This window comes from Phyllobates terribilis, unplaced genomic scaffold (genome assembly GCF_046119375.1).
Source record: "Phyllobates terribilis strain yellow unplaced genomic scaffold, ASM4611937v1 Scaffold_2__4_contigs__length_985480577, whole genome shotgun sequence".
Taxonomy (NCBI): Eukaryota; Metazoa; Chordata; class Amphibia; order Anura; family Dendrobatidae; genus Phyllobates; species Phyllobates terribilis.
Genome location: NW_027362762.1, coordinates 254,360,916 through 254,433,004, shown reverse-complemented (window position 1 = coordinate 254,433,004; position 72,089 = coordinate 254,360,916).

Sequence of the window (72,089 nt, the reverse complement as noted above, 5' to 3'; positions counted from 1 at the left end):
CCCTTCCCAACACGCCTATTCCCCTTTCCACCAGCAGCAGGCCTTTTTCCACTCATTTTGGTGGTTAACTAATTGACAACTCTGGAGTTGTTTGGACAAAAAACAATGGATGGGAACCGAGCAGAGCTGAATGGCCAAACTGTGGTATTAGCCCAAAAGTATTGGCTGGGTTAGATGCAGTAAAACAATTTTATTACATACACAGGTGGTGGAGGTTAGCATAGATGGACTAATAGAACAAGTCCCACACACTGCTACAAGCCCAAATATTTTTTCAGAGCTAGATGCAGATAAAAATTATTTTGAATTTGCAATCTGGTGGAGGTTAGTATAGATGGACTAATAGAACAAGTCCCACACACTGCTACAAGTAAAATATTTTTTCAGAGCTAGATGCAGATAAAAAATTTTTTAATTTGAATCCTGGTGGAGGTTAGTGTAGATGGACTAATAGAATGATGCTATGCCCAAAAGGTTTTACTTGGCTAGCTGCAGTAAAAAAAATTGTATTCTATACACAGGTGGTGTAGCTTGCAACACAGGCTTCTCCACTGACTAACACAAACTGCAAGAGGCCAAAAAGAATTTGCTTAGCTAGATTTAGCCAAATGCTGTGAAAAAAACTTGCACAGCAGTGGCACAGACCTGCCTGATAAAAGTGATAGGAACTGATGTAACCTAGCCCTCAAAAGGACTGCAATCAAAATTAGTCTTTACTCCCAACCTATCTATTTAAGAGCACAGACCTGCCTGATAAGAGTTGTAGGAAATGATGTAACCTAGTCCTCAAAAGGACTGCAATCACAACTATTCCCTACTCCCAAGCTATCTGTAGATTTGTGCGAAAATTGGCTTGAAATTAACACTGAAAGTATAGCGCACACAGCAACAGGGGTGCCGTCTAACACGCAGCAGTGAGAAAATGGTGGCTACGTGGAAAATGGCTGGGTCTTATAGGGCAAGAACATGTGACATACACTGCCAATGACACATGCCCTTGCTTGTGTGAAAAAAAGCACTTCGCTCCGTGTGTGCGCTGCTGATAGGCTGACAGATTGCACCTCCCGACTGTAAATGCGGGAAAGAGAAAAAAAAAATGGAGATCTTCATTATTTATGCAGAGATCCATCCCCTGCCCCTCCCCCCACCCCTCTGTACACTCAAACTGCGAATTAACATTAATTTTCAGCATTACTGAGAAAAAATCCAGTTATGATTTTGGTGGACGAACAATTATCGAACATAACCTCGAACAGCCGAATTTTTTTCAAATTGTTTGTGTTCGCCGAATGGCTCGAACACCACCCAAAACAGCTCGAATTTTAGATTGGCGAACAGTTCGAGTCAAACACCGCTCATCTCTACTCACTAAGCTATACAAACTAATGGCAGTTTGCCGCAGTCCACCGATCTTATGGCGCCGGCACACCTTAAGCTTTAACTGGGCTCCCTGAATGTAGCTAGCAGGAGCCTCGTGCTCCACTGATGAACTATTAACTGAGTTCTCTAGACTAGACTGAGCTCCACTGCAGACTGACCTCTCTTAGGCTTCTCTACTGCAGGAACTCTTCAGAGGAACTGAACTGTCTAGCTCCACCTTCCCTATTTATATCCCTAATGGGCTCCCTCTGCTCGTCTGAGGTGGAAGGTGGAGATGTGTGAATGTTTATGGGGGCCTCTTGTGGAGGATTCCATCAATGCACTCTTGTAGGATCTGTGATACCAAGCGCAGCTGGGCATCACAGATGCTATTGACGACGAGGTTAGGTTGCGCCTTCCTGGACAGAGATGGAGTACTGGAAGCACGTCAACAACTGCATCCTCAACCACAACTCTGCCTCTGACCACAAGTCGTGGTAGTTCTTCAGGTCGCATGGGCTCTAATCCTTGCATAGCCTGGGCATTTTTTCAGATCGATAAGGATGACCCAACTCGTGTTATGTGTAATATTTGTCACCAAATGCAAAGTAGAGACCAAAAAATCCATAGATTGAGTACTCCATGCATGAACTGTCACATGGATATGAAGCATAAGTTGCAGTGGGAAGCTCACTGAGCTACAATGCGGCCTAGTGGGCCAACCACCGTCTGCCCCATCTTGTGCATCCACGGCCTCTTCATCCTCTGTGACTGGGGGGACAGCAGTCACATATGTTTTTGGACGCAGACCTGCCACCTCTCTACCCGCAACAGCCAGTGTGATTGGTAGGTCATCATTTCATTTGGAAGTGGAAACACTAGCTGGTGTTGAGCACTCTCCAACATCGAGAGCACCACCTTTGGATCAAGGCAACCTAACTTTTCTGTCTGCATCTTCCTCACAGACCGGCAGTTTGCCGAGGACACCCTACTCAACCCCATCTGAGCACAACAGGCAGCCCTCGGTCCCTCAGATGTGGACAAGTAAAAGACCATTGCCTCCTAGCCATGACAAAGCTAAGAGGTTGAATTTCACCATCTGCAATCAGTTGGCTACAAAAATACTGCCGTTCCTCCTGGTGGACACAGAGGATTTTCGAGACCTTATGTCCGTCGCAGTGCCCCAGTACCAGATGCCCAGTCGGCACTACTTCTCAAAGAAAGGTGTGCCTGCGCTCCACCAGCATGTCGCACACAACATCACCGCTTCTTTGAGAAACTCTGTGTGTGACAGGGTGCATTTCACCACAGACACTTGGACGAGTAGGCATGGACAGGGGCGTTACATGTCGCTGACTGGGCACTGGGTAACTATAGTGACAGCAGGACAAGGGGCTGCTGCCCAAGTCTTGCCGTCCCCACGAGTTGTGCGTCAATCCTCTTTATCTAGAAGTTCCTCCACTGCTTCTGCCTCCTCAACCTCCTCTCGATCCTCCACCTGCACCCAAAGCCTGTCTGGTAATGCCACCCGCTTTCTAACTGCGCAGAAGGAATCCTGCACACCTCCTTACTATGCTGGTAGCAGGACTCAATGGCATCAGGTGGTGTTTACTTTGAAATGTCTGGGAAATGTGAGTCACACAGCTGAGGAGTTGTGGTCAGCTGTGGAGACCCAGTTTCATGAATGGTTGTCTCCACTGGACCTGCAACCAGGGAAGGCCATGTGCGACAATGCTGTAAACCTGTGTGTGGCCCTTCGCCGGGGCAATGTCACACACGTGCCTTGTATGGCTCACGTGCTGAACCTGGTTGTCCAGCAATTTTTAGCCCACTATCCCGGACTAGATGGCCTTCTGCAGAGGGCACGGTCACTGTGTGCTCACTTCTGCCGTTCGCATCCCGCAGCTCAACAAATTACATCTCTACAGAAGTCGTGTGGCCTGCCAGATCACCGGCTGAAATGCGATGTGCCGACACTGCGGAATTCAACTCTGCACATGTTGCAGCGAGTGTGGCAGCACAGACAAGCCCTGGTGCAATACGTTCTGACGTATAGCCTGGGCCAACGAGATCCAGAGGTGGGGCAAATCACGCTGGAAGAGTGCTCTCAGATCAGGGACCTATGAACCCTTCTGCACAGTTTTGAAATGGCGACGAAGATGTTTAGTGCTGACGATGCCATTATCAGCATGACTATTCCAGTGATTTACATGCTGGAGCACACGTTAAACAGAATTCAGAGTCAGGTGGTGGGACAAGAGGAGGTGGAGGAAGTAGAGGAGGAGTCGTATGCCAAAGTGATAACATCTCCAAGGTCCAGACGGTCGGCAGCACCAAGGCGGCAGGCATGTGAGGGTGGGGGAGAGGGATTAACCAGGGCACATGGTAGCAGCCAAACTGTTGAGGAAGGTGTAGGAGCAGAGGAAGCCGAGGAAGAAGTGGAGGACGAACTGGCGATGGGCATGTAAGACTCATCAGATGAGTGAGACCTTGATCACATTTCTGTTGTGTGAGGTTGGGGGGAGAGGGCAGAGGAAGGAAGCATGATTCTTACCTTGCTACTAACACAACAAGGACTTGGTCCTCCTGGATGCGCAAGACACATGAGTGCCTTCTTGCTGCACTACCTGCAACATGATCCTTGGATTGTCTGAATTTGAAGTAATCCCGACTACTGGGTTGCCACACTCTTAGATCCCCAGTACAAAAGAAAAATTTGCCGAAATGATTCCAGCCATAGAAAGGGATTCACGCATGCAGGAGTACCAGCAGAGGCTGTTGCAGAATCTTACATGTGCTTTTCCACAAAACACCAGTTGTGCACGTAGTGAATCTCACAGTTCTAACTTGCAAACCATGGGACTGTTGAGTCTTCATCACTCAAACCGTAACAGTAACACAGTATCTGCTGGCAACAGCAATTTTGTGGAATCGTTTCACCACTTTTTTAGACCATCCTTTGCAAGGCCACAGGAGACAAGAAGTCTGACACATAGTCAACGCCTAGAGAGGATGGTACAGGAGTATCTCCAAGTGATCATCGAAGCCATGACTGTGTCACTGGACCCTTGCTCATTTTGGGATTCCAATCTGGAAATACGTCCGGAGCTCGCCACTCACACCTTGGAGATCTTGTCATGCCCTGCAGCCAGCGTTCACTCTGAATGTGTGTTCAGCGCTGCTGGTGGTGTGCTGACAGATAAGCGCATGCGGCTGTCCACTGAGAATGTAGACAGACTCCCGTTCATAAAGAAGAACAAATCATGGATTCGCAAGGACTTTTCTACCCCTGTGTCATCCTGGGGAGACTAAAAGCTTGAGGATTTGGTAAAATCACCTCACCAACAATTTTAAGCAACTCTAGGGCAATTGATGCCACTTAAGTGGTGTCTGTGCCACAATTTTTGGAAAAAATGGAGACTCTTTTTGGAGTCCCCTTGCTATGTCTTACGTGATGTTGGCACTCTCAATTCCAGGTGGGTTGGGTCGCAAGAAACTACATACACTATGGCTTGGGGTAACACAGATGGTTGAGTCTGAAGAGCTGTTTACTCAGAGGTCTGCTCCAAAGCTTCAGTGTCTATTAGTCAGTGTAGAATTTTTAACTGCATCTAGCCTAGGCAATACTTTGGGCGTAGTGGCCCAGCTGCGAAGCAAGCTGCACCGCCTGTGTATCTTATAAGAATTTTTAAATGCATCTAGCCTAGGCAGACTGTGGGGACCCCCAACCAAACCCAGACGCTCAGCCCCCCTACCGCCCCCTTTCCTTGACAATACAATAATGTAACTCTTACTACTGGATGGGTGAGGATCGGTCACAGCTTTATTAACTCTTTATAGTCATTCCATTAGAAAGGCATTTTATTTCTAAAATAATTCAGCTTGTTGCAGCATGCCCTGGGTCTCCACACCGGCAAGTTGGCCAACAAGTGTAACTCTCCAACATGTCCTTTTTATTTCCAGGCCACGGAGGATCCTGCGTACTCGTATGCAGGACTCTGACCCCCATCCATCACTCTTAACTCTTGTTCCACTCCGTCCTGTAGTCCTGACAGGAATATGTCCAGTCCAATATCCATTAAGTGAACACCGTCGGGCAGTATGAGGCCTGCTTTATCTCCTTCCAGTTGTCGGTGTTGTATCACTACACTGCCTCTGTCTCTTCTAAATTTTGCCATCCGAATATTTATAACCCACCTTGTCCCTTCGATGGCCGTGATGTCTCGCTCACCTTGCCATATCACTATCGGCACAATCTGACCATACTATAGTTTGTTTTGTGAAAAAGTCTCTGAAGCGCTCAGTGTCTTGTTTTATTATTGCCATTAGTTATGCGCTCTTGTGATGACCTAGGTCATTTCCCCCAGCCTGTATAACTAAGATGACCGAACCTCTTGCCTCTCTCCCTACCTTGATTACCTCCATTAGTACCTGTGGCCATAGCAGGCCTCTAATACCTCTCCAGTTGAAATATGTGTTATGAAACTCTAATTTCCTCCCGCCTGGGCGGACTTTCGCCCTTTTTTCTGCCCAATATATATACGAGTGGCCTATCACCCACACTGTTGGCTTAGCATCACCTGTAAAAGAAACAAACCACGTTAGGATAACAAGTCCGGTCTTATGTATTTCGCCAAACACGTGGATCGCCATCTCCCTATCCTCTGAACTTCCGTTTCTGACAGTCCTGCTCTTGCTGCTTCCGCGGCCGCACCTATGCGGAATGAGTGTGTCCCATAATCTTTGGGGTGGTTCCTTGCCGATGTTATGCATTTATTAAATATAGCTTGGAACTGGTATCTTGATAATGGCATTCCATCAATGTGTGATAGGAAGAAATTACTTTGTGATCTTATTGTTATATATGTTTTTACTATTGTTCCCCAACTCAGTGTACCATTTGTGGGTTGTAGAAGTACCCAAGTGCCCCTGCCCGCTGGAACTTTTTTCGATTGGCGCTTGCGTAGACTTATTGCATTATTGGCTATGACTACGTCCTGGTGTAATAAGCCTCCACTGGTGGTAATTTTGGATTGAGGGACTAATTCGCTTATGCATAGCACCCCGAAGAAGGCGATAGCAAATGCAGTAGACAGTAGTGTTGCTTCAAATTGTGAGTGTCATGTTAATGGTGTTAGGGATATGATGTGAGAAATCAGTTTTAGTGACATGGGATGGGACGTCTGCACTCCTGACTTGGCTGACCCCTTTTCCACCCTTTTATGGATTGTCTGATGATGAATCTCTTTGTCACATCTCCCCAATTCAGTAGTTGAAAGTGAAATGCTACTCTGGTCAGACACCGCTGCGCTGACGCCCCTGATATGCCCCTCATCATTAGCTGGTGGAGAAATTTTATGGTGACTTGTAATCTGGCTTGTTCACATTGGTCAACCCGTCTGCCTGCTACTAGTCGTGTCCACTCTTCCCATGCCTTACCGTATGCTTGCCACGTCAACGGGGCAACTGACGCTCTGATTAATAGCATCAACTATTCGCCACTAGATCCCACAGGAAGGGTGGTCAACTGTTGCCCGATGGGTGGGCGTTGGGGAGGAGCTCTGTGAAAATCTGCCAGTTGAATAGTGATAAAGTGTTTGCAGCAACTTTAGACCGCTCCACATCGTGGCTAGCGTGGACCCATACATTGTGTTGTAGGCACAAGAATGCTAGCTGGCGTAGAAGGCCTAGCACTTTGAGAGACGATGATGCCATCTTACTAATGCAGTGACCTAGGCTGGTGTTTTTTATTATGAAGCGTATATTTTTGTTAGCCAGGAGCGCGCCCCATATTTCTATTGCTACCACTATTGGGAATAAAAATTATTTTCCGGACTAGATGCACCTAAAAATTATTATTAATTTCAAAGCTGGTGTAGCTTGGTATAAATGGCCTAATACAATGAGTACCACACACTGCTACTAATCCCAAAATTATTTTCCGGGCTAGATGCAGCTAAAAATTATTATTAATTTCAAAGCTGGTGTAGCTTGGTATAGATGGCCTAATACAATGACTACCACACACTACTACTAGGCGCAAAATTATTTTACAGGCAAGATGCAGCTAAAAATTATTATTAATTTCAAAGCTGGTGGAGCTTGGTATAGATGGCCTAATACAATGAGTACCACACACTGCTACTAAGCTCGAAATTATTTTCCGGGCTACATGCAGCTAAAAATTATTATTAATGTCAAAGCTGGTGGAGCTTGGTATAGATGGCCTAATAGATTGAGTACCACACCCTGCTACAGGCCCAAAAGGTTTTACTTGGCTAGATGCAGTAAAAAATTTGTATTACATACACAGGTGGTGTAGCTTGCAACACAGATAGGCTACTCCACTGACTAACACACTGCAAGAGGCCCAAAAGGATTTGCTTAGCTAGATTTAGCCAAATGCTGTGAAAACCACTTGCACAGCACTAAAACAGACCTGCCTAGCAAAAAAGTGATAGTAACTGATGCAACCTAGCCCTCAAAAGGGCTGGAATTACAACTAGTCACTACTCCCAACCTATCTGTCGATTTAAAAGCACATACCTGCCTGCTAAAAGTGCTAGGAACTGCTGTAACCTAGACCTCAAAAGTGCTGCAATTACAAACTAGTCCCTACTCCCTAAACCTTTCTGTCTATTTAAGAGAAAATTCGCTTGAAATTCAGTTACACAATATAGCGCTAACAGCAGCAGCAGCGCCGTCTAACACTCAGCTGCAGCAGTGAGAAAATGGTGGCGACGGGGAAAATGGCTGGGTCTTATAGGGCAAGGACATGTGACATACACAGCCAATGACACATGCCCTTGCTTGTGTGAAAAAAAAGCACTTCGCTCCGTGTGTGCGCTGCTGATAGGCTGACCGACTGCACCTCCCCACTGTAAATGCGGGAAAGAGAAAAAAAAAATGGAGATCTTCATGGTTTCTGCAGAGATCCATCCCATGCCCCTCCCCCCGCCCCGCTGTACACTCAAACTGTGTATTAACATTGATTATCAGCATTACTGTGAAAAAATCCAGTTACGATTTTGGTGCACGAACAGTTATCGAACATAACCTCGAACAACCGAATTTTTTTCAAATCGTTCGGGTTCGTCAAACGGCTCGAACACCGCCCAAAACAGCTCGATTTTGAAATTGGGGAACAGTTCGATTCGAACACCGCTCAACTCTAATAAGGAGTAAGAATGTATTCTTACTCATATTTATTCAAGAAACCTTCCCTTAATCCTATTTTTAATAGATTTTTCTTTTCAAGAACATACTTGGGGGTGGTGTGAGAGGGCAACATTTCTTAAGTTTGTGTGTCTTAGGGACTCATTGTGGTACTAAAACCAAACATGGCACAGGAGATAGTCATGGCAGAGAAATAGAAATAAAAATGTAAATTATAGATATGAATGTGGTTGCTGTTAGCAACAGCTCTAACACCACTTACAGAGGTGGCAACAAACATTTCAGTAATACCAAACACAAGTCAGGTTTGGCTCCCTATGCAAACATTGGCAAGAGCATTAGCAAGGAGTAAGAGGAGGGCATAATATATTATGAGTCCCATACCTCATCTCAATTACTGCAGGATGATGTGCCCTTCTGACCGTGACACAATAAGGTGGAGTCATCCTTTTATTCAGTCCACCTCCTCCACTGCCTAACAGTTAATATTGAAGGAAGGAAAATTGGTGTGCACTCGGTCAATGCTTCGAGATGCTAGTGGAACAGGATATGTATCCCAGAATCATAAGCTGAGTAAATTCACCGCACACTCTTAAATGTGGAAATTGCAAGTTATTTTATTAAGTGCAAAGCAGACATGCAATAAACATCAATGGTGCTGAGAGGTGAGCGACAGACTTCAGACATTTCGGCTAGTGATGAACGAGCACTAAAATGCTCAGGTACTCATTGCTCGTGTCAAGCAAATTGGAATGCTCAAGTGCTCAGTCCGAGCAACAAGCCCAATTTAAGTCTACGGGAAACTCAAGCATTTTTCCGGTTGTCCACCCCCAGCGATCTGCAGAGGGCCTAAAAATTGCCCAAATCGAAGGGAACAGTGCGCAAATGACATGGGAACAGCATGGGGAAGATCCCTTGAAGCATCTCTGACTTCCAGGTTACTGTTGTCAACAATGTTGTCAGAGTATTGCGCCACTTTTACGGACTCGCAATAAAATATTAAAAAACAAAACCAAAATGGATTTTGCTGGAAAAAATGTTAAAGAACATCCTTTCCAGGGTAATGACTTGTATACAAGGCAAAATAAATAACCCCCCAAAAAAATGATCCTCCACACCTTGGGCTATGTTTACACGTAGCGTTTTTGATGTGGTTTGCTTTCAACAATGAAAAATGCATTCACTGGGAAATGTAATTTTAATGTTTTACTACCTTACCTGGCCATATGGTGTCTGAGACATGGTCTGACACATCCTGTTTCATTTATGAAAGAGGGACTCTGAAAGTCATAAATACTATTTTTGTAGGGCCAGCAGTCGGCTAAGCTTTGTTGTTCCCATTATTAAAGAGTGCGTCTCCTATACTGTTATTGCATATGCAGTGTCTGCATGGGTTGCCAAAAATTTGGATACACCCCAATACCCCTTTGAAGAGACATAGAGGAGGGCCTCAGTAAAAAAAAGTGTTCTCATTAAAAAGGAGTAGGTCTCCTTTAGTGGTAATGCCCATGCAGTGACTGCAAGGACTGCCAACATTTAGGAAAAACCCTAATAACAATTTAAAGTCACATAGAGTTGGACCTCAGTAACAACATGTTCCTATCAGAAAGGAGCTGGTCTGCTATTCAGTTATAGGGTATGCAGTGAGTCCAACGGCTGCCAAAATATATGAAAAACCCCAATAACAATTTAAAGACACATAGAGCTGGGCCTCAGTAATGACATGTTCCCATTAGAAAGGAGCGTGTCTGCTATTCAGTTATAGGGTATGCAGTGAGTCCAACAGCTGCCAAAATATATGAAAAACCCCAATAAAAATGTAAAGACACATAGAGCTGGGCCTCAGTAACAACATGTTCCTATTAGAAAGGAGCAGAGATGTAGATATTGTGATAGGATAGATATGGGGGTGATATGGTGGTAGAGGATGAGGAGAAGGAGGAGGACAAGAGCAAATAGACAAAATCAGGAAGCTTATACCCAGTTCTGGGTGTGAAGAAAGAGGTGCATAGGAATAGAGTTAGTCCTCCCAAAAAAACCCCACTGTATTTGAGTTTATGTTACGCTGCTATTATTCGGTGGTGTAGAGAAGTCTGGCCCAATCCAGCCCTTGTTCATTTTTATAAGAGTCAGCCTGTCAGCATTTTCAGTGGACAGGCGGATGTGCCTGTCGGTTATAATTCCACCTTAGCACTAAACACCCGCTCTGACAAAACGCTAGCGGCAGGGCAGGCCAGGACCTCCAAGGTGTAGAGAGCCAGTTCATGCCACGTGTTCAGCTTGGATACCCAATAATTATAAGGCACACAGAATTCATGGAGGACGTTGGTATGGTCGGCAAGATACTTCCTCAGCATCTTCTGAGACTTTCCCCTCCTTGTGAGAGTAACCCGCGCCTCAGGGCCTGTGCGATGGGAGGGTCTGAGAAAATTCTCCCAGAACTTTGACAGTGTTCCCCTGCCTCTGCTGGATTGAAGTGGTGTCTCTCTTGCCTGTACTCCTTGGTTGGTTGTCCAACGAACTGTGACCTCTGCCGCCAGCGTTTTTAGATGGGAATTTTGTAACAATTTTGCAACAAGGGCATTCTGTTACTGCCCCATTTTATTAGGCCTATCCTGCACGGGAATGAGAGAAAGTTTTCCTTACAGCGAGGCTCTAGAAGTGTCACCAACCAGTAATAACTGTCTCCCAAAATTGGACAACGCCAGGGTCATGGGAAAGGCAGCGTAACAAACTCAGCCATGTGTGCCAGACTGCTAACAGGAAAGACATCCATGTCCTCACCAAGTGGATAACTGACCATGCTCTCCTCCTCCTACTCCACCCTGTCCTCAGGCCATCCACGCTGAACAGACGGTATGACAGTTGTGCAGGTAGTACCGTCTATAGACACTATAGGAAACTAGCTCCTGTTCCTCCTCCTCCTCTTCCTCATTGTCACCCAATCCACGTTGGGGTGAGATGAGGCTTGGCTGTGTGTTATCACCCTGTATGGTTCCTTGCTCCATCTCATCGTGCTCTGCCTGCCATACATCCTCTTTAATTGTGAGCAGAGAGCATTTCAGAAGACAGAGAAGCAGGATGGTGATGCTAATTATGGTGTCATTGTCGCTCACTATCTTGGTGGAGTCCTCAAAGTTTTGGAGGATGGTACAGATGTCTGACACCCATGTCCACTCCTGAGGTCTTATGTGTGGAGTCTTACCTGAATACCGACGGACTTGTTGATGCTGGTAGTCAACAACTGCCCTCTCCTGCTCACAATTCCTTCCGAACAACGTAGAGTTCCAACACGTGGGGAAATCACACACCAGTCGGTGAGCTGGAAGCTGCAAATGCTGCTGAAGCATGGCAAGGGCGGCGGAAGCTGTAGCTGACTTTCTAAAATGGGCACACACAAAGCATACTTTGACAAACAGCTCAGTTTGATCTGGGTATTTTTTGAGAAACCGCTGAACCACAAGGTTAAGCACATGGGCCAGTCATGGTACATGTGTGAGCTTGCCTCGCCTCAGAGCTGCCACCAGGTACTGGCGATTTTCACACACAACCATGCCTGGCTCTAGGGTAAGCGGTGTCACCAACAGATCTACAGTGCCTACAAGTAGTATTCAACCCCCTGCAGATTTAGCTGGTTTGATAAGATGCATATAAGTTAGAGCCTTCAAACTGCAAACGAGAGTAGGTTTTATGAACAGAAGCATAAATCTTACAAACCAAAAAGTTATGTTGCTCAGTTGAATTTTATTAAATTTTAAACATAAAAAAGTGTGGGTCAATTATTATACAACCCCTATGTTTAATATTTTGCGGAATAACCCTTGTTTGCAATTACAGCTAATAATCGTCTTTTATAAGACCTGATCAGGCCGGCACAGGTCTGTGGAGTTATCTTGGCCCACTCATCCATGCAGATCTTCTCCAAGTTATCTAGGTTCTTTGGGTGTCTCATGTGGACTTTATTCTTGAGCTCCTTCTACAAGTTTTCCATTGGGTTAAGGTCAGGAGACTGACTAGGCCACTCCAACACCTTGACTTTTTCCCTTTTGAACCAGGCCTTGGTTTTCTTGGCTGTGTGCTTTGGGTCGTTGTCTTGTTGGAAGATGAAATTACGACCCATCTTAAGATCCTTGATGGAGGAGCGGAGGTTCTTGGCCAAAATCTCCAGGTAGGCCGTGCTATCCATCTTCCCATGGATGCGGACCAGATGGCCAGGCCCCTTGGCAGAGAAACAGCCCCACAGCATGATGCTGCCACCACCATGCTTGACTGTAGGGATGGTATTCTTGGGGTCGTATGCAGTGCCATCCAGTCTCCAAACGTCACGTGTGTGGTTGGCACCAAAGATCTCGATCTTGGTCTCATCAGACCATAGAACCTTGAACCAGTCTGTCTCAGAGTCCTCCAAGTGATCATGAGCAAACTGTAGACGAGCCTTGACATGACGCTTTGAAAGTAAAGGTACCATACAGGCTCGTCTGGAACGGAGACCATTGCGGTGGAGTACGTTACTTATGGTATTGACTGAAACCAATGTCCCCACTGCCATGAGACCTTCCCGGAGCTCCTTCCTTGTTGTCCTTGGGTTAGCCTTGACTCTTCGGACAAGCCTGGCCTCGGCACGGGAGGACACTTTCAAAGGCTGTCCAGGCCGTGGAAGGCTAACAGTAGTTCCATAAGCCTTCCACTTACGGATGATGCTCCCAACAGTGGAGACAGGTAGGCCCAACTCCTTGGAAAGGGTTTTGTACCCCTTGCCAGCCTTGTGACCCTCCACGATCTTGTCTCTGATGGCCTTGGAATGCTCCTTTGTCTTTCCCATGTTGACCATGTATGAGTGCTGATCACAAGTTTGGGGAGGGTCTTAAATAGTCAGAAAAGGCTGGCAAAAGAGATCTTTAATCCACACATGTGAAGCTCATTATTCTTGGTGCCAGAACTACTTCTTAATACTTTAGGGGGACCAAACAGAATTCTTGTGGTTTGAGGGGTTGAATAATAAATGACACTCTGAATTAACTTTTTACGTTTTTTAAAAAAAAAAAAAAAATTTGCTTCAGTGCATTTCCCACTTCCAGGCTGATCTACAGTACAAATGTCACAATGCCAAGTTAATTCCGCATGTGTCAACCAGCTAAATCTGCAGGGGGTTGAATACTACTTGTAGGCACTGTACCTGCTCTTTCAGATCTGTCCACAACTCTTTAGCATTGTGCAGTTTGTCACCTAAGCATATTAGCTTCAGAAAAGCCTGTTCCTGCTTGGCCGAGGCAGTGCTGCAGTGCTTTCAGTTCTGACTGATGTGATCATTTCGGAGATGGAGGCTGAAGAGAAGGAGGAGGAGGTGTAGGAGCTGTAGACTGTGGGGGCAACACCGATTGACCCAGGGCCCACAATTGCCGGCATCGGGAGGACGTGTTCCGTATCAAGGTACGACTGGGTCCCGGCTTTCACTATATTAACCCAGTGTGCCATGAGCGAGCTTTACCATCTCTGCCCACAAGCACTTGTCCACGTGTCCGTGGTTAGGTGGACTTTCCCAGTAATTGCGTCGTTGAGAGCACAGCTAATGTTGTGGGACACGTGCTCGTGTAATGCGGGGACAGCACACTGGGAGAAATAGTGGTGGCTGGGGACCAAGCACCGAGGGATTGCCACCACCATCAGATTGTGGAAAGCTTCCATCTCCACGAGCCTAAAATGCAACATTTTGATCGCAAGCATTCGTGAAATGTGTGAATTTAGTAGTGTGGTCTATGGGGCGTTGGCTGCTTATTTGCGCTCGCATTCCAAGGGCTGGGGTAGGGACAACTGAACGCTGTACTAGGACAAGGATGTGGAAGTTCTTACTGATGGTGCTAGTTGACAGTGTACAACGACACGTGCAGGGCGGGAGGCATCTTGGCATGTGCCATGGACAGCGGGTTGGCCTGCACGCACAACAGCACAACAGCGGAAGAAGCAGTAGTGTCACCCGCAAAACTGTTGCTAGACCCTGGGGTTCGGCCCACTTAGTCGGTTGCTTTGCTGCCTTGTACCTGATCATGCTGGTGGTGGTCAGGCTGCCAGTTTTGCTACCCCTGCTGGTACTGGTCTGGCAGGTGGTGAAAATGGCCTTTTTTGGGTTATCAGCAGTCTTTAACCTTAAGCCTTATTCTAATGTGTATTACTAATTACTTGTTCTAGCCAATAGGGGTCAGTATTATCATATTTATTTATCAACACTTCTCCTGCTGGCAGAAACTTTATACATTTTACTGCATATGATTATGCTACAAATTCTTACATGGTGTTATCATTAGCTAGGTTTTGGATTTTGTGGATTTCTGTTGTTTAACTCTCCCTCACATTCATTACTATTTTTTTGATGTATAATTATGACTCTCAAAAAAGCTTGTTATTTATCACAGACAGTGTCCATACTACTTTACCTCACAGAGCTTGTAACGCAGATTTGCTTTAGATTAATTTTGCGCATCTCCTTTGACACCATGTCTTCCGTAAACAAAATATCCTGAAACTAGAAAAAGTTTTCATGGCATTTGTCATAGAAAAATTAAAATCTCCAGAAGGAGAAAGAGCTTACACTTCATTGAAGTAGAACCACATGTTCCCATATGGCAAGAGGGAAAATTATTTAGCTAAGAAGTGACAAAACTAATTAAAATTCCCTTTTGAAATATATTTACACATGGGAGGGGAACTATCTTTTCTCAGGCCCAATTCTAGTTACACAGTCTCCAATGGTCAGATTTGAATATTGGGGATTGTGTCAATCTAATATTGATGGGATATACATTTTAAACTTCAGGACTAAGAGGGGAAGAATATGAATATTTTTCCATAAATGTGAGACATGACTATAAGCCCCAAATTAAGAGCCTGAGAGCTGAAAACAGCCATGCCATGTTTCCTATCTATGAAAAGGTAAAATCAAGATAAAAAATATGACGTCGATTTCGAACAGCTGTGAGCTTCAGAAGTAAAGATTTAGTGAATGTTTGGGATTTCATAAAATCCTGAAGGGCATAGAACATTCCACAAACCGCCCCCAACGTGAGGTCATCAAGGATCAAGGAGAGATGTGTGAATGTAACTTAGGTGCTGATAAAAAGACAAGGCAAATTATGATCTGTGTTCAGTGCAGGGAGATACATATCTGTGTTGGCATGGTTCACGTTCATCGGACGTTCCCCAAACAAAGTGTTCCCCTTCGCTAAGCTCTGAGCCATTTCTGTAACCAGTATTTAGTAAGTTCTTTTGTTAATCCTTTTTATTTTATGTAATTGTATATCCTGTATTGTTTTGTTCTCTTTGTAAAATCTTTTGTATATCTTTTGTAAATGCTGCCTAACTTTCTGGATTCAATATAACATGTAATAGTTCTGCTCCTTTTGTTCTGTAACCCGCACCACAAAATGATATAGTACCTGTATGGGTGTCTATTCAGCCTGTATAAATGATTGGTGGTGGCAGCGAGTAGTTATTGCAGAGCTGGCAGTGACTGCACAAGGGGTATATACATATATTCCATGCATTGGAATCAGAGGTGTATATACCATACACTCATTGTTAGTTTCCCAATAACTGGCCTAGTAGTAGAAACAGCCTGCGACCTCCTCCATTAATCGACTGTCAATTGTGTAATTGTCCTGATGATAGGGGGCAGCAGAGGGCTGTTGGTGACAAAAAGGTAACAGCGGGGTGGTTCCGGGTGACGCCCCCCAGCTGTGATCTCTGACAGTATAATATATTCCTTAGCCCCACGGTGGTTTGAGTTTTATATTGTTAACAGATTTGAAATTCTGCTATGTACAACATTAACTGTTATAAGCTGAGTACATTCACCATACAGACGCCACAGACAGAGGAGCACCGCATTCCTACTGAAACTTAAAGTTACTATTGTGGCAAGACCCAGGAAGGGTCAAAACTAGTGATGAACAAACGTGCTCGCCACTAATCAGTAGTAGCCTGAGCATCACGGTGTTCGACAAGCTCAGGGAGAATTTCTAGGATGCTCGGGAGGGCGATCAGGTCCCCGCCCCACATGTTTGGCGCTCTTTAGAGAGCTAATGAACATGCAGGGATTGCTTGCCACACACTGTAATGCTGTAGCCATGTTGGTTGTGGGTATTACAGTGATTGGTTGGCCTCACAGCGTCATCAGGTCTATATCAGACCTGGCGCTGCTTTGCTCGACACAGTCTACCCCGGACACAGGGAGAGTAGGGAGAGTTGCTGCTGATTCAGGGAGAGATTTGCTTGCTTATAGATAGTATAGGTATTCCACAACATATATATATATCCATGTGAACTACCATTACTTCTGAGGACTAATTCAGCTGCATATTTTCAGTGGTGTAGATGATAGCAGGAGTTAGGGAGGCATGGCATGTGACAGACTACAGTGCATGATACAGCACAAGAGGGTCCATTGTATGTTCAACTTCTGACTGATCTTGCTGTGACAAATATTTGTAGACATAGCCCCAGATATCAGGGGCCAGGGCTAATTTTTTTTATCTTGCTTAAAAAGCAATCCAGAATACCCCATTTTTCTGCTCCATTTACTTGTTAGCACTGCACAATACAGCCAGATCTTTTCATATTACAGAGATAAAAATTCAGAAATTTGAACTGAACATGGAAAATATTAGCCTCCATTTCCATTTTGTTGCAGTGTGTCGGTCAGTTTATTCACACGAGGTCTCTGTGAAGAATGGCATTAGTAAACTACAGGCCTGCTATTTAAAACCGTGGTTCTCTGTCAGAAGTATCACATATAACTGCATTAAAAAAATCAGTCATTTCTGGCTTCTATTTCCATTTTGATGTAGTGTGTCGTTGAAGCTATTCACACAAGGTCTCTGTGAAGAATAGCATTAGTAAACTACAGGCCTGCTATTTAAAACTGTGGCCATTTCTAGTGAACGTGGAAAATATTTAAAATGGGCAAGATGCAAGGGATGGGGAAGTGGATGATGATGAGATACAATTGCCAGAAAGTCAGTAGGAAGACTAGGGTGCGGAAGTGAAAGACGAAGTAGTGGATGATATAGTAACTGACCCAACCTGGCAGGGGGACTTGCAGAGCGAGGACAGCAGCACACAGGAGGGGGGAGGTGTAACACCACAACAGGCAGGAAGAAGCAGTGTGGTGCCCACAGACAGAAGGTAGGCAACCGTTCCCCGTAACAACACAAAGAAAGTTGCCAGTACAACTGTTAGGTCTTCCCGAGTCTGGTTGTTTTTTAAGAGCTAAGGTTAAAAAGAGAAAAGAAATATATACACTCTAAATATTTAATTTGAACATAATAAATATTTACATCGGCCAAGTAAATTAACATATTATGCTTTTTATTCTACAAAATGTAAACCTAAGAAAACCATGCTAGAATTTCTGTTTTTTTTGTTTAGACAAAAACTTGAATGAAAAACCTGTGCACCAGTTTGTCACCAAGAAAAAGTTATGGTTCTCGTAATTTGAAAAAAAAAAAACACAGTAAAAATGACATGAATTTATTAACCATACTGTAACAGCAGCAGAATATAGAGGCAGCACAGGTGCAAAATATTGATGAAACAACCACTCACCCACCAATTTATGGAGACAGTGGTCACCTAGTATTAGAATTGCACACAGATAACGATTGTAAAATGCACCAGTCAGCCAGATGTAGTTCACAGTGTCTGGATTACAGCCTTTTAGTGACACCCATATTGTTAGATTAAGTGAGCTCCCAAGCCCTACATTAGTAAACTTTGCAGGGAAAGGCACCTTAGTTTTCATTGCAAACATTGATGGGCTTGGCTGTACCCATCATAAAAATGAATTATGTGCAGTAAAATATAAATAGTATGCATGAAGTATTATTCAATATTTTGTCCAAAATAAGCAAACTCGAAACCCACGTCAAGGGTCCTCATAGTTTTTCAAGTCCTAAGCTAAAAGCAAAAACACAGCAAAAAGACATTAATTCAAAAAACAAAGCATATTAAAGGCAGCGGCAACACACAAGTGCAAAATACTGATGAAACAACCACTCACACTCACCTACCAATTCATGGAGGGTATAATTGTCTAGTATTAGAATTGCACACAATTAAGGCTTGTATAGAGCGTCAGTCACACAGATGAAATGCACAGTGTCTGTCTGGCTTACTATTAATCGGGCTGCCCAGCATTATATACAGTCATATACAGTGGTGGCCAAAAGTATTGGCACCCCTGCAATTCTGTCAGATAATACTCAGTTTCTTCCTGAAAATGATTGCAATCACAAATTCTTTGGTATTATTATCTTCATTTAATTGGCTTGCAAGGAAAACACAAAAGAGAATGAAGCAAAAATCAAATCATTGATAATTTCACACAAAACTCCAAAAATGGGCCAGACAAAGGTATTGGCACTCTCAGCCTAATACTTGGTTGCACAACCTTTAGCCAAAATAACTGCGAACAACCGCTTCCGGTAACCATCAATGAGTTTCTTACAATGCTCTGCTGGAATTGTAGACCATTCTTCTTTGGCAAACTGCTCCAGGTCCCTGATATTTGAAGGGTGCCTTCTCCAAACTGCCATTTTGAGATCTCTCCACAGGTGTTCTATGGGATTCGGGTCTGGACTCGTTGCTGGCCACCTTAGAAGTCTCCAGTGCTTCCTCTCAAACCATTTTATAGTGCTTTTGGAAGTGTGTTTTGGGTCATTGTCCTGCAGGAAGACCCATGACCTCTGAGGGAGACCCAGCTTTCTCACACTGGGCCCTACATTATGCTGCAAAATTTGTTGGTAGTCTTCAGACTTCATAATGTCATGCACACGGTCAAGCAGTCCAGTGCCAGAGGCAGCAAAGCAACCCCAAAACATCAGGGAACCTCTGCCATGTTTGACTGTAGGGACCATGTTCTTTTCTTTCAATGCCTCTTTTTTTTCCTGTACACTCTATGTTAATGCTTTTTCCCAAAAAGCTCTACTTTTGTCTCATCTGACCAGAGAACATTCTGCCAAAACGTTTTAGGCTCTCAGGTAAGTTTTGGCAAACTCCAGCCTGGCTGTTTTATGTCTCGGGGTAAGAAGTGGGGTCTTCCTGGGTATCCTACCATACAGTCCCTTTTCATTCAGACGCCGACGGATAGTACGGGTTGACACTGTTGTACCCTCGGACTGCAGGGCAGCTTGAACTTGTTTGGATGTTAGTCGAGGTTCTTTATCCACCATCCGCACAATCTTGCGTTGAAATCTCTCGTCAATTTTTCTTTTCCGTCCACATCTAGGGAGGTTAGCCACAGTGCCATGGGCTTTAAACTTTTTGATGACACTGCGCACGGAAGACACAGGAACATTCAGGTCTTTGGAGATGGATTTGTAGCCTTGAGATTGCTCATGCTTCCTCACAATTTGGTTTCTCAAGTCCTCAGACAGTTCTTTGGTCTTCTTTCTTTTCTCCATGCTCAATGTGGTACACACCAGGACACAGGACAGAGGTTGAGTCAACTTTAATCCATGTTAACTGGCTGCAAGTGTGATTTAGTTATTGCCAACACCTGTTAGGTGCCACAGGTAAGTTACAGGTGCTGTTAATTACACGAATTAGAGAAGCATCACATGATTTTCCAAACAGTGCCAATACTTTTGTCCACCCCCTTTTTTAGGTTTGGTGTGGAATTATATCCAATTTGGCTTTAGGACAATTCTTTTTGTGTTTTTTCATTGAAGACAAATTAAATGAGGATAATAATACCAAAGAATTTGTGATTGCAATCATTTTCAGGAAGAAACTGAGTATTATCTGACAGAATTGCAGGGGTGCCAATACTTTTGGCCACCACTGTATATATACAGTCATATACGGCTAAAAGTGTTGGCACCCTTTAAATTGCTCCAGAAAATAAAGTTTTTTTTCCCCGAAAATTATTGCAATTACACATGTTTTGAGATACACATGTTAATTTAATTTGAAACAGCACAAAAAAACAGAAAACGGAAAATTGGACATAATTTCACACAAAACCCTAAAAATGAGCCAGACAAAATTGTTGGCACCTTTCCAAAATTGTGGGTAAACAACTTTGTTTCAAGTATGTGATGCTTGTTCAAACTCCCAGTGGCAAGTAACAGGTGTGGACAATACGAAAATCACACCTGAAATCATATAAAAAGGTAAGACATTGACTCAATCAATGCATTGTGCATCAGATAGAAGAGAAGAGAACTGTCTGAGGACTTAAGAACCATAATTGTTGAAAAATATCAACAATCTCAAGGTTACAAGTCCATCACCAGAGATCTTGATGTTCCTTTGTCCATGGTGCGCAACAATCAAGAAGTTTACAACCCACAGCACTGTAGCTAATCTCCCTGGACATGGATGGCAGAGAAAAATTGATGAAAGGTTGCAGTGCAGGATTATCCAGATGGTGGATAAGCAGCCCCAATCATGTTCCAAGGAAATTTAAGCTGTCCTTCAGGATAAGTGTGCATCATTGTCAGTGCAAACTATCCATTGACATTTGAATGAAATGAAACGCTATGGCAGGGAACTAAGGAGGGGTCCCACTTCTGGCACAGAGACATAAAACAGCTATACTGCAGTTTGCCAAAATATACATGAGTAAGCCAAAATCCTTCTGGGATGGCATTTTGTGGACAGATGAGACCAAGATAGAGCTTTTTGGTAAAGCACAGCATTCTACTGATACAGAAAGGGGAATGAGAACTACAAAGAAAAGAATACACTACCTACAGTCAAATATGGTGGAGGTTCAAAGATGTTTTGCTTCCTCTGTCTCTGGGTGCCTAGACTGTGTGCAAGGCATCATGAAATCTGAAGATTACCAAAGGATTTTGGGTCACAGTGTAGTGCCCAGTGTCAGAAACCTGGGTTTGTGTCCTAGGTCATGGGTTTCCCAGCAGGACAATGACCCCAAACATACTTCCAGTAGCACCCAGAAATGGAAACAAAGGGCTGGAGAGTTCTTAAGTGCCCATCAATGAGTCAGAATCTAAATCCCATTGAACACCTGTGGAGAGATCTTAACATTGCTGTTCAAAGAAGACACTCTCTAAATATGAGAACCCCGAGCAGTTTGCAAAAGAAGAGTGGTCCAAAATTATGGTTGAGAGGTGTAAGAAGCTTGCTGATGGTTATAGGAAGAGATTGATTGCAGTTATTTATTCCGAAGGGTGTGCAATCAAATATTAACTTGAGGGTTCCAACAATTATTGTTTGGCCCATTTTTGGAATCTTGTGTGTTATGTTATGTCTAAGTTTCCTTTTCTCTCAGATTTTTTTGTGCTGTTCCAGTACACATGAAAGAAATAAACATGTATAATCTTCTAGGAGAAATACTTCATTTTCTGAAAAATTTCAAGGATGCCAACAATTTCAGCCATAACCGTAAGTGCACCCTACAGGGACAGGCACCCTAATTTACAACATTTATGGGTTAAGATGCCATAAGAATAGAGTAGTGAGCTGATTACAAACAGCTCTTTCTGTGGCAGTTCAAGCTCATCCAGGTATTATAATGATTGATATTAATTTGATAGATGGCATGTTACAATAAATTTCCCCTTACATTTACTTCCAGTGGTAACATTTGATAATGTGGGTTTTTGAAGTTAACCAGACTTATGGTAATCAGTTGGTCACCAGGCTCTCTTTTTATTAAACACATTTAACATTTTTGACATTTTAATATTCCAAGTGTAGCTTGTTCAAAAATATCAAAAATATTTTCTTTATACCTTTTATAAGGGTGATATGCCTTTTTAAGGTGATCATTAAAGGGACTTATTCCTTTATTCACCTTAGAAACATAGAATGATGATGAATAAGCCCTGCACAAATAATTTGTGATTAATGAAGTGGGGGTTTGACTATCTAAATGGGAGGATCACTTATACCTTTTAACTTGGCTCTTTAAAAACACCCCAAAATGGTTCAAATAAATAATGCAACTTGTCCCACACAGTAAAAGACTCCAAAAGACTATGCAGAGAGGAAAATAAAACAGTTATGCCACTTGGCGTCAGTGAGAAAAATTGCTTGTCATAAGCCATCATTATTTTGGGGCTAAAGGCAGCTATTTGCTGTAACTGCTGTGCATTAGAGTAATATACTGTTTTACACATGGATAAGTTTAAGTGCCAACATTTTATATAGTTTATACGTTCTATAAATTATATTGTATAAATTCTAATCCAAAAATATTACAGCCATACTGTATGTTTTAATTATGGTAAATTGAACATAACTTGGTTGTAAATATTTTAGATGGAAATGTTGAAAAGAAGTGTTAAGTTTTGAAAGTTTTGAGAGGAAAATAAAGACTTAAGAAACTGATATGTTAATGTAGGTAAGTGATGTTAAAAAATATACACCAACTTATTATATTCAGATGACATGTAATATGTTTAAGACATTTTCCCTGGGAATGGCACATTACAAATGTATTAATCCAGAATACTTGGTATGTAAAAGTCATTGTAATGTCAACCTGTCTCTCTATAAGTGTCAGGAATTTCGAGGCTAAGGCAGCTTGATTGTGTCGCTAAATAGTCTAAAATGCCACTTACAGTATGTATTTTCTGAATATTTGCTATTTTCTGCAACTCTTTCATGTAAAAAGAAAAATAACATTTCTGTGTAAAAAAATAAAAATAAGATTAATAATAATTACATAAAGTAAAAGGAAACAAAGTATATTTTGTAAGAAAAAGCAACTCCTAAAATGTTATGTTATGAAATATTTTACATAGTTTCCTATAAAACAAATTATTATTAGCATTAAACAAGGGCATACTGGAATGAGGAGCAAGGGGACCTGTTTTCCTTTGTCCTGTCACTTCTTATATGTTTAGGACCACCCAGCACATTAGTGATATAAATGATGCTTGATGCAGCCCCAAAAGCACTAGTTCATGTCTCAGCTTGCCATCATGGATAGAATTAGAGGGAAGTCATTGGTGGCTGCTCTTACCAAAGAAGAAATTTCACTGATAATGACAGTTTAGCATTATTAGTGAGGGTAGGAGTGCAAAGAGGTTGGAAGCACGCAGTCCGATGTTTTGCATGCACCTGTAGACTTTTATGTCCGATATACACTGCCAATCGTAGCATGCAGCATTTTTTTTCTCAAGCCGACTCAGCATGAGAAAAAAAATGCTAGTTGGCACTGCTCCATAGTATAACATTGATGAAACAAAAATCAATGGCAGGGTGGACGACTGGTAGCGAGGAATGATTTCTACAGGGACAAGACACTACCTGTTTCTACATAGAGCAGAGAAAAGAGAAGAATTAGCTGGGTAGAAAGGAAAAATTAGCAATTGTAAGTACACATTGACATACAATATGATGAGTGCAATACATAAAGAGGATAAAAACTTTGATGGGAGTGTTTCTTTAATAATGTTCTCCTATTTCAAATTCTATCCCATAATGTGGCACCTCCATATCATAATAATGTCTTGCTATATGGCTCCCATATTTTTTAGTTTTTAGCAATGTGTGCTCTGTGTTATGCAAAATAAACACCAGGTTCCAACAGATATACCTGACAACATTGTGAGAAAGTAAAATAGATAGCTCCTTTAAAAGTTTATCTGACCCACAATGAGCTGAGTGTTTCTTTGCAAACAGCACAGGGAAGGAAAATAAAAAATGGCAGATCCCCACTGCAACAATCAACAACTGAAATGCCAGAATCCCAAGAATGAAGATCAGTATCCCCATGTAGCTTATACGTTCAGATGGGAAACAACGTATTTTTTTGATTATAAGACGCACTTTTTTTGGAAGGAAAATGGAGGTGGTTCTTATAATATGAATCTAGAGGTCGGCTGTGGTGGAGCGGGGTCGCAGGAGGCTGAGTCACTGCAGCAGTAGGTCAGCGGTGGCGGCAAGAGTGGGGCAATGCTGTGGGCCCGGGCTGGGATGAGGGGGTGTCCCAGCACTGTGAGGTTGGGGGCACTGGGCTGTCAAAAAATATCAGCGATGCGTGCAATCCCCACACTTTCCCATTTATTTCCTTGCAGTGGGCTTTGGGAAAATAGCCGCCGGAGGCGATACATGAGCAGATTAGGTTCTCAGCTGAAATGGATGGAAACAGTGGTCAAATGGAATGGGAACAGAATGGGGAAGATGTCTGGATGCATCTCTGACTCCCAGGTCACTTCTGGGAACAGTGTTGTCAGAGTGTTACACCACTTTTACAAACTGACAATAAAACATAGCAAACTGAAGATAAAATGGATTTTACAGGAAAAAAATGTTAGGAAACATTCTTTCCTGTATAATGATTTGTATAAAAGGCAAAATTAAAAAAAGAAAAAAAAAAATCTGCCTCCTCGATCCTCTAGGCTAGGTTCGCACGTAGTGCTTTTGCTGCGTTGTTGCACTTTCTCATTGCTTTCAATGGTGAAAAAACACTGCAAAAATGCTGAAAGAATTGGCATGCCATTTCTTTCAAAACTGCAGCAGTTTTCCATTTCAGTAAGGAAAAAAAAGGAATCATGTTCATGAGATTTATGAAGTTTTTTCCCATTTGTAAGGAGTAGGATTCCTACACTGGTATAGCCAATGCACTTCTGCTGCAACCTAAAAGCAAAAGCCCTTTTCAGGGTTACATATTTTCTTTTCACTATGAAGAACTGACAAAAATTAGAAGGAAGAGGGACTCTGATACACCCTATTAGGTCTCTTTCACACGTCAGTGGTGACAGTTTTCACACATACCAATGACACTTACACATGTAGACCCATTGAAAGGAATGGGTCTGCGCACATGTCAGTGTGTTTCAACAGACGATGAGTCCGTGGGCAAAACATGCTGACATATCCATTCTTTGCATGTCAAATGGGCCGCAAATGTCTCACACGCATGCACACTGATGACACACGGATGACATTCATGTGACACTTACCGGCGCCTGGAAAACAGCGCTACAGTTAGAGCTGTTCCAAAGTGCTGGATGCTCGAGGCAGCTCTCATCATTGCCACCTGCTGGCACTATGATCAGCGACAGCAGGGGACAATATTCAGCGTTACAATCAGCTTCCCTTGTCTACAACAAGTGTAAAATTAAGAATGAAATAAAAAAACACCTGTCCAAAGTTGAAAGAATACATAATGTCCCACACCGTAATCCATGTGTGTGACATTTGCTCATCACCATCAGCAATGGCTTCAGGCGCCCGCTCATATTGAAGAGCAAAGGAGAATGACTCGATGCAGTGAGAGCAGGCTCCTGACCTGTGGTGAACTCACTGAGGACAGCATGATCACTGTGGCAAAGTTTGCAGTATTAAGCCTTGCTGTCAGAAGATCCAAGTGATGCTGCGAAGGCACATTAAAGATAACAACTGATGCGTGGTCGGAAACAATCAATGAATATCTGTGGGTCAGACATCTTGCCTTCATCTGAGCCAAGGTTAGGCAAGGAATCAACTTAAGGAGGGAGAGAGCAGTGGCTGCTTCCTGCGAGCCTGAGATTTGGCTCAACTTGTTGAAAATTCAACTAAAACCGCATTTAACGAATGGATGAATGGCCCAAATGCATCTTGTGTCAGATGCCTGAAGCTCTTTGTTGTGCCAGTTATATCCTGAATGGCCTCAAATCTGGGACACCTTGTTGTTGGCCACAGATGGCCAAATGTTTGGTTTGTCCCTTCCCCTTATTTGTTATCCCCTTGATGGATTTATGGACTTTGAGCCACGAGAAAGTTCTACATCCTCCGCCATGGACTTTGTCCAACCAGCCAAGGACTTTGCCCTAATTCCCCTATGTACTTTGCCCAATCCCTTTATGGACTTTGCCTTACTTACCGTGGACTTTGCCCCTCATGGACAGTGTCCTTGAGGGAAGGAGGGATGGAGACAAGATGTCCCAACTGGGTTGAAGCATTGTTTAAAAGAACGTGAACTCATTGTTCCGGGTACCCAACTGACAAGGGAAAAGGAAACTATTTGCCCTCCAGATGAGAGATTGTTATTATTTATTGTAAGCATGGGAGAAGAAGAAGGTGGCACTCACTATTCAAGTAACAATTATTACATTCCTTTATTCCATTTGTGGGACGTAAACCCGGTGTGCAGGTAACAGAGAAATGCAAGGAGGAAGACAGACAGGACGAAGGCCACGCTTCTATGGGTCCAGGTGTGCAATTACTTAGAAGCGCAACCCTCTGTTACCTGCACACCATGTCCACGTTGTATAAATTCTAACCAGCCAAGGTTAGGCAGACAGCTGTGGGCTGATCCTGGCCCCCTCTGAGGCTAATAACATCAGCTCTCAGCGTCAGAAATGGCGCATCAATAAGATGTTCCGAATGTGGCACTTAGCCTCCGTTCTTCCCACTTGCCCTGTGGCGGTGGTACGTGTGGTAATAGTTTTTTGGTTCATGTCAGTCTTGTATTGGCAGCGGACATGACGCCCAGGTTAGTAATGGAGAGTCATCTATAAGACACCCCCATTACTAACCCCATAGTAGAATTGTAGGAAAAAACACCAAACACGCAGACTGAAGTAATTTATTTGAAATAATGACACAGTCCTTTATTTAGAATTCTTAATTAACCAAAAACAATTGTACTTATCTAGCACCTAATCCACTGAAGTCCATGTCTTCTGTAACAAAAATAAAATAATAAAGCAATAAAGCAACATAATACTCACCTGTCCGATGTGATGAAATAATCCAGATTGTCCCATGGTGATCAGATCATTGATAGAACAGTCATGTCAGCAGTCATGACTGCTCTATCCAGCAGCCAGCGATACACTGATAGCATCATCGCTCCAGCAGTGTATAGCGCTGAGCTGCCGTGAGAGAGGTCACTTGAGTTCACCAGCAGATGACAGCGTGGAAAACCAGTGATGTTCAGGTTTGTGCTCGACTTTTGCCAATTTTGAGAAAAATGCTTGGGGGTCTGAGCACGAATCTGAATGTACAACGTACATGCAGAATTTGAAAAAAAAACAAACGTTTTCCGAAGATGTTCGCTTATCTCTAGTGCTAATCATCTTTGGGAAGCTGCGTTCAATTTCCCCAGCCACACACAGGCCTGATTACTGCCACACCTGTTCTCAATCAGGAAATCACTAAAATAGGACTTGAATGACTAAGTGAAGTAGTGAAATATCCTCAGAAGCTAAACATCATGTGCTATCCAAAGAAATTTAGGAACAAAGAGAAACAAAGTATTTGAGATCTAAAAGTCTGGAAGAGATTATAAAGCCATTTCTAAAGCTTTGGGAATCAAGCAAACCACAGTGAGAGCCATTATTGCCAAAGGCAAAAACATTGAACAGTTGTGAACCTTCCCTGGAGTGGCCGACCAACCAAAACTACTCCAAGAGCACAGCGACCACTCATTCAAGAGGTCACAAAAGACCCCTCAATAACATCCAAAGATCTGCAGGCCTCACTTTCCTCAATTAAGGTAGTCAATGTTCATGACTCCACCATAAGAAAGAGACTGGGCAAAAATTGCATGCATGGCAGAGTTCCAAGACGAAAACCACTGCTGAGTAAAAAGAACATAAAGGCTCATCTCAGTTTTGCCTGAAAACATCTTGATGTTTGCTAAGATTTTTGTAAGAATACTCTGTGGACTGACGAGACAAAAGTTGAACTTTTTGGAAGGTGTATGTACCATTACATCTGGTGTAGAAGTAACACCGCATTTCAGAAAAGGAACATCATATGAACAGTAAAATATGGTGGTGGTAGTGTGATGGTCTGGGGCTGTTTTGCTGCTTGAGGACCTGGAAGACTTTTTGTGGCAAATGGAAACAGGAAATCTGCTGTCTACCTAAATATCCTGAAGGAGAATGTCCTGCCATCTGTTTGTGACCTCAAGCTGACACATACTTGGGTTATGCAGCAGGACAATGATCCAGAATACACCAGCAAGTCCACCTCTGAATGGCTTATGAAAAACAAAATAAAGACTTTGGAGTGGCCTTGTCAAAGTCCTGACCTTAATCCAATTGAGATGCTGTGGTATGACCTTAAAAAGGTGGTTCATGCTTGGAAACCCTTCAATGAGGCTGAATTACAACACTTTTGCAAAGATGAGTGGGCCAAAATTCCTCCAGAGCGGAAATGACTAATTGCCCGTTATCGCAAACGCTTGATTGCAGTTGTTGCTGCTAAGGGTGGCCAAACCAGTTTTTAGGTTTGGAACAATCACTTTTTCACACAGGGCCCTGTAGCTTTAGATTTCTTATTCCCTTAATAATAAAGACCTTTGTTTATAAACTACATTTTGTGTTTACTTGTGTTATCTTTGTCTGATATTTAAACTTATTTTGTGATCTGAAACAGTTAACTGTGACAAACATGCAAAAGATTAAGAAATCAGGAAGGGAGCAAACACTTTTTCACACCATTTTATGCCTAACTTTTCTGAAAGTCAACAGAGGCTGCAACACCATTAAGCAAGAGGGACCACTAACCAAATAACACCATGAAGACCAAGAAGATCTCCAAATAAGTCAGAGACAAAGATGTTGAGAAGTACAAGTCAGGGTTGGGTTATAAAAAAAACCTTTATCTCTGTAGATCCCCCGGAGCACCATCAAAGCCATTATCATCAAATGGAAAGAACATGGTACTCCAACAAAACTGTCAAGAGAGGGCCACACACCAAAACGCTCAACTTGGCCAAGGAGAGCATTAATCAGAGAGGCACCACAAAGACTAAAGGTAACCCTGAAGGAGCTGCGGAGTTTCCAAGCAAAGACTGGTGTATCTGTTCATATGACCACAATAAGCTATACACTCCGTAGAGGTGGCCTTTATGGCAAAGTGGGTAGAAAAAAAACTTTACTTACACAAAAAATTGTTATGCTGGTTTTAAGTTTGCCAATCTACATGTGGGGGTCTCCTTAAATGTATGAAGGAAGGTGCTGTGGTCAGATGAGACCAAAATTGAACTTTTTGGTCATCAAGCTAAACAATATGTCTGGCGAAAAACCAATACAGCTCATCACCCCAAGAACATGATCCCCACAGTGAAACATGATGATGGGGAGGTTTTTCGGCAATGGGGACAGGGAAAATGGTCCAAGTCAAGGAAAGATGGATGGTGCAAAATAGGGAGATATTTTTGAGCAAAATCTGTTTCAGTCCGTCAGTTCACCTTCGATCAAGACAATGACTCAAAGCATACTACTAAAGAAACACTCGAGAGATTTAAGGCGAAAAGTGTAAATGTTTTGGAGTAGCCAAGTCAAAGCCAAGACATTAATCCAATTTAGAATCTGTGGTCAGACTTGAAGATTGCTTTTCTGCAGAGGAAACCATCTAACTTGAATGATCTAGACCAGTTTTGCCTTGAGGAATGGGCAAAAATCCTAGTGACAAGATCTGAAAGCTCATAGAGACTTATCCAAAGTGACTTGCAGATGTAATAGTCTCAAAAGGATGCTCGACAAACTACTGACTTTAGGGGGTTAAATAGTTATGCACACTGAAGCTTTCAGTTAATTTTTCCTATTTGTTGTTATCTTCACAATAAAAAGAAAACCAAAGGTTCACAGTTTTAGGCATGTTCTTTACATGAACTGATGCAAGTCCTCAAAAAAAAAAAAGTGAAATTCCAGGTTGTGAGGAATCAAAACATGAAAAATGCCAAATGAGTGCATACTTTAGCAAGCCACTGTATTAGATTTTTTAACCCCTTTCCTAGCTCTCTACAATCCTGCAAGAAGACAGATTGCTACCATTTTATTGGATTTGGCCATTGTGACTTGAAAACAATTTGAATTGTGGTGAATTCAAACTTTTGTAAAATTCAAGGCAAATTTGATTCGTCTTGATTTGATTTTGCATTGTTTATTCAAATATAAACTTGGAAAGAAACAAAACAATATGCTCTTAGTGGCACAGTAGCTCTGTCCAAATTTCTTTCACGCCTATTTTCTGTTTTTTTCCTATAATCAATGCACCACAATTACATTTTTCTTGAATCACAAATATATAGCTTTATATTTTCTCTGATTACAAAGTTTGATATCCTTTTGTTTTTAGAGACCCACCCTACCTCTTAACAAATTTTGTACTTGCTGCTATAAAAAAAAAAAAACTTTAAGATCTTAGCACAGGCTGATTTCTTCTCTAATGTAGCAATTTAATGAGATAATGAAGAAACAATTTTCAAAATATAAATTTCCTGAATTACCATATTGTCTAAGTATATTTTTTTCTTTTCTCCCCACATTTAAAAAGTCACAACTTTATTATTTACCCATCAATGTTGATTTCATGTGGAATGAGATATATATATATATTTTTATCCTTAGATTAGGTCATCTGATAGTCCAAAACAATACATAATTTCTAGTCTATAAGCCAAAATGTCTACGGGTTATATACATCTTACAAAGCACACAGACTGCAAAAAGATCATCTGGCAGCAACTTCCACATAAGAGAACACAAGACGCCTGCACATATATCTCGCCACCACTGTGACCAGATGTTATAGGCACTGTAGAGCCTCTTCCACTAACAACATGATTGTCAGCACCTGCTCCTTATAGTAAGGAAAACTGATTTGGTCCCAATGGATATTTTTGTTGCATTTCACCTGCGCTGTGTTTCACAAATTCCAGCAACCTCTTCCTCATCATTATTGATGATATGGTTGACAAAAGCCTCTGTGTGTGAAATAGCTACCGCTTCTCCTTCCCCCCTCCCTCCCTTACTTCTCACCCCTAGATTTGACCTGGCTCAGAGTGCAACTATTTAAGACAGTGAAAACCTATATATGGCCAATTAGTATATAAGGTCACATCCAAAACATAAGGAAACCCCAAAAAATGAGAAGCAACACTAGCCCATATAAAGGAAAAAATAACAAGCTTAATTGAGAGTCAAAAATGTACATAATAAAAATAGTAAAATATGAATGCAAGGGAAAGTAAAACCACAGAGATCCCCTAAATCCAAGACCTATCCAATGATAATACTGTATAAGAATCTGCAGCCATTAATCATATGAAGTCAAATATATAGCCGTAGAAGTATAGATAAATACATATGGCAATAGTGACACCTATTGGTTGGAACAAGTAGTTAGTAATACAAATTATAATAATTCTTAAACATAGCATGAAAGGTCTATTGATGGGGGACAAAACCCCAATTCGCATTTGGCAATTGTTTCTTCCTGGATGTGTGGATGTGGAAAAACTAAGGGTCCTTTTATACACTGCTCAAAAAAATAAAGGGAACACTCAAATAACACATCCTAGATCTGAATGAATGAAATATTCTCATTGAATACTTTGTTTTGTACAAAGTTGAATGTGCTGACAACAAAATCACACAAAAATCAATGAAAATCAAATTTATTAACCAATGGAGACGTAGATTTGGAGTCTCCCCCAAAATTAAAGTGGAAAAACACACTACAGGCTGATCCAACTTTGCTGTAATGTCCTTAAAACAAATCAAAATGAGGCTCAGTATTGTGTGTGGCCTCCACATGCCTGTATGACCTCCCTACCATGCCTAGGCATGCTCCTGATGAGGTTGCAGATGGTCTCCTGTGGGATCTCCTCCCAGACCTGGACTAAAGTATCCGCCAACTCCTGAACAGTCTGTGGTGCAATGTGATGTTGGTGGATGGAGCGAGACATGATGTCCCAGATGTGCTCAATCGGAATCAGGTCTGGGGAAGGGGTGGGCCAGTCCATACAGTAGCTTCAATGCCTTCTTCTTGCAGGAACTGCTGACACACTCCAGCCACATGAGGTCTGGCATTGTCCTGCATTAGGAGGAACCCAGGGCCAACCGCACCAGCATATGTTCTCACAAGGGGTCTGAGGATCTCATCTCGGTACCTAATGGCAGTCAGGCTACCTCTGGCGAGCACATGGAGGGCTGTGCGGCCCTCCAAAGAAATGCCACCTCACGCCGTTACTGACCCACTGCCAAACTGGTAATGCTGAAGGATGTTGCAGGAAGCAGATGGCTCTCTACGACATCTCCAGACTCTGTCACGTCTGTCACATGTGCTCAGTGTGAACTTGCTTTCATCTGTAAAGAGCATAGGGCGCCAGTGGCGACTTTGCTAATCCTGGTGTTCTGTGGCAAATGTAAAGCGTCCTGCACGGTGTTGGGCTGTGAGCACAACCCCCATCTGTGGATGTCGGGCCCTCAATACCACCCTCTTGGAGTCGGTTTCTAACTGTTTGTGCAGACACATGCACATTTGTGGCCTGCTGGAGGTCATTTTGCAGGGCTCTGACAGTGCTCCTCCTGTTCCTCCTTGCACAAAGGCGGAGGCAGCGGTCCTGCTGCTGGGTTGTTGCCCTCCTACGGCCACCTCCACGTCTCCTGGTGTACTGGCCTGTATCCAGGTAGTGCCTCCAGCCTCTGGACACTACGCTGACAGACACAGCAAACCTCTTTGCCACAGCTCGCATTGATGTGCCATCCTGGATGAGCTGCACTACCTGAGCAACTTCTGTGGGTTATAGAGTCTGTCTCATGCTACCACGAGTGTGAAAGCACAACCAACATTCAAAAGTGACCAAAACATCAGCCAGAAAGCTTGGGTACTGAGATTTGGTCTGTGGTCCCCACCTGCAGAGCCACTCCTTTATTGAGTGTGTCTTGATAATTGCCAATAATTTCCATCTATTGTCTATTCCATTGACAATCAATTTCACATGCTGTTATGCAAATCTGTGTTGCTTCCTAAGAGGACAGTTTGATTTCACAGAAGATTGATTTACTTGGAGTTATATTCTGTTATTTAAGTGTTCCCTTTAATTTTTGGAGCAGTGTATAAAGTGGGCTTCAATAGTGCGGCTGGCAGCAGTGCTGTGAGCTGGAAATGGTGGTTTCAGCTTCCGATGTCACCAGTCACCACTATTGATGGGCGAACATGAACACTAAAGATTGGGGTCCGTACTGAACACTTACTGTTTGGGCACGGACCCCGAACACAGACTTCCTCAGGAATAGATATTAATCTATTTATCTATCTATCTATCCATATATCTTTTAATATTACTAACCAGTAGAGGGAAAGCGGACAGCTGGGGCGGATGTTTTTAGCCTGGGAAGGGGGTAATACCCATGGAGCTTCCCAGGCTACTAATATCAACCCCCAGCTGTATGCATAGCCTTTGCTGGCTATTAAAATGAGGACCCCCCAAAAAATTACCTGGGGTTCCCCTATTTTAACAGATAGCAAAGGCTATGCAGACAGCTGGGACTGATATTAATAGCCTAGGAAGGGGCCATGAATATTGTTCCCCTCAGAGGCTAGAAACAGCAGCCCTCAGCCACCCCAGAAAAGGGGCATCCATAGGATGCGCCAATTCTGGCACTTAGCCTCGCTCTGCCCATTGCCCTGTAGCGGTGGCAGTGGGGTTATAGGGTTGGGGTTGATGTCAGCTCATAATGCCAGCTGACATCAAGCCCAAGTTAGTAATGGAGAGGAGTCTATAAGACGCCCCCATTACTAACCCCATAGTGATGGTGAACTGTGAAATAAAGACACTCACACCCAGAATAAAATATTTTAATTGAATTAAAGGCACCTTTAATGTTCTAAATTAAACCATACTTACCATCAAGCTCATTCCAGTTGAAGCCATTGTCTACAGCAATGAAAGTTTAATAATAAAGCAACCTCATCCTCACCTGTTCATTGTAGTCCAAATACCGAGGGTCCCACAATGATCCCATGAACAAAACGGCCATATTGTAAAATGTGACCGCTCTGTTCATTTGCCGGCAATACACGGACTCTCACTGCCGGCAAATGAGGTCAGCGCTTGCACGGTGTGTATTTTCCCACGCTTGTTTTAACATTAATGAGTTGAACTGAGTTGTACTGTTCTACTACCTGAACCCGAACTTTTAATAAACTCTTCGGTGTTCGGCTCAATTAGCTAAACCTGAACAGTCACGGGTTTGCCCATCACTAGTCACCACCTACATTCTGATGCGGTAGGGTGACATCGATGGGAAGAAGCAATCGTGAAACGGGCGATGGAGTTTTGGGACACATCCATTGACCTCTCACATGTATTTTTTGCCATATTTCATAACCATTTTCATGTTTGTTTGTAATATATGTTGCTGTTTGTTTTCCCTCGATTTGTAAACATGCAATGCTCTCTTGTCATAGATAGCCAAACATCAACCTTCATCTGAAGAAGCTCACACTCCCCACCTAATTATGGAGGACACAGATGTAGTCTGGACACCTGGCAGGGTGTGTGAGTGAATATTACATGCATGGAAAGAGGGGTAATATATTTGGTTTCAAAAAGGCCACATACTAAATGTACTTGACAATCTTTTTGAAAGTATCTTTTAGAAAAACAAACATCTTAAGATTGGGGCATTTATCGCATTGAATTTAAACAAGCCAATGTTCTTCTGCACCTGGTAAATGACACATTTAAGTGTAAATTGGTGTACCCCTCTTGATTTACAACTGGCTGACAAAGGTCACAACACTACATTCATGACATTTTATTATGAAAGATACTGTGGTTGAAGCTGATGAAGTGACTTATTTATTATAATATTATTCATGCAATACAAAGGTAGAATCCTGCTACTAAATCTGAAAGAAAAGATGCCTGAATTACCTTGATGCAGACTTGCAATGGATTTGCTGTGGATGCATTAACATGCTGTGGTTTATTATTTAATAACATGGCTAAAAGTTTTTAAGGAAGCACTGCCGACAAAACTTTTATTCCCTAAACTTTTCTAAAAATGTGTCTTCCCCAGTCACCAGCAATGCTGCATTCCTCTTCTTTTATGAGTTGACCAGAAGTCACTTTTACAATATAAGTCTATGGAGCATCATTCTGATAATTTTCTTCTAAGTATAACTGAGACAACAAGGAGAGATACATTTTTAATCTGTTATTAGGAAATATTTAAGCAAAAAAAAAAAAAACCTTTTTAAAATGGGTGCAAATATATTAAACTTGCTGAGATGCAAATACAAAAATGAAAAACAAAGAAATGTAATGTGTTTTTAAAGTTTATGCTTTTCAATAAACATGGAAAAGGATTATCAGCATTTTACAGCTTACAGTAACCTTTGCTAGTCGCTTTATAACATCATTCTGGGCTAAATACTTTTTTTTATAAACTTTATGATTCAAAATGGTTTACTAATTTTTCCTTAAAATATTAGCTGTTTATGATTTTTTTTATAAGCTGTTAAGGAACAAGAAATAATCAGGTTGGTAACACTGTATATCACTGTTAGAGCCCTATACAGAAATCCAGTCTTCACTACAAGAGCCACAAATCTATGAGTAGTCATAAACAGGCCATTTGGCTGATGACCAAAACATTAGCAAACATTGTGAAAAAATACCATAACTCACATTTCTGTAGTGATTTTCAAACAAGAGTGCTGTGAATTCTTCACTCTAACTTAATTTGGTTGAAGCGGAGAGAAATGAATGAATCTTCCAAAATATGTTTTAAGCACATTCACACTAACTGTCTGACTGATTCTATTTGATCTGAAGAAAATTCAATTCAGATTCATTCTGCCCCCAAAATACATTTATTATGCTATGAGATCTCACCAGACCCTTAAGCATAATAAACAGAGGTCCCAAGAAAGAGTAAAATAAAAAGAGATGATACTTACCTGTCCTAGGCCATCCCATCAACTGGCTTGTCGCTGCAACACTCCACAAGACCTTCATTTTCTTTGGATCATTTTTCAAATTGGTCTGTGAGCTGGATCTTACAGCTATGACTAAGCCTTATATGCCTATCTTGGAAGTGATAGACATCAATTACAGGGGTAAGGACATGTGCCATGCCCATTGATTCTGAGGATGCTGATTTTTTTAGAAAATTCATATCTATTTCAATTTGTTATGAATTAATTCAGTTGTCTATTGTAGCAGCCTGATCCTAGAAACCTGAGCCCACCTGGGGATATAAACCTGGGGATATAAAAATATGATTTGAACAATTCACAGCAGTTCATATAGTGGGAGTCAGCCAATACTAAGTATGTCCCATCATTCTCCTACCCACAAAGAAACAGAAAAGTTTCTAATTTTTATTTTATGATGGTTTTACATATTTGTCTGTAGCTTAATTTGGTCTTTTTTACTTAATTTCACTTATTTTTCTTTTAAGCACTGTACTTTTTATGTGTTTTGGGGACTCAACATCCCATTTGATTGGTGAGTGGTGGGTCAGGTTGTGTGTCTAGGGTGTCTGCATTGTGTTGGGGTGTGATTTATGCTAAATTTGCAGCATGAGTGGAAATTGAGTGCACAATTGAGTGAAGATTTATGAACCCTTTGCAGTCGCACCTTTGTTACATGCTGAGAAATGTGCATGTAACAATGACAGACCAGAAGTCAACAAAAAGTATACAGATAAATAAAGGGAGAATCCAGAAGCAGTCAGGAAACAAAGCAAGTCAAAATTAAATAGAAACATACTATCAGAGCACAAAAACAAATAGCGTAACTTAAAAATGACACAGACGTGCACCTGAGAGAATAAAATACCATAGCTCTTTCAGATCAACTATATGTTGATCAGCTGAATACACAGATGTACTGCATGACCAAGTGAATTTCACAGGTTTCATGCAGCAAGCTCTATTTAGTTGAATGGTACAGTTGCAGAATTTTTTGCACATAAATGTGCATGCATGCCATAACAGTGCATGCTTCATGTGCATGCTTCACTATTTTTCTTTGCAGCTGCTTGTAGTTAGCTACTTCTGAACTACCATAGACTTTAAACAACTGGGAAGCAACCTATGAAGAGCACACAAGAGTGTAGGGATAAAAGTCTAAATTTTATTTAATAAATTCATATTATAAACATAGTACATTTATTGTAAAATATCTCATATCAATATAACAGAAACAGAAAACACAAGGCTATGCTCTCTATGCCAGCAGTACAAATAGCCACTATTTAATATATAGATTGTGCAACATAGCATAGATCAAAGGAGGAGAACTGTAGAATCTGGCATTCTTTTGGCTTAATTCCTCTCTATCCCCGGTTGCTGGTCCAGTAGCCATGAATCCAGGTATATAACCCCACCTACATGGCTGTACACTGTGATCTATGTTGTAAACATACCATTAGGTCAGCCAATGTAGGTATGTGATACATGTTGGGCCATGATCTGGTATTTTTGATTGAGGCCACTGAGACTGTGATCTGGATAGATTATAGTGATACAATAATATTCAAATCAGATTTTTTAGTGCCCAGATTCTACTGTTCTTCTCCTTTGATCTATGCACAATCTATATATTAAATAGTGGCTATTTGTACTGATGGGATAGGGATCGTAGCCTTGTGTTTTCTGTTTGTTATATTGATATAAGATATTTTACAATAAATGTACCATGTTTATAATATGAATTTGTTAAATAAAATTTAGACTATTATCCCTACACTTTTGTGTGCTCTTCATAGATTGCTAGTCAGTATTTAGAGGGATTTCTACGTATATACATTGAGGATCAGCATATGTTCGATTTTTTAAACAACTGGGAAGCCTACACTTATTCATACACTGAGATTGCAAAATAATCCAGTCTAAGAAGCTAGCACAAGATGGTTTTCGTGTGGAGGAGGGTAGCTGGCTGTCACACATAACCAGACTTCCCAGCGAGAAGATAAACTGTATACAGATTAGGAAGCATTGACCACTCTTCCTCTTCCGGACCCTGCTACATAAGGAGGGGGCTAGCATTACCATGTAGCTGGAGCAAATATGTTAGCCCCAGCTACAATGGAAAATCAGTAAATTAAAGAATCTATTTATATGTTAAAATGCACCTTTGCAAAGGTCTTTCAATGATAAAATAAATGAAAAAAAAGTCAAAATATATAGGAAAAAAAATAGAGACACCGCCAGTCTAAATTGTTGTTTCTAACCCTGCTTACATCCAAAAATTGTGCTTGATATATAAAATTAATTTCTAGTGAAGGGGAACAGAATTTAAAATACTTTTGTCCTTTGTTGTCGTAAAAAAAATAAAAGTGTAAAAAATTTTCTTTATATTTTCCCCATGATATCAGTAAAAAATATGAAGAAAATAAAAATGACATAAACATAAAAATTAGGCCAAATGTGGCACAAAAAAAAGAGTCAAATGAAAAATATTTTTTTAGAGTCTTTAAAAGCGTATATATAATAAAACCCAAAAATGAGAATCATCCACTTTGGTCTACTGTTAGGCCACATTTGTAAACAGTGATTATAGATTAAAAGGTAAAAAATATATTTAAAATACTAATGTAAATTGCCAATATTCCTGTTTATAATGTCATAGGTTAAAATAATAGATATTGATAAACCTTCTCTCTAAGATATTTCAGTCCTGTTTGATTTTTCCACTAATCGCACCTCTACACAGGTGGGATCATAATTTAAAGCCTTTCTAAATTGATACTATCTATTACCAGAGTTTCTGTCTGGCACTAACTTATACAGGCCATCTACCCCTGTCAGGAAAATGATTGATCACTGTCAAGAGCTTAATTACACAATTAATTAATAATCTAACTTTAAAATGATTTCCGATGCAAGTTGACATTCATTAGTTTAATTTATGAATAATTAGTTTTGCAGCACACTATATTACTCTGTCAACTGCAACCGTAAAACAAATATAAAGAACATGGCATTATTATTTTTTCAATCTCTAACAAGTGTCAATCTTTAACAAGTGTGTAGGGCTAAATATAGAATTAAAAACTAAATCAACCGTAATAATTTCCACTACTTAAATTCTTAGCGCTTAATCATTTATATAGCCTATAAATGTATATAGTAATGAAATATACATTTGAATATGGATCTTGCACCTGTAAGAACCAATGTGAATAAATGAAAGTCCTTGTAACTTTATATTATTTTTTAACTGCCTATTTTATTACAGAAATGTATCACCAAATATTACATAATATATAGATATGGATTTGATTTAAAAAATGTTTTAATGCAGAATTATTTTTATGCTTATTGACATTTTTTTTTACTTTTATTATATTTAAGGCCGTATTCACATATCCTTTGTTATTTTAACTGACACCAAACGGATGCAATACAGAAAGTATCCATGTGCTGTCTGTGCTTTGTGTTACGTTACAGACCTATTAAATTATGTTATGCACACGCCCGGACTGACTGGCGTGTGCGGGTGTTGTGGTTCCACTGGACCATGAACCGGAGAGTGCCTGGAGGGGCGTGACTAAGTATCTGGCCGATCCGACCAAGATGGCACGACGGCATACGACGCCAGTGCACCAGGGAGAAACCGGGCAGAGGGACCAGGTGCTACTCCAGGTCAAACTCCGGACACGGGGGTTGACCCACACAGGGATTACTGGAACAGGCTGGTTAGGCTGGCGCACAGACTGGAGGGTATAGGCAGGCACGACTGGTATGCAGGCAGGCGGGTAAAGGCAAGCGCAGCTAGAGTGCAGACAGGGAGGCACTAGCAGGTAGGAACACAGGCGGGATAGGACCCAGTACACACTGGGACTCAGGAACAATACAGGCAGAGGGGTACAGGCAAGCACAGCTGGTGGATGTAAGCAAACACGGCAGGTATGCAGATGGGTGGATACAGGCGAGTATGCAGGCAGGGAGGTACTGGCCGAAAGGACGAGCTGGAGCACAGAAAGGTTAAGACCCAGTACAGACTGGGTCACAGAACCGCAGATGCGGTAGACAACCACAGCAGAGAGGGAACGCCCGAAGCGGTGGGCAAGAACAGAGCAGGACGGGGCTGCAGGAGCAGCGAGCACAAGCAGGGCAGGACAGGACTGCCGGAGCAGCGGGAAGAAGCAGGGCAGGACAGGACTGCCGGAGCAGCGGGCAGAAGCAGGGCAGGACAGGACTGCCGGAGCAGTGAGCAAAAGGGTCAGAGCGGAGCAAGGCTGCCGGAGCAGTGAGCAAAAGGATCAGAGCGGAGCAAGGCTGCGGAGCAGTGAGCAAGGAGTCCGAGCAGGCTAGAACCGCCGGAGCGGTAAGCAAAGGAGTCAGAGCAGACTAGAACCGCCGGAGCAGTGAGCAAAGGAGTCAGAGCAGGCTAGAACCGCCGGAGTGGTGAGCAAAGGAGTCAGAGCAGGCTAGAACCGCCGGAGCGGTGAGCAAAGGAGTCAGAGCAGGCTAGGCTGAGTAGGGGGGACAGGGCTCTGTACACACGGAACAGACAGGAAGGGAAATGCAGAGCCAGACACCCACAGGGTACTAGTAGAGAAGTAGCGAGTGGACCACAAACTCACAAACGGGAGTACAGAGACAACAAGCAGGAGTTAGGTACGAGTTCAGACTCTGCAGAAAAAGGAAGGGAACGGACATAGAGGCAAAACAGGTAAAGGATAGGAGAGAGTTCAGACTGGAACTGAGTGTACGGAGGAGACCGACACTGCAGCGGAATACAGGAGCGGGTCTGGGAATACGGCCCCCAGAGAGGCAGGACGAACAGGCAAGGAGCATGTTCAGACAGGACAGACAAGATACAGGAGCGGGTCTAGGTAATCAGCCCCTAGAAGGCGGGAGGAACAGGCTAGGAGCGTGTTCAGACAGGTCAGACAAGATACAGGAACGGGTCTAGGTAATCGGCCCCTAGAAGGCAGGAGGAACAGGCTAGGAGCGTGTTCAGACAGGCCTGGAAATACAGCCTCCAGGATAGGCAGACAAGAGAACACAGAACGGGACCTGGCACCTTCAGAGTGCAAGCACACACTGAATGAAACACTATGCTCAGGCAGGAATAGATGGGAGCAGCTGAGCTATATACCAGGTGACAGACAGCAATAGGCTGAGGACGCACAAGGGGTGTGACCCACAGCAGGTACAAAAAGCAGGAAGTGATCGGGCGCCGCCCTTAAGCAGCAGAAACAGACAGCATGGAGGGAAGCCAGAGAGACATTCTGGACTGGAGATCAAGTGCGCGCTCTTGCACAGTGGGAGATGGACCACCATGCAAGGACGCCGCCAGGTATGTTACAGTACCCCCCCTTACGCCCCCTCTTCTTCAGGCCTGCCAGAATCTTCCGCAGGGAATTCGAGGACCAGTCGTTCACTTCAAGGAGATCGCTTCCACTGTCCACAGGAAAAACTGATCTCATCTGGTTAGCTAGGATGCTACCTCCTATCCAGCCATCCTCAGCAACAGACGAAACGGGTGGAGTACCAGGAACAGCACACAAGGAAGTCTCTCTCCACATATTTTCAGGTGGCACCCCAGAGGGTACAGGAGACAACTGGAAGTCCTTCACCGGGTTGGAGGGGGACAGAGACTTGGGGGTAATCTCTGCTTCGAGGTACATCTTGTCAAGCTCACAGGAAGAAATAGACGGGTTATCAGGTACATAATGAGGAAAAGTCACTGTCTCTTTGTTATCTGGTGGTACCCCGGAGGATTCAGGAAACAACTGGAGGTCCTCCGCCGGGTCAGAAGAGTGCAGAGGCTCAGAGAAAACATCTGCTTCAGAGTACACTAGGTCGGACTCACTGGACGAAGCAGGCGAGGTATCGGGTACCGAGTATAGGAAAGTCTCTGTCCATTCACCACCAGGTGGCACCCCGAAGGGTTCTGGAGACAACTGGCGGTCCTCCGCCTGGTCAGAAGGGTGTAGAGACTCACGGGTAACCTCTGCTTCAGAGTACACTAGGTTGGACTCACTGGACGAAGCGAGCGAGGTATCAGGTACAGAGTATAGGAGAGTCTCTGTCCTTTCGCTACCAGGTAGCACCCCGAAGGGTTCTGGAGACAACTGGAGGTCCTCCGCCTGGTCGGAGGGGTGTAGAGACTCGGGGGTAACTACCACTTTGGGGTACCGATTGTCAGGCTCACAGGACGAAGCGGACAAAGTATCGAGTACCGAGTGTAGAGAAGTCTCTCTCCATTTGTCATCGAGTGGTATCCCGGAGGATTCAGGAGGCAACAGGGGGTCCTCCGCCAGGTAGTAGAGGTGCACAGACTCAGAGGTAACCACAGCTTTGGAGCATCCTTGGACATGCACACCGGTTAAAGTGGGTGAAGCATCTGATGCCGGGTGTAGGAAGTTCTCCTGTGTGGAGTCTGGATGGGCAGAAGTCTCTTCGGGCAGGAGAACCGGAGCACTACCCACGCACATTACCCGTTGGGGCTTCTCCGGGATACAGGGAGATGAAGATTCAGTAGGGACTTCAAGGTTGGGGTCAGGAGGTCTCAGGGAGGACAGACCCTGGCGTGACGGCTTGCCTCTACGTCTAGCACGTCTGGACTGCCTCTTGAGGTTGGGAGATGTATTCCGGAAAGCGTAGTCACCCTGTGAAGGTTCTGGGTGGACAGTAGTCTCATTGGGCTGGAGGACTATTGCGCTACCCACACACATTACCCATCGGGGCTGCTCCGGGATATTGGGAGGTGAAGCTTCAGCAGGAGCCTCCGGGTTAGGATCATCGAAGACCATTAGAAAGGCCACCAGGAAGGCCATTAGGTCCAGGAGGATCGGATCCTGTGTTTCATATAGGGGGTTGATCCATTCCAAGGCATCACCCGCCAGGTAAGACATAATGAATGCCACCTTAACCCGATCGGTGGGAAAACATAGAGGGTAGAACTTGAAGTGTAGCATGCATTGCTCCACAAATGCACGACTTTGTCTTGGATCCCCATAGTAACGTGGCGGATCCGCAGGAACGAGAGCAGATAGATCCATCTGGACGGGTGCGTAATTCGCCTGGAACTCAGCTGAGAAAAAAAAAAAAAAAATTTTATTTATTTATTTTTAATGCATGTATTCGCTGGAAAACTTCTCAGAGAGCGAAGGCCGTGGGGCTCAACGGGAACCATGGCCTGAGCATGCTGTTATGCACACGCCCGGACTGACTGGCGTGTGCGGGTGTTGTGGTTCCACTGGACCATGAACCGGAGAGTGCCTGGAGGGGCGTGACTAAGTATCTGGCCGATCCGACCAAGATGGCACGACGGCATACGACGCCAGTGCACCAGGGAGAAACCGGGCAGAGGGACCAGGTGCTACTCCAGGTCAAACTCCGGACACGGGGGTTGACCCACACAGGGATTACTGGAACAGGCTGGTTAGGCTGGCGCACAGACTGTAGGGTATAGGCAGGCACGACTGGTATGCAGGCAGGCGGGTAAAGGCAAGCGCAGCTAGAGTGCAGACAGGGAGGCACTAGCAGGTAGGAACACAGGCGGGATAGGACCCAGTACACACTGGGACTCAGGAACAATACAGGCAGAGGGGTACAGGCAAGCACAGCTGGTGGATGTAAGCAAACACGGCAGGTATGCAGATGGGTGGATGCAGGCGAGTATGCAGGCAGGGAGGTACTGGCCGAAAGGATGGGCTGGAGCACAGAAAGGTTAAGACCCAGTACAGACTGGGTCACAGAACCGCAGATGCGGTAGACAACCACAGCAGAGAGGGAACGCCCGAAGCGGTGGGCAAGAACAGAGCAGGACGGGGCTGCAGGAGCAGCGAGCACAAGCAGGGCAGGACAGGACTGCCGGAGCAGCGGGCAGAAGCAGGGCAGGACAGGACTGCCGGAGCAGCGGGCAGAAGCAGGGCAGGACAGGACTGCCGGAGCAGCGGGCAGAAGCAGGGCAGGACAGGACTGCCGGAGCAGTGAGCAAAAGGGTCAGAGCGGAGCAAGGCTGCCGGAGCAGTGAGCAAAAGGATCAGAGCGGAGCAAGGCTGCGGAGCAGTGAGCAAGGAGTCAGAGCAGGCTAGAACCGCCGGAGCGGTAAGCAAAGGAGTCAGAGCAGACTAGAACCGCCGGAGCGGTGAGCAAAGGAGTCAGAGCAGGCTAGAACCGCCGGAGCGGTGAGCAAAGGAGTCAGAGCAGGCTAGAACCGCCGGAGCGGTGAGCAAAGGAGTCAGAGCAGGCTAGGCTGAGTAGGGGGGACAGGGCTCTGTTCACACGGAACAGACAGGAAGGGAAAGGCAGAGCCAGACACCCACAGGGTACTAGCAGAGAAGTAGCGAGTGGACCACAAACTCACAAACGGGAGTACAGAGACAACAAGCAGGAGTTAGGTACGAGTTCAGACTCTGCAGAAAAAGGAAGGGAACGGACGTAGAGGCAAAACAGGTAAAGGATAGGAGAGAGTTCAGACTGGAACTGAGTGTACGGAGGAGACCGACACTGCAGCGGAATACAGGAGCGGGTCTGGGAATACGGCCCCCAGAGAGGCAGGACGAACAGGCAAGGAGCTTGTTCAGACAGGACAGACAAGATACAGGAACGGGTCTAGGTAATCAGCCTCTAGAAGGCGGGAGGAACAGGCTAGGAGCGTGTTCAGACAGGTCAGACAAGATACAGGAACGGGTCTAGGTAATCGGCCCCTAGAAGGCAGGAGGAACAGGCTAGGAGCGTGTTCAGACAGGCCTGGAAATACAGCCTCCAGGATAGGCAGACAAGAGAACACAGAACGGGACCTGGCACCTTCAGAGTGCAAGCACACACTGAATGAAACACTATGCTCAGGCAGGAATAGATGGGAGCAGCTGAGCTATATACCAGGTGACAGACAGCAATAGGCTGAGGACGCACAAGGGGTGTGACCCACAGCAGGTACAAAAAGCAGGAAGTGATCGGGCGCCGCCCTTAAGCAGCAGAAACAGACAGCATGGAGGGAAGCCAGAGAGACATTCTGGACTGGAGATCAAGTGCGCGCTCTTGCACAGTGGGAGATGGACCACCATGCAAGGACGCCGCCAGGTATGTTACAAATTACATATGTGAGTTTAACCTGCAAATTGGACCAAACTTAAAAATTATTTCTCTTTGATTTTGGCCTATTATTATTATTATAAAATGTGTTAAAGAGTCAATAAGCTATTAGTAAAAAAACAAACAAAACAATAAACCCCCATACAATTACAAAATTCAGAAATGCTAATGGGGCCTAAATCAATTTTTTTTTTTAATTTGGTGTTAATTTTGTAAGCAAGGAACTGTATTACCTTACAGACATCCTTTTATGCGCTGTAGGATTATTCCCAATAGTAAAGTTACTATCAACCAAATGTTAGGTCATGCCATGCGTATCAGTTAAGATCCAAGTTCTGTGGCCCTACTGAACATGAGAATGGGATTTCTGACATGTTCCATCAGAATACAGTTAATGCTATATTCATTCTCTGGGATTGCCAAAAATAGCCAAAGTCATGGCTTGCTTTTCTCTAGTAGTCTCAAAGAGAATGAATGGAGTAGTAGCACTTATGAATGGCCATCACTCTATTCTGATGGGCTATTTCCGAATTATTCAAAATTGGAGAAGTTGTGATACCTCAGCAATCCACAATTTATCACCTATCCTTTGGACAGGTAAAAACTTTTAATATTGGTAATAACTATTTGACTCCTACCGTAATCCCCACTGTGTATAATAAATATGCATTCCCAAACAAAAAAAAACTGCTTTAACAGCAATTAGATATTATCGGTGGTCATCAGTGCATCTCTACTGGTCTTTTATAGCATGTGACCATATTTTGTTGCCAACATTGCATAAAAAAAAAATCTAAAAACCTGCTTTAAGGACTTCTAACTAGAGATGAGCGTTGTTCAACTCGAACTGTTCGCCAATCTCAAATTCGAGCTGTTTTGGGCGGTGTTCGAGCCGGTCGGCGAACACGAACAATTTGAGAAAAATTCGGCTGTTCGAGGTTATGTTCGATAACTGTTCGTGCACCAAAATCATAACTGGATTTTTTCTCAGTAATGATGAAAATTAATGTTAATACGCAGTTTGAGTGTACAGCGGGGCGGGGGGAGGGGCAGGGGATGGATCTCTGCAGGAACAATGAAGATCTCCATTTTTTTTTCTCTTTCCCGCATTTGCAGTGGGGAGGTGCAATCTGTCAGCCTATCAGCAGCGCACACACGGAGCGAAGTGCTTTTTTTCACACAAGCAAGGGCATGTGTGATTGGCAGTGTATGTCACATGTCCTTGCCCTATAAGACCAAGCCATTTTCCCCGTCGCCACCATTTTCTCACTGCTGCAGCTGCGTGTTAGACGGCACCGCTGTTGCTGTGTGCGCTATACCTTGTTAATTTCAAGCCAATTTTTGCACAAATATACAGATAACTTGGGAGTAGGGAATAGTTGTGATTGCAGTCCTTTTAAGGACTAGGTTACAGCATTTCCTACGACTTTTATCAGGCAGGTCTGTGCTCTTAAATAGATAGATTGTGGGAGTAAAGACTAATTGTAATTGGAGTCCTTTTCAGGACTAGGTTACATCAGTTCCTATCAGTTTTTGCCAGGCAGGTCTGTGCCAGTGCTGTGCAAGTTTTTTTCACAGCATTTGGCTGAATCTAGCAAAGCTAATCCTTTTTGGCCTATTGCAGAGTGTGTTAGTCAGTGGAGTAGCCTATCTGTGTTGCAAGATATACCACCTGTGTATAGAATAACAATTTTTTACTGCACCTAGTGAAGTAAAATCTTTTGGGCATAGCATCATTCTATTAGTCCATCTATACTGACCTCCATCAGGTTGCAAATTGAATAAAAAAAATTTCTGCATCTAGCTCTGAAAAAATATTTGGGCTTCTAGCAGTGTGTGGGACTTGGTCTATTAGTCCATCTATACTGACCTCCATCAGGTTGCAAATTAAAAATAATTTTTTTCTTCATTTATCTCTGAAAAAATATTTGGGCTTCTAGCAGCGTGTGGGACTTGTTCTATTAGTCCATCTATACTGACCTCCATCAGGTTGCAAATTAAAAATAATTTTTTTCTGCATCTAGCTCTGAAAAAATATTTAGGCTTCTAGCAGTGTGTGGGACTTGGTCTATTAGTCCATCTATACTGAACTCCATCAGGTTGCAAATTAAAAATAATTTTTTTCTGCATCTAGCTCTGAAAAAATATTTGGGCTTCTAGCAGTGTGTGGGACTTGGTCTATTAGTCCATCTATACTGACCTCCATCAGGTTGCAAATTGAATAAAAAAAATTTCTGCATCTAGCTCTGAAAAAATATTTGGGCTTCTAGCAGTGTGTGGGACTTGGTCTATTAGTCCATCTATACTGACCTCCATCAGGTTGCAAATTGAATAAAAAAAATTTCTGCATCTAGCTCTGAAAAAATATTTGGGCTTCTAGCGGTGTGTGGGACTTGGTCTATTAGTCCATCTATACTGACCTCCATCAGGTTGCAAATTAAAAATAATTTTTTTCTTCATTTATCTCTGAAAAAATATTTGGGCTTCTAGCAGCGTGTGGGACTTGTTCTATTAGTCCATCTATACTGACCTCCATCAGGTTGCAAATTAAAAATAATTTTTTTCTGCATCTAGCCCAGCCAATAGTTTTGGCCTAATACCACAGTTTGGCCACTCAGCTCTGCTCGGTTACCATCCATTGTTTTTTTGTGCAAACAACTCCAGAGTTGTGAATTAGTTAACCACCAAAATGAGTGGAAAAAGGCCTGCTGCTGGTGGAAAGGGGAATAGGCGTGTTGGGAAGGGGAAAAAAGGTTGTGTCCGTGGGGTAGGTGCAGAAGAAAGACCATCTTCCAGCCAAACTAAAATGTCTACTTCTTTTAGCGGACAATGTGATAAGATCCCTTTCTTACGGCCACGCCAATCGCTACAAATTCCAGATGAGGCACAAAAACAGCAGGTGCTTCAACGGATATCAAGTGCTCCTTTAAGTGGGCTCTCCTCCACATCAACTTCAACATCACAAATACTCCAGTCCTCAAAGGTGTCACCCAAATCGCACTTGCTTCCTCACAGCTCCCAAATCTCCAGCTGCCCGTCTGAGTATGAGGTAGAACAGATGGTTGAGTCTGCAGAGCTGTTTACTCATACTATAGCCTGGGAATCAGAGGTCGACTCCAGCGCTTCTGTGAATCCAGACGAGGAAATGATCTGCACTGATGCCCAGAATCTTTATGAGTCGGATCCAGGACCAGACGCAGAAGGTTCTGACCATAATGTAGACCCTCATTCCCAAACTGTAACTCCTGTTGGTGGAGACAATGAGGAAGACGATGATAAGACTCAAATACCTGATTGGAGCGACAACTTTAGTTTTTTGTCAGGGCAGGAACAGGTTGGCTCTGAGGACGACGGGTGTGATAACGCACAGGGTGATGATGATGAGGTCGGAGATCCCACTTACTGTCAACCCACAGTCAGCCAAGAGATGAGGTCAGCAGAGGAGGTGGAGGAAGATGCTAGTGACGACGAGGTCAGGTTGCGCCTTCCTGGACAGAGACGTAGTACTGGAAGCACGTCAACAACTGCATCCTCAAACACAACTCTGCCTCTCACCACAAGTCGTGGTGGCTCTTCAGGTCGCATGGGTGCTAAGCCTTGCATAGCCTGGGCATTTTTTCAGATCGATAAAGATGACCCAACTCGTGTTATCTGTAACATTTGTCAGCAAAAGCTAAGTAGAGGCCAAAAATACATAGTTTGAGTACTTCATGCATGAACCGGCACATGGACATGAAGCATAAGTTGCAGTGGGAAGCTCAGTGTGCTACAATGCGGCCTAGCCGGCCGGGCCAATCACAGTCTGCCATATCTTGTGCATCCGCGGCCTCTTCATCCTCTGTGACTGGGGGGACAGCAGTCACACCTGTTTTGGGGCGCAGACCTGCCACCTCTTTACCCGCAACAGCCAGCGTGATTGGCAGGTCATCATTTTCTTTGGAGGTGGTAACACCAGCTGGTGTTGAGCGCTGTCCGACATCGATAGCACCACCTTTGGATCAAGGCAACCTAACATGTCCGCCTGCATCTTCCTCACAGACCGGCAGTTTGCTGGGGACACCCTTATCAACCCCGTCTAAGCACAATAGCCAGCCCTCGGTCCCTCAGATGTGGACAAGTAAAAGACCATTTCCTCCTAGCCATGAGAAAGCTAAGAGGTTGAATTTCACCATCTGCAAGCTCTTGGCTACAGAAATGCTACCTTTCCGCCTGGTGGACACAGAGGATTTTCGAGACCTTATGTCCGTCGCAGTGCCCCAGTACCAGATGCCCAGTCGGCACTACTTCTCAAAGAAAGGTGTGCCTGCGCTCCACCAGCATGTCGCACACAACATCACCGCTTCTTTGAGAAACTCTGTGTGTGACAGGGTGCATTTCACCACAGACACTTGGACGAGTAGGCATGGACAGGGGCGTTACATGTCGCTGACTGGGCACTGGGTAACTATGGTGACAGCAGGACAAGGGGCTGCTGTCCAAGTCTTGCCGTCCCCACGAGTTGTGCGTCAATCCTCTTTATGTCAAAGTTCCTCCACTGCTTCTGCCTCCTCAACCTCCTCTCGGTCTTCCACCTGCACCCAAAGCCTGTCTGGTCATGCCACAAGCTTTCTAACTGCGCAGAAGGGATCCTGCACACCTCCTTACTATGCTGGCAGTAGGGCTCAACGTCATCAGGCGGTTTTTACATTGAAATGTCTGGGAAATGTGAGTCACACAGCTGAGGAGTTGTGGTCAGCTCTGGAGAACCAATTTCATGAATGGTTGTCTCCACTGGACCTGAAACCAGGGAAGGCCGTGTGCGACAATGCTGCAAACCTGGGTGCGGCCCTTCGCCGGGGCAATGTCACACACGTGCCTTGTATGGCTCACGTGTTGAACCTGGTTGTCCAGCAATTTTTAGCCCACTATCCCAGACTAGATGGCCTTCTGCAGAGGGCACGGTCGCTGTGTGCTCACTTCCGCCGTTCGCATCCCGCAGCTCAGCGACTTACATCTCTACAGAAGTCGTTGGGCCTGCCACTTCACCGGCTAAAATGCGATGTGCCTACCCGGTGGAATTAAACTCTGCACATGTTGCAGCGACTGTGGCAGCACCGACAAGCCCTGGTGCAATACGTTCTGACGTATAGCCTGGGCCAACGAGATTCAGAGGTGGGGCAAATCACGCTGGAGGAGTGGTCTCAGATCAGGAACCTATGCACCCTTCTGCACAGTTTTGAAATGGCGACGAAGATGTTTAGTGCTGACGATGCCATTATCAGCATGACTATTCCGGTGATTTACATGCTGGAGCACATGTTAAACAGAATTCGGAGTCAGGTGGTGGCACAAGAGGAGGTGGAGGAAGTAGAGGAGGAGGAGTTGTATGCGGAAGTGCTAACATCTGCAAGGTCCAGACGGTCGGCAGCACCAAGGCGGCAGGCATGTGAGGGTGGGGGAGATGGTTTTACCAGGGCGCATGGTAGCAGCCAAACTAGTGAGGAAGGTGCAGGAGCCCAGGAAGAAGTGGAGGACGAACTGATGGAAGACTCATCAGATGAGGGAGACCTTGATCACATTTCTGTTGTGCGAGGTTGGGGGGAGAGGACAGAGGAAGGAAGCATGATTGTTACCTCGCCACCAACACAACAGGGACTTGGTGCTCCTGGATGCGCAACACACATGAGTGCCTTCTTGCTGCACTACCTGCAACATGACCCTCGAATTGTGAGAATTAGAAATAATCCTGACTACTGGGTTGCCACACTGTTAGATCCCCGGTACAAAAGTAAATTTGCAGAAATTATTCCTGCCATAGAAAGGGATGCACGCATGCAGGAGTATCAGCAGAGACTGTTGCAGAATCTTACATGTGCTTTTCCACAAAATACCAGTGGTGCACGTAGTGAATCTCACAGTTCCAACTTGCCAACCGTGGGACCGTCAAGTGTTCAGCACTCAAACCGTAACAGAACCACAGTATCTGCTGGTAACATCAATTTTGCGGAATCATTTCACCACTTTTTTAGCCCATCCTTTGCAAGGCCACAGGAGACAAGAAGTCTGACACATAGTCAACGCCTAGAGACGATGGTACAGGAGTATCTCCAAGTAAACATTGAAGCCACTACTGTGTCACTGGACCCTTGCTCTTTTTGGGCTTCCAATCTGGATAAATGGCCGGAGCTAGCCACTTACGCCTTGGAGATCTTGTCATGCCCCGCAGCCAGCGTTCTGTCTGAACGTGTGTTCAGCGCTGCTGGTGGTGTGCTGACAGATAAGCGCACGCGGCTCTCCACTGATAATGTAGACAGACTCACGTTCATAAAGATGAACAAATCATGGATCCGAAACGACTTTTCTACCCCTGTGTCATCCTGGGGAGAGTAAAAGCTTGATGATTGGTTAAAATCACCCTACCAACCGTTTTAAGCTTTCAAATTACTAATCATGTTTATCTGTATCTTGACTGGAAAATAATTTGGGCTTTGTAGCAGTGTGCAGCACTGATCCTATTAGGCCATCTATAATAAGCTCCACCAGATTTAAAATTAAAAATAATTTTTAGCTGCATCTAGCCCGGAATATAATTATGGGGCTCCAAGATGCGCAAGAGACATAAGTGCCTTCTTGCTGCACTACCTGCAGCATGACCCTCATATTGTCAGAATTCGAAGTAATCATGACTACTGGGTTGCCACACTCTTAGATCCCCCAAACTTTTCGATCAAACTTTTCATTTTAATAAAGACCAAAAAAATGGTCATTTTTGAAATTATAAGCATTAGCAGGTTGTTAGAAACTGAAATCAAACAGTTTTCAACTCAAAACTTTATTCTAGGTGATGTTACATTTTCACATAGGACCCCTTGTTCGAAAGGTGCTTCTGAACTCTCTCATCCATTGAATTTGTCAGGTTTTGGATGGTTTCTGCTTCAATTGTTTTGCATGAGGACAGAATACCCTCCCAGAGCTGTTGCTTAGATGTGAACTGCCTCCCGCCATCATAGACACTCCTTTTAATGATGCTCCAAAGGTTCTGAATGGGGTAGAGGTCAGGGGAGCATGTGGGTCACACCATAAGTTTGTCCCCTTTTATGCCCATATCAGCCAGAGATGCAGATGTTTTATGTGCAGCATGAGATGGTGCATTATCATGCAGAAAAATGATCTTGCTGTGAAATACACGGTTCTTCTTCTTGAACCATGGCAGGAAGTGCTGTTTGAGAAAATCCACATACATTATGGAGTTCATCTTTAGCGCCTTCAGGGATCCTAAAGGGGCCGACAATCTCTCTCCCCATGATTCCAGCCCCAAACATTACTCCACCTCCTCCTTGTTGGCGCTGTAGCCGTGTTTGCGTGGGGTGTCCATCAACCAGCCATCCTCCACTCCATTCATCTGGACCATCGAGCGCTGCACGGCACTCATCCGTGAACAAAACAGTTTTGAAATCAGTCTTCATGTAATGTTTGGCCCACTGGAGCCGTTTCTGCTTGTGTGAAGTGGATAGAGGAGGTCGACAGGATGGCGTATGCACAGCTGCAAACCTCTGAAGGACCCTGCATCTTGTTGTTCGGGGGACGTTGGAGGCACAAGCAGCTTCAAAAACTTGTCTGCTGCTATGACAAGGCTTTTTTGCCGCTGCTCTTTCAACCTGACGTAATTGCCTGTAGGAAAGAGTCCTCAATTTGCCCTTATCAGCACGCACACGTGTGTACTGTGAATCAGCTACATACTTCTTGATTGCCAAGACACTTCATCCTGATCATCGCACAATGTTGATTGTAGTCATGCCTTGACCTAAACACTCCACAATTTGTTGCTTCTCAGCAGCCGACACATCCTTTTTCTTTCCCATTTTGGCAGAAAATGTAGGCTGCTTAATAATGTGAGAGAGCCTTCTTAAGTAGTCTTGCCTTTCATTGGACACACCTGCCAAACTAATTAGCACAGGTGTCTGCAATTGCTTACAGTGATATAAAGAGCCCTGACACACATCACCATCAATGAGTTTAACTGACAAACAAACAAATTCTTCCCTTATCACTCCTAAACACTTTTTGCATAATAATTTGGAACGCGGTGTACATGTGCTTTTCCACAAAACACCAGTGGTTCACGTAGTGAATCTTACAGTTCTAACTTGCCAACCGTGGTCTGTATGGAATTGTTCAATAAAGGGCCCAAAATTAAGATAACATAGATAGGAATTTCTATTCATAGAGACCTCTCCCAAGTATTTGATACCCTGTGAGGGCCAGGCAAAGGGAAAGTTGGACTGGATGGAATCCTATATGGATTTAGGGAGGGAGACATCGAGGGCCTCAGACTTCGCTGCATTGATTTTAAAATTTTACCATGTAACAAAGTGATCTATTTCAGCCATAACAGCAGGGATGGATATATGTGATTGAGTGATATATACTAGGACATTATCAGCAAATAGAGAGCACTTGTACTCGGTGCCTCCCAACTCAATCCACCTAATATTGGGGTTATGGCGAATTGATGAGAGCAGGTGCTCCGTCACTAGGATGTATAAGAGAGGGGACAGAGGACATCCCTGCCTTGTCCCATTGGTGATTGTGAAAGGTGATGAAAATGTTCTGACGCACCCCCTGGGCCTTGGGACACCCGGAGCCGGACCCTTTTTGGTGGATGCTGGTGGTTGTAGTCTTCGTGGCGGCGATCCGGTTCAGTGGCTCAGGGCGGTCAAACCAGTGGCGGAACTATTTATGTGGTTTTGATGTTTAAATGTCCGACTACGCCACCCGTGGATTGCGGTCAGAGTGAACCGCCGCTACAGGGCAGACCGCTAAGGCTGGTGTTGTGGGTGCAGCAGAGCGTAGCATAACTCCCCACGGGAGGAGTATAGCCTCAGGGCAGTGTATGCGGAGGATGGGGGTGATGGTGCAGGGCAGCAGCAGTAACGATACGGAGTCAGTGATGCAGTTCAGGGCCTTTACTCACAGTTCTTATTATCCAGACCACGTCTGCAGGTAACGGCTGCCCACGTCGTACTGTGCTCACCAGGTGAGGGGCTCAGACAACTCCCAGATAACTTTGGAGTGCTTCACAGGACCCCCTTTGTGTGTCCTTTGTCTGGCCTTTCTTACCAACACTTCTGTCCGGCTGCCTCGGGCCTCCTCTTGGTAAACTTGGCGCCAGTTTCCCTGACCCTATGTGGTGCCTTCCTAGCGGGTGGAGCAAGGGGCTGCGCCACATAAAATGTCAGAGCCTCCGGTTTCTAGCTGAGGGTCGTTTCCTGCCTCCACTAGTTCGGGGACCGGTCTCCCCCTTTGGCCTGACCCCTCCACGCAGGTGGATTCGGGCGTGCGGTGGCGACTCGCCCGTCCGCACCCCTGGGATCCCTTCATTCCTCGTTCCTGGAGCCTTCTCCGCTCCTCTTCCTTCCTTCTCCCTCTTGCAGGCCTGGGCCTCTGTTACTAGGCCCGCCTCCGGAGCAGAGCTCATGCAGAGCCCCTGCTCCCTGTCACTTCTGCTCAGACTTCTCTGCACTGAACTAAGATGGTGCCCACCTTTTATACTCCCTTCTCAATGCACCCAGGAACTGCTTCCTCCCTGCTCCTGCACTGCAGGGTTCCCCTTCCTCAGTGTTCCCTCCCCCCACTCCAGCCAGGGACAGGGACTGTCGTGCCCATCTCAGGGGCATATTGGTCGCCCTGCCCCACGGCAATGTGGTGTAATGCATGCAGGTGTCGGGTCCTGATCCACACTCCATCCTTATCTGAGAGTGAGATATCACACCTCTGGGTGAGGTGCAATACGTCTGTAGCAACCGAGCCCTCGGTGCTACAGTTCCATTTATCTTCAGCCTAGGTGACGTATTGTGATACAGGGCCGTGATTTTGGCTATAAAAGGGTCCCCTAGACCCCTACCCCAAGCTTTTTAAGAGAATCATATATGGCGTGCCAGGAGACTCTATGGAATGCTTTCTCAGCATCCAACGAGAGTATCTACTTACAAATTTTTAACTGCATCTAGCCCAGGAAATACTTTGTGCCTAGTAGCAGTGTCTGCTAGTCAGCGGATTATCCCGGCTGTTAAGCAAGCTACACCACCTGTAGTTTGGACACTTAATTTTTTCAAAGGAAATGCTTCGGGACCACGGGATACTTAGTGAAGAGCATCAGGAGGCACCCCAAGGCATAGGGGCTGGGACTGGCACTAGGATGCCTTGCGGTGGACAGCCGAGCTCGATCCTTATAAAAGCTTTTTAACTGCAGCAGCTTTAGTGGACGCTACTGGAGCTGGAATTACGCGGCTGCTGGCATGAGACTTGCCCTCCAATAGATCCTTGTAAATGGATTTAAAGTGTATTCATTCAAATTAGAGGGACAATTTAAATTAAAAAGCTTAGAGCTGCCTCCACCACAGGGGGGCTCTCTCGACCCACCAGCGGACAGGCACCAGTATTGGGAGAGGGGGGCTGGCCGTCAGGGTTCACCGCGGCTCTGGCACAAACCCGGCGACACGGAGGTGGCACGGGCAGGAGCGGACTGGCCGTCTCGGCTTCTCACTTTTTGGATTTTAGAAGGGCATGACATGCCTATATCTGTGTCTCCCCCTCCTTTTACTCCTCCACCTCTTTTCTTTTCGCATGACTATATGTACCTGTCACTTTTCCATGTGTTAGTTGTGTCTTCTGAGCAGTTTGTCAGCTTTTGGACACCTTTGAAGGTGTTTTCTATGTGTTTCTATGTGTTTTTGTTTGCCTGCCATTGGTTTTAACGGTGTTCGAAGGTGTTCGACGAACAGTTCGACGAACAGTTCGGCGAACACACGGGTGTCCGACGAACCGAACCGAACTCGAACACTACGGGGGTGGCTCAACACTACTTCTAACACCTGAAGCATCAATTTCAAACTTAACATTGATGGTATATCTTTATATTACTGTGTCTGCATTCTCAGTAGCTTTATAGGCATTTCATTCACCTAATCAAGATGCTTGACCCTAAATATTTTATGAGCCAAAGCTGTTTTTTTTAGCTCTGCATATTTTTGATTCCTTTAATCTTAAATCAGTCAATTAATTGTTTAACAAGTGAAATTAGACTTACCATTAAACTAAGCACATACTTTTGTATAAAAATAGATAAGGCCAAGGGAAGGCATTTTTTGCAGGAGGGGACACTTAAGCATCATTTTTCTATAACTGTTAATGTGCAATAAAAAATATATTGTGTTACTGTGTTATCTGTAAATACTTTTATGTAAAAAAAGACAAAAGTATTATAAGAGTGATACCTTAATTGGCTAATCAGAAACATTTTATTTGCAAGCTTTCAGCGCATGGAGGCTTCTTAGCCCTTTAGTGACGGTGCTAATTTTGACCTTAATGGCCAGGCCAAATTTTTCAAATCTGACCAGTGTCAATTTATATGTTAATAACTCTGGAATGCTTCAACGTATCCCAGTGATTCTGAGGATGCTTTTTCGTGACACAATATACTATACTGTATGTCAGTGGTAACTTTAGGTCAAATTGTTTTGCTTTTATTTGCAAAAAATGTAGGAATTTTGGTGAAATTTATAAAACCTGTTTCTCTAGGAACTTATTCAGATTTAAATGGACTTTGAGGAGCCTAAATATTGGAAACTTCCAAAAGTGATACCATTTTAAAAACTGCACCCTTCAAAGGCTTCAAAACTGCTGTCAGTAATTTTTTTTAACCCTTTAGGGGTTGCTACACAGGAATTAATGCAATGTGGAATGAAAAGAAATTACCTCTAAAATGTTGCTTTAGCCCGACTTTTCTCAATTGTACAAGGGATAGCATGAAAAAATAGACTGCAAAATGTGTTAGCCAGTTTCTTTTGAGAGCACTGATACCCCAAATGTGGTCAGAAACCTCTATTTGGACAAACTGCTGGAGCACCTCTTGAATTTTGGAACACAAATTTGGCTGAAATAGATTGCTGGCACCATGTTGCATTTTCAGGGCCTCTGAGGTGCCTAAACAGCAGAAACATCCCACAGCTGACCGCATTTTTGAAACTACACTGCTCAAAGATTTTTTCTAGGACATAACGAGTATTTTAAACTCACAAAAATTACACAGAATTTGCTAACTTTAGCTAACTTTTGTCATATTGAAACTTTTCATTTTTTTCACAAAAATGTTAACAGCAGGTCTTGGAAGGGAAGAAGCACCATTTAAATTTTGGAACACAAATTTGGCTGAAATAAATTGAGGGCGCAATGTTGCATTGGCAGAGTCCCTTTGGTGCCTAAACAGCAGAAACCCCTCACAAGTGACCCCATTTTGCAAAGTATACATCACAATAATTTTATCCAGAGATTTTTTGAACTTACAGGAATTACACAGAATTTGAAAACATTGGGTCGTCAATTTGAAAATTTTAATTTTTTCACAAAAATGTTGCTTAAGCCCCAAATTTTTCTCTTTTGCAAGACAGCATGAAAAACTGGACGCCACAGTTTTTTACTCACTTTCATCTGGGTGCAGAAATACCCCACAAATAGTCAAAAAGTTCTGTTTCGACACAAATGTAGTCAAAAACTGATATTTGGATGTACTGTCGGGCTCGAAAGGGAAGAGCGACATTTGGTATTTGGAATGCAAATATGGCTGGAATAGATTGTAGTCACCAAATCTCATTTGCAGAGCCCCGAGGTATAAAAACAACCAAAATCCCCACAATTTAACCCATTTTGGAAACTAGATCCCTTAAGGAATTCATCTATTTGTGTACAGAATATTTTCAACCTACAGGTGATTCACAAAACTTTATGAAGTTTAGATGTGAGTGTTCACATTGCCCTAAATGAGGGCCTAACACCACCGAAGTAGCATCAATGTCATCAGACTACAAGTAGTTTAACGCAGACCCATACCTGACCAAAACCTCTTCCACTACAGTCAACCCAATGGATAGAGATCCATTCAGGATTCCCCACATTTCCAAAAATTAGCGGCAGATGCCAGCAAGGTGTAATCAATTTCACTACAGTAGAAATAGTGTAAATGAGACCCACATCTCTTCCAGTACAGATAGTCCAAGAGATGGAGACTTAATCAGGAGTGTTGACATTGCCCTAAATGAGGGCCTAACAAACACCACCGAAGTGGCATCAATTTCACTAGAGTATAAGTATTGCAAAGTAGGCCAAAACCAGTTCCACTACAGCCAACCCAATAGATGGAGACCGAATCAGGATTACCCACATTTAAAAAAATTAGTGGCAGACGCCAGCAAAGTGGCATCAATTTCACTGCTGTACAAGTAGTGTAAATAAGACCCACACCTCTTCCAGTACAGCAAACCCAGGAGATGGAGGCCAAACCAGGAGTGCTCACATTGCCCTAAATGAGGGCCTAACACCACTGAAGTGGCATCAATGTCATCAGACTACAAGTAGTTTAACACAGAACCAAACCTGTCCCACTATAGCCAAACCAAAGGATGGAGACGCAATCAGAATTCTCCACATTTCCCAAAATTAGGGCTTATAACCTGCCGCAGCAGTAGCAAGAGCAAGCACAGAAGACATATCACAGACTGCTATTTCAAGAGATTAATGCAGCACACTCAAAACGACAACATCGCCTACTCTGTACAGACTGCAATTGGGTTGCAAAAGTCCTTGGAGATCCATGACTTGTTCATCTTGATGAAAGTTAGGCGGGCTACACTTTCAGGGGACAGCTGGGTACGCTTATCCATCAAGACACTACCAGCAGGGCTGAAGACTAGAGATGAGCGTTGTTCTACTCGAACTGTTCGCCAATCTCAAATTCGAGCTGTTTTGGGCGGTGTTCGAGCCGTTCGGCGAACACGAACAATTTGATAAAAATTCGGCTGTTCGAGGTTATGTTCGATAACTGTTCGTGCACCAAAATCATAACTGGATTTTTTCTCAGTAATGATGAAAATTAATGTTAATACGCAGTTTGAGTGTACAGCGGGGTGGGGGGAGGGGCAGGGGATGGATCTCTGCAGGAACAATGAAGATCTCCATTTTTTTTTCTCTTTCCCGCATTTGCAGTGGGGAGGTGCAATCTGTCAGCCTATCAGCAGCGCACACACGGAGCGAAGTGCTTTTTTTCACACAAGCAAGGGCATGTGTCATTGGCAGTGTATGTCACATGTCCTTGCCCTATAAGACCAAGCCATTTTCCCCGTCGCCACCATTTTCTCACTGCTGCAGCTGCGTGTTAGACGGCACCGCTGTTGCTGTGTGCGCTATACCTTGTTAATTTCAAGCCAATTTTCGCACAAATATACAGATAGCTTGGGAGTAGGGAATAGTTGTGATTGCAGTCCTTTTAAGGACTAGGTTACAGCATTTCCTACGACTTTTATCAGGCAGGTCTGTGCTCTTAAATAGATAGATTGTGGGAGTAAAGACTAATTGTAATTGGAGTCCTTTTCAGGACTAGGTTACATCAGCTCCTATCAGTTTTTGCCAGGCAGGTCTGTGCCAGTGCTGTGCAAGTTTTTTTCACAGCATTTGGCTGAATCTAGCAAAGCTAATCCTTTTTGGCCTATTGCAGAGTGTGTTAGTCAGTGGAGTAGCCTATCTGTGTTGCAAGATATACCACCTGTGTATAGAATACCAATTTTTTTACTGCACCTAGTGAAGTAAAATCTTTTGGGCATAGCATCATTCTATTAGTCCATCTATACTGACCTCAATCAGGTTGCAAACTGAATATATTTTTTTCTGCATCTAACCCAGCCAATAGTTTTGGCCTAATACCACAGTTTGGCCACTCAGCTCTGCTCGGTTACCATCCATTGTTTTTTTGTGCAAACAACTCCAGAGTTGTGAATTAGTTAACCACCAAAATGAGTGGAAAAAGGCCTGCTGCTGGTGGAAAGGGGAATAGGCATGTTGGGAAGGGGAAAAAAGGTTGTGTCCGTGGGGTAGGTGTTAATGCAACAGTAACATCTGCAGAAGAATGACCATCTTCCAGCCAAACTAAAATGTCTACTTCTTTTAGCGGACAATGTGATAAGATCCCTTTCTTACGGCCACGCCAATCGCTACAAATTCCAGATGAGGCACAAAAACAGCAGGTGCTTCAACGGATATCAAGTGCTCCTTTAAGTGTGCTCTCCTCCACATCAACTTCAACATCACAAATACTCCAGTCCTCAAAGGTGTCACCCAAATCGCACTTGCTTCCTCACAGCTCCCAAATCTCCAGCTGCCCGTCTGAGTATGAGGTAGAACAGATGGTTGAGTCTGCAGAGCTGTTTACTCATACTATAGCCTGGGAATCAGAGGTCGACTCCAGCGCTTCTGTGAATCCAGACGAGGAAATGATCTGCACTGATGCCCAGAATCTTTATGAGTCGGATCCAGGACCAGACGCAGAAGGTTCTGACCATAATGTAGACCCTCATTCCCAAACTGTAACTCCTGTTGGTGGAGACAATGAGGAAGACGATGATAAGACTCAAATACCTGATTGGAGCGACAACTTTAGTTTTTTGTCAGGGCAGGAACAGGTTGGCTCTGAGGACGACGGGTGTGATAACGCACAGGGTGATGATGATGAGGTTGGAGATCCCACTTACTGTCAACCCACAGTCATCCAAGAGATGAGGTCAGCAGAGGAGGTGGAGGAAGATGCTAGTGACGACGAGGTCAGGTTGCGCCTTCCTGGACAGAGACGTAGTACTGGAAGCACGTCAACAACTGCATCCTCAAACACAACTCTGCCTCTCACCACAAGTCGTGGTGGCTCTTCAGGTCGCATGGGTGCTAAGCCTTGCATAGCCTGGGAATTTTTTCAGATCGATAAAGATGACCCAACTCGTGTTATCTGTAACATTTGTCAGCAAAAGCTAAGTAGAGGCCAAAAAATACATAGTTTGAGTACTTCATGCATGAACCGGCACATGGACATGAAGCATAAGTTGCAGTGGGAAGCTCAGTGTGCTACAATGCGGCCTAGCCGGCCGGGCCAATCACCGTCTGCCATATCTTGTGCATCCGCGGCCTCTTCATCCTCTGTGACTGGGGGGACAGCAGTCACACCTGTTTTGGGGCGCAGACCTGCCACCTCTTTACCCGCAACAGCCAGCGTGATTGGCAGGTCATCATTTTCTTTGGAGGTGGTAACAGCAGCTGGTGTTGAGCGCTGTCCGACATCGATAGCACCACCTTTGGATCAAGGCAACCTAACATGTCCGCCTGCATCTTCCTCACAGACCTTCAGTTTGCCGGGGACACCCTTATCAACCCCGTCTAAGCACAATAGCCAGCCCTCAGTCACTCAGATGTGGACAAGTAAAAGACCATTTCCTCCTAGCCATGAGAAAGCTAAGAGGTTGAATTTCACCATCTGCAAGCTCTTGGCTACAGAAATGCTGCCTTTCCGCCTGGTGGACACAGAGGATTTTCGAGACCTTATGTCCGTCGCAGTGCCCCAGTACCAGATGCCCAGTCGGCACTACTTCTCAAAGAAAGGTGTGCCTGCGCTCCACCAGCATGTCGCACACAACATCACCGCTTCTTTGAGAAACTCTGTGTGTGACAGGGTGCATTTCACCACAGACACTTGGACGAGTAGGCATGGACAGGGGCGTTACATGTCGCTGACTGGGCACTGGGTAACTATGGTGACAGCAGGACAAGGGGCTGCTGTCCAAGTCTTGCCGTCCCCACGAGTTGTGCGTCAATCCTCTTTATGTCAAAGTTCCTCCACTGCTTCTGCCTCCTCAACCTCCTCTCGGTCTTCCACCTGCACCCAAAGCCTGTCTGGTCATGCCACAAGCTTTCTAACTGCGCAGAAGGGATCCTGCACACCTCCTTACTATGCTGGCAGTAGGGCTCAACGTCATCAGGCGGTTTTTACATTGAAATGTCTGGGAAATGTGAGTTACACAGCTGATGAGTTGTGGTCAGCTCTGGAGAACCAATTTCATGAATGGTTGTCTCCACTGGACCTGAAACCAGGGAAGGCCGTGTGCGACAATGCTGCAAACCTGGGTGCGGCCCTTCGCCGGGGCAATGTCACACACGTGCCTTGTATGGCTCACGTGTTGAACCTGGTTGTCCAGCAATTTTTAGCCCACTATCCCAGACTAGATGGCCTTCTGCAGAGGGCACGGTCGCTGTGTGCTCACTTCCGCCGTTCGCATCCCGCAGCTCAGCGACTTACATCTCTACAGAAGTCGTTGGGCCTGCCACTTCACCGGCTAAAATGCGATGAGCCTACCCGGTGGAATTCAACTCTGCATGTTGCAGCGACTGTGGCAGCACCGACAAGCCCTGGTGCAATACGTTCTGACGTATAGCCTGGGCCAACGAGATCCAGAGGTGGGGCAAATCACGCTGGAGGAGTGGTCTCAGATCAGGGACCTATGCACCCTTCTGCACAGTTTTGAAATGGCGACGAAGATGTTTAGTGCTGACGATGCCATTATCAGCATGACTATTCCGGTGATTTACATGCTGGAGCACATGTTAAACAGAATTCGGAGTCAGGTGGTGGCACAAGAGGAGGTGGAGGAAGTAGAGGAGGAGGAGTTGTATGCGGAAGGGCTAACATCTGCAAGGTCCAGACGGTCGGCAGCACCAAGGCGGCAGGCATGTGAGGGTGGGGGAGATGGTTTTACCAGGGCGCATGGTAGCAGCCAAACTAGTGAGGAAGGTGCAGGAGCCCAGGAAGAAGTGGAGGACGAACTGATGGAAGACTCATCAGATGAGGGAGACCTTGATCACATTTCTGTTGTGCGAGGTTGGGGGGAGAGGACAGAGGAAGGAAGCATGATTGTTACCTCGCCACCAACACAACAGGGACTTGGTGCTCCTGGATGTGCAACACACATGAGTGCCTTCTTGCTGCACTACCTGCAACATGACCCTCGAATTGTGAGAATTAGAAATAATCCTGACTACTGGGTTGCCACACTGTTAGATCCCTGGTACAAAAGTAAATTTGCAGAAATTATTCCTGCCATAGAAAGGGATGCACGCATGCAGGAGTATCAGCAGAGACTGTTGCAGAATCTTACATGTGCTTTTCCACAAAATACCAGTGGTGCACGTAGTGAATCTCACAGTTCCAACTTGCCAACCGTGGGACCGTCAAGTGTTCAGCACTCAAACCGTAACAGAACCACAGTATCTGCTGGTAACATCAATTTTGCGGAATCATTTCACCACTTTTTTAGCCCATCCTTTGCAAGGCCACAGGAGACAAGAAGTCTGACACATAGTCAACGCCTAGAGACGATGGTACAGGAGTATCTCCAAGTAAACATTGAAGCCACGACTGTGTCACTGGACCCTTGCTCTTTTTGGGCTTCCAATCTGGATAAATGGCCGGAGCTAGCCACTTACGCCTTGGAGATCTTGTCATGCCCCGCAGCCAGCGTTCTGTCTGAATGTGTGTTCAGCGCTGCTGGTGGTGTGCTGACAGATAAGCGCACGCGGCTCTCCACTGATAATGTAGACAGACTCACGTTCATAAAGATGAACAAATCATGGATCCGAAACGACTTTTCTACCCCTGTGTCATCCTGGGGAGAGTAAGAGCTTGATGATTGGTTAAAATCACCCTACCAACCGTTTTAAGCTTTCAAATTACTAATCATGTTTATCTGTATCTTGACTGGAAAATAATTTGGGCTTTGTAGCAGTGTGCAGCACTGATCCTATTAGGCCATCTATAATAAGCTCCACCAGATTTAAAATTAAAAATAATTTTTAGCTGCATCTAGCCCGGAATATAATTATGGGGCTCCAAGATGCGCAAGAGACATAAGTGCCTTCTTGCTGCACTACCTGCAGCATGACCTTCATATTGTCAGAATTCGAAGTAATCATGACTACTGGGTTGCCACACTCTTAGATCCCCCAAACTTTTCGATCAACCTTTTCATTTTAATAAAGACCAAAAAAATGGTCATTTTTGAAATTATAAGCATTAGCAGGTTGTTAGAAACTGAAATCAAACAGTTTTCAACTCAAAACTTTATTCTAGGTGATGTTACATTTTCACATAGGACCCCTTGTTCGAAACGAGCTTCTGAACTCTCTCGTCCATTGAATTTGTCAGGTTTTGGATGGTTTCTGCTTCAATTGTTTTGCATGAGGACAGAATACCCTCCCAGAGCTGTTGCTTAGATGTGAACTGCCTCCCGCCATCATAGACACTCCTTTTAATGATGCTCCAAAGGTTCTGAATGGGGTAGAGGTCAGGGGAGCATGGGGGTCACACCATAAGTTTGTCCCCTTTTATGCCCATATCAGCCAGAGATGCAGATGTTTTATGTGCAGCATGAGATGGTGCATTATCATGCAGAAAAATGATCTTGCTGTGAAATACACGGTTCTTCTTCTTGAACCATGGCAGGAAGTGCGGTTTGAGAAAATCCACATACATTATGGAGTTCATCTTTAGCGCCTTCAGGGATCCTAAAGGGGCCGACAATCTCTCTCCCCATGATTCCAGCCCCAAACATTACTCCACCTCCTCCTTGTTGGCGCTGTAGCCGTGTTTGCGTGGGGTGTCCATCAACCAGCCATCCTCCACTCAATCCATCTGGACCATCGAGCGCTGCACGGCACTCATCCGTGAACAAAACAGTTTTGAAATCAGTCTTCATGTAATGTTTGGCCCACTGGAGCCGTTTCTGCTTGTGTGAAGTGGATAGAGGAGGTCGACAGGATGGCGTATGCACAGCTGCAAACCTCTGAAGGACCCTGCATCTTGTTGTTCGGGGGACGTTGGAGGCACAAGCAGCTTCAAAAACTTGTCTGCTGCTATGACAAGGCTTTTTTGCCGCTGCCCTTTCAACCTGACGTAATTGCCTGTAGGAAAGAGTCCTCAATTTGCCCTTATCAGCACGCACACGTGTGTACTGTGAATCAGCTACATACTTCTTGATTGCCAAGACACTTTATCCTGATCATCGCACAATGTTGATTGTAGTCATGCCTTGACCTAAACACTCCACAATTTGTTGCTTCTCAGCAGCCGACACATCCTTTTTCTTTCCCATTTTGGCAGAAAATGTAGGCTGCTGAATAATGTGAGAGAGCCTTCTTAAGTAGTCTTGCCTTTCATTGGACACACCTGCCAAACTAATTAGCACTGGTGTCTGCAATTGCTTACAGTGATATAAAGAGCCCTGACACACATCACCATCAATGAGTTTAACTGACAAACAAACAAATTCTTCCCTTATCACTCCTAAACACTTTTTGCATAATAATTTGGAACACAGTGTACATGTGCTTTTCCACAAAACACCAGTGGTTCACGTAGTGAATCTTACAGTTCTAACTTGCCAACCGTGGTCTGTATGGAGTTGTTCAATAAAGGGCCCAAAATTAAGATAACATAGATGGGAGAGGTCTCTATGAATAGGAATTCCTAAGTATTTGATACCCTGTGAGGGCCAGGCAAAGGGAAAGTTGGACTGGATGGAATCCTATATGGATTTGAGGAGGGAGACATCGAGGGACTCAGACTTCGCTGCATTGATTTTAAAATTTGACCATGTAACAAAGTGATCTATTTCAGCCATAACAGCATGGATGGATATATGTGATTGAGTGATATATACTAGGACATCATCAGCAAATAGAGAGCACTTGTACTCGGTGCCTCCCACCTCAATCCACCTAATATTGGGGTTATGGCGAATTGATGAGAGCAGGTGCTCCGTCACTAGGATGTATAAGAGAGGGGACAGAGAACATCCCTGCCTTGTCCCATTGGTGATTGTGAAAGGTGATGAAAATGTTCTGATGCGCCCCCTGGGCCTTGGGACACCCGGAGCCGGACCCTTTTTGGTGGATGCTGGTGGTTGTAGTCTCCGTGGCGGCAACCCGGTTCCGTGGCTCAGGGCGGTCAAACCAGTGGCGGAACTATTTATGTGGTTTTGATGTTTAAATGTCCAACTACGCCACCCGTGGATTGCAGTCAGAGTGAACCGCCGCTCCAGGGCAGACCGCTGAGGCTGGTGTTGTGGGTGCAGCAGAGCGTAGCATAACTCCCCACGGGAGGAGTATAGCCTCAGGGCAGTGTATGCGGAGGATGGGGGTGATGGTGCAGGGCAGCAGCAGTAATGACACGGATTCAGTGATGCAGTCCAGGGCCTTTACTCACAGTTCTTATTATCCAGACCACGTCTGCAGGTAACAGCTGCCCACGTCGTACTGTGCTCACCAGATGAGGGGCTCAGACAACTCCCAGATAACTTTGGAGTGCTTCACAGGACCCCCTTTGTGTGTCCTTTGTCTGGCCTTTCTTACCAACCCTTCTGTCCGGCTGCCTCGGGCCTCCTCTTGGTAAACTTTGCGCCAGTTTCCCTGACCCTATGTGGTGCCTTCCTAGCGGGTGTAGCGAGGGGCTGCGCCACATAAAATGTCACAGCCTCCTGTTTCTAGCTGAGGGTCGTTTCCTGCCTCCACTAGTTTCGGGGACTGGTCTCCCCCTTTGGCCTGACCCCTCCACGCAGGTGGATTCTGGCGTGCGGTGGCGACTCGCCCGTCCGAACCCCTGAGATCCCTTTGTTCCTCGTTCCTGGAGCCTTCTCCGCTCCTCTTCCTTCCTTCTCCCTCTTCCAGGCCTGGGCCTCTGTTACTAGGCCCGCCTCCAGAGCAGAGCTCATGCAGAGCCCCTGCTCCCTGCCACTTCTGCTCAGACTTCTCTGCACTGAACTAAGATGGTGCCCACCTTTTATACTCCCTTCTCAATGCACCCAGGAACTGCTTCCTCCCTGCTCCTGCACTACAGGGTTCCCCTTCCTCAGTGTTCCCTCCCCCCACTCCAGCCAGGGACAGGGACTGTCGTGCCCATCTCAGGGGCATATTGGTCGCCCTGCCCCACGGCAATGTGGTGTAATGCATGCAGGTGTCGGGTCCTGATCCACACTACATCCTTACCTGAGAGTGAGATATCACACCTCTGGGTGAGGTGCAATACCTCTGTAGCAACCGAGCCCTCAGGGTGCTACAGTTCCATTTATCTTCAGCCTAGGTGACGTATTGCGATACAGGGCCATGATTTTGGCTATAAAAGGGTCCCCTAGACCCCTACCCCAAGCTTTTTAAGAGAATCATATATGGCGTGCCAGGAGACTCTATGGAATGCTTTCTCAGCATCCAACGAGAGTATCTAATTACAAATTTTTAACTGCATCTAGCCCAGGAAATACTTTGTGCCTAGTAGCAGGGTCTGCTAGTCAGCGGATTATCCCGGCTGTTAAGCAAGCTACACCACCTGTAGTTTGGACACTTAATTTTTTCAAAGGAAATGCTTCGGGACCACGGGATACTCAGTGAAGAGCATCAGGAGGCACCCCAAGGCATAGGGGCTGGGACTGGCAGTAGGATGCCTTGCGGTGGACAGCCGAGCTCGATCCTTATAAAAGCTTTTTAACTGCAGCAGCTTTAGTGGACGCTACTGGAGCTGGAATTACGCGGCTGCTGGCATGAGACTTGCCCTCCAATAGATCCTTGTAAATGGATTTAAAGTGTATTCATTCAAATTAGAGGGACAATTTAAATTAAAAAGCTTAGAGCTGCCTCCACCACAGGGGGGCTCGCTCGACCCACCAGATGACAGGCACCAGTATTGGGAGAGGGGGGCTGGCCATCAGGGTTCTCCGCGGCTCTGGCACAAACCCGGCGACACGGAGGTGGCACGGGCAGGAGCGGACTGGCCGTGTCGGCTTCTCACTTTTTGGATTTTAGAAGGGCATGACATGCCTATATCTGTGTCTCCCCCTCCTTTTACTCCTCCACCTCTTTTATTTTCGCATGACTATATGTACTTGTCACTTTTCCATGTGTTAGTTATGTCTTCTGAGCAGTTTGTCAGCTTTTGGACACCTTTGAAGGTGTTTTCTATGTGTTTCTATGTGTTTTTGTTTGCCTGCCATTGGTTTTAACGGTGTTCGAAGGTGTTCGACGAACAGTTCGACGAACAGTTCGGCGAACACACGGGTGTTCGACGAACCGAACCAAACTCGAACACTACGGGGGTGGCTCAACACTGCTGAAGACACATTCAGAGAGAATGCTGGCTTCCGGGCATGATAAAACCTAAAAGGCATGAGAGGCGAGCTCAGGCCATTCATCCATTTTTGAACACCAAAATATAAAAGGGACCAAACCCTCCCTGATGGTATTGATATTGAACTCTAGATACTCCTGCACCATCCTCTCCAGTCGTTCACCACGTGTCAGACTTGTACTCTGTTGTTCTGGTGCACGAGTTGGTGGAAAAATGTGTGAAAGGACTCCCAGAAATTGCTTCTGACACTTACTCTGCTGCTACTAATGTTTTGGTGTTGACGAACTGATGTGCCAGAGGTTGAAAGACCACAGCTGCGATGCACACTGTGTGCCTCACTGTTATCTTTGGGAAAACCTCTATGAAGGTTACTTAAAAGCTTGCTTTGATACTCCAACATAAGCGGGTCCCTTTCCAGGGTGGGAAGCATCTGGCAAAATTGACCATTATAACGTGGATCTAACAGAGTGGCAACCTAGTAGTAGCATTATTTTGAATCCTAACTATACGGGGATCATGTTGCAGATAGTGCATCATGAAGGCACTCATATGTCAGGTTCTTCCAGGAGGTCCAAAGCCAGGCTGTATTGTTGGCTGCGTAACACTGATGCTTGTCCCCTCCTGCCAACCAGGTTCAATCGAGAGGAGATGATTATCCTCTTCATCCTCTGACAGCTGCTCACACATCACCTCGTCCATTAGTTCCTCGGCTCTTGCACCTTCAATAACAGTTTGCCTAGTATCACCAAACCCCCTCGATCGCTGTAATCCACTGTCACTTGGCATCCACCTGTGTGACAACAGTCAGGAAATTTGAGACATTAGTATCCCTTCCGCATCCTCCTCTTCTTCTTTGGTCACAACCTGCCGCAGGTTATTCAAAGTTTGCTCCAGCATGTATATGACCGGAATAGTGATGCTGATGATGGCATCGTCAGGGCGCTAACCAGTTCAGTAGCCATTTCAAAACCATGCAGAAGGGTGCAGAGGTCCTTAATCTGTTCCCACTCCACAAACGTGATATGCCCCAAGTCCGTACTGCGTTGCCCCAAGCTATACGTCATGACATTCTGCGTCAGAGCTCGTTGCTGCTGGCACAGTCACTGCAACATGTGTAGAGTGGAATTTCACTGGCACATCGCAGATCAACCTGTTAACTGGTACAGACAAAGACCTCTGTATTGATGCAAGTCAATGATATGAGGGGTGCGAACGGCGGAAGTGAGCACACAGCTTCCGTACTTTGTGAAGCAGCTCATCCAGGCCAGGTTGAGGACATGAGCCATGCAAGGCACGTGTGCGAGCTTGCCTCGGTCTAGGGCCGCTAACAGGTTCTCACCGTTTTCGCACAAGGCCTTTCCTGGCTCTAGGTTCAGCGGAGACAGCCATTGCTCAAACTGAGCCTGGAGAGCTGCCCACAACTCTTCACCTGTATGATTGCGATCTCCAAGGCATATTAATTTGAAGACTGCCTGATTACAGTGAGCCCTTACTGTGCAGTACAGAGGTGGTGTGTATTCGCTCCCCACCCATGGAGCGCGTGTCTCCTTAAGGTAGAGGTTGAGTGTGCAGGTGGAGGCCCTAGAGGAGGTGGAGGACGCAGAAGAAGCAGGGAAAGTGGGAAATACAGAGGTTTCTTCAGCAGGCCTTGGGGATTCCAAGATTTGTGGAGCAGCCCCTTACCCGCCTGCCCCCACAGCCACCAGAGTCTCCCAGTGCCCAGTCAGCGAGACCCGGAAAAACCGATAGACCGAGAGTGAGGTGTAGATGTTATGGTGGATAGAGAAACATTCCGTGTGCTCGGTGAAACAAACACAGCAGGCGTGTCCGCTTCCACTACAGCTGATGGACTGTCACTCAGCCTGACTGGAGCCCATAAAGAACCAGAGTTTCTGCGATGGGAGACGTGCATGACAATACTTGGCACAGTAACAGAGGAGGAGGAAGAAGCAGCGGATGCGTTTGATGAGGCAGCTGATGGTTGTTGACGTGCACTGGTCCGCATTTCAGCTCTGTAAGATTCCCAGCGTAAAGAATGTTGTTTGAGCATGTGAATTAGTCAAATTATTTTAGTTTTTCCCTCTACTGAGTTTTTAATTGTCAAAAAGTTTGCAGATAATATGAGTTGGCTCGTCCTTTGCAGTGACAAAAAGGCCCATGCTAGTCAACCCTTGCTGCCCCAGCGAGCTGTAGACCCATGACCGCTGCTGGTCACAGACACGGTTGTGGCTAAGGATTCAGTGATCCTCGTGCTTGCATCACACAGTGTCTGCACCGTAGGGCAAAATGTAACCTCCTCGTCTTCCTCCTACACCTCCTCAGATGAGCTACTAAGCTGCGTAACTCTGCGTTCACACCAAGTAGGATCTTTAACCTCATCATCATCCAATGTGTTATCTCATTCCTCGCCCTCAGAGTGACCCCTCTCCTCTTGTTGCCCTTACAGCACAGTACAGTCCGCATGAGCCTCAGGGCTGAGTCTCATCAGTATCACCTCCCTCCCCTGTGGTTAATGTCTGGTGACAAGGGTCAGGAACAATTGATAAAAGATCGGGATGGGCTGAAACGTCTTCTGTGCCGGGATTTTACTCTATTGATGCAAATTCTGATTTTCCACATGCACCACCTTTCCCAGAACGGAGTGCCAACCATTTCTACTGGTTTTGAGGGTCAGGAACCTGCTCGGACCCTGCTTTGTCCTGCCCCGAATCCAAGCTAAAAAATTTTTGCGCATCGGTGCAGATGCTTTCCTCCCCTTGACTCTGTGACTATTTGGAGTACACTTCTGTTGCCCATGGTGTAGAATGGGTGAAGAGTTCTACAGACTCGCCCATCTGTGTTTCACTACAGTCTGTTGGGCAGTTGATGGCCAGTAGTGATGCAGGGGGAAGCATGGGTAATTGAGGTGCCAGTCTGTGGACTGTACTGCGTGTGATGTTGAGGTGGAGGAGGAAAAGGAGAGGCACTTGAAGCAGAGCTTGTCATCCACTGGAGCACCTGCTCTTTCTGGGTCTTATCAACAAGGCATATCGCTGTGCGACTGTCAAAGGAAGGGAGTCCAGTAGGCCATCCACTAACATAAGTTGTCAGTTGTCTTTGGATAGGACTGGTTTGTGTTGGTTCACTAGTGGTTTCACTAACATTGCCACGTACCCCACGTACACATTGAACACCAAGCCTATTCCCCCTTCCACCACGCCCTCTTTTTCTCCCACTCATGTTGGTCAGATACAGTGGTAGGAGCAAGCAATTAACTAAAGAAAAATGTTTTTTTCCTGTTCAATAGCTCAGCACACACTTGAATTTCAGCGACACTAAATGACAAGGTAAGATATGGCTTGCCGTATAACATTACTAACAGACAAAAGAAATAAAACCTGCGAGATATTCTCCAAACACTCTCAAACTGAGATGTCCCCTGCTGTATTACTTTAGTAGCAGAATAATTTTTTTTTTAAATGTGGATGAAGCCAGTATGACATAGAATATATGCTCCAAAATATTTCAACCTCAGATCTAGCCAGCTGTATCACTTTACTCAGAGCAAAAAATATTTTTGGGTTACTCTGCATAAGCTCTGCATGCAGCTGACTTTGACCGCCACTGAAGTAGTAGCTGGCTTATAGCACTGTATGATTTTTGGCACAGGCAAAAATATTTTTTGGACTGGGCCTAGTAAGAGGAGTATTATATTTTTTACTATGAAACCAGGACAAGTTCAACACCACTAAAATAGGATCTGCCTTTTAGCAAATTGGATCAAAAATATCTT